General features: G+C 40.8%; 2 protein-coding genes across 4 annotated transcripts in view; one reads left to right on the forward strand and one right to left on the reverse strand.

Annotated features, from left to right (window-relative positions):
- The first annotated feature begins 9,174 nt into the window (after positions 1-9,174).
- On the forward strand, positions 9,175-58,130 carry LOC131693011 (uncharacterized). 3 transcript variants are annotated; one of them, XM_058980454.1, is made up of 7 exons: positions 9,175-9,408; positions 26,405-26,640; positions 26,701-28,751; positions 28,830-29,621; positions 37,918-44,573; positions 44,639-44,815; positions 56,652-58,130. In XM_058980454.1, exons 3-6 carry the CDS (start codon positions 26,758-26,760, stop codon positions 44,641-44,643), a joined length of 9,447 nt encoding a protein of 3,148 aa, XP_058836437.1. In that variant the 5' UTR covers positions 9,175-9,408; positions 26,405-26,640; positions 26,701-26,757; the 3' UTR covers positions 44,644-44,815; positions 56,652-58,130. The 3 variants fall into 3 exon arrangements, with proteins under 3 accessions (XP_058836437.1, XP_058836439.1, XP_058836438.1); XM_058980456.1 differs by lacking the exon at positions 9,175-9,408 and adding an exon at positions 9,799-9,823; XM_058980455.1 differs by lacking the exon at positions 9,175-9,408 and adding an exon at positions 22,605-22,728.
- A 3,860-nt stretch (positions 58,131-61,990) lies between these two features.
- LOC131693750 (uncharacterized) overlaps positions 61,991-64,545 on the reverse strand; it is a 4,145-nt gene continuing 1,590 nt past the window's right edge. The window contains exon 2 of the mRNA XM_058981869.1: positions 61,991-64,518. Coding sequence (XP_058837852.1) covers positions 61,991-64,518 — 2,528 coding nt within the window. The remainder of the gene's footprint in view (positions 64,519-64,545) is intronic.

The following is a 64,545-nucleotide window of genomic DNA, read 5'->3' on the forward strand; positions in this document are numbered from 1 at the left end:
GTTTTGACTGTTAGGGATTATAATCTTCCTCAATTACGCTGGATGTCGGATGAAAATTTAAACTGTTTGCTGCCGTTGAATGCTTCGTCGGAACAGGAAATATCTCCGGTCGAGTCTGTTTTAGTCAACGGAGTGTTTTAAATTAATGATAAAGTGAACGTGAATGGAAGACTGCCCGACTTAGCGTTCATTAGCGAGAATAGTTGCGTGGAATTGTTGGAACCACCGTTACCACTGCTTAAAATCGACCAACACCACCGACCTTTTGTATTATTGTTTGAGACGAACGATGTGAAGCAAAATGCACCTGATTTTGTATACCCGTCTGGTTTTGATTTTACCCGTTGTGATTTCGATCTGCTTAGGGCCCTATTCTCACAGTCACGTCACTTGGTGACTAGAAGGGAATTTTCTTCTAGTCACTAAGTGACGTGACTGTGAGAATAGGCCCCTTAATAGATTGTTCGCTGACATTCGATGAGAAGAGATTTTGGTCGGGTGCAGTGTTAGCTAGGGGCAGATCACTTGCGAAATTAAATGCGTTTATTTCCATCAAAATAGAAATTCATAATGTATTTTGCGTTGCGTGCAATGTTTTTGCGTTGCCTGCAATGTGGTTTGCGTTGCGTGTAAGACGTCAAAACCCTACAGAAAAACTCTAGCCCTACATTTAACAAAACGTCGAACAAAGGGGATCAGCGTAGGACGTTTGTTAAACAAACTTTTCTGCGAGGGAGTGCAAAGCTGATGCAAAAATGGAAATTAAATGCATTTTTTCTAATTTGATGCAAATTTGTTATACATTCTTCGAGTGATCTGCCCCTAGAGTGTTAATGAGGCTGTGTCATGTTTATAAGAAAAAATAGAAACTATACTTCGTCACAATGTACCTGTGAAGCGACCCCGTCGTGCTCACGGTAGCAGGCAACCTTGGTGGAATATCGAGTTACAGCATCTGCGGAACCGCCCTCGAAAAGCTAGAAAAAGATTTTTTCGCTGGAGAGATGATAGACATAAAACTGAGTTACATGCTATTGAAAGCGAATATAACTCGATGCTTGCGCATTGTTTTCGTTGCTATATTCGTCGCACGGGGGAAAACCTTAAGCAGGATCCTAATTCGTTCTGGTTGTTTGTGAAAAATCGCAAGCAGTCGCACGGAATCCCCCAACGTGTCAATTACAAGGAAATTCTCATCCTTCCTTCAAAGTGTGCAAAGTAATAACCGACCACCTTTTTCTGAAGCGTATTTGAATAGCCTGCCGATGTTTGATTTGAACATGTCGCTCTTCAATTTTTCGGTACACGATGTGGAGCTGAAACTATGGTCAGTAGATGGTACCAAAGGAGCTGGTCCGGATTATTTGCCGCTTATTGTCTTTAAAAAGTGTACTGAAGCGCTTGCTGTTCCTGCGAGTATTATTTTCAACAGGTCATTGTTCGAAGGAATTTTCCCGAGTGTCTGGAAGACAGCAGCTATTAGACCGATCCACAAGGCAGGTAGCGTGAATAATGTTGAGAATTATCGTGCCATCTCAATTTTGAGTTGCTTACCGAAAGTTTTTGAAAGTCTCGTTCACGATTTGCTGTACCCGAAGGTGCACCATATCATTTCCGAGTGGCAGCATGGATTTGTGAAAAAACGTTCGACAAGTACAAATCTTATGGCATACGTTTCGTCACTAAATAGCGCGCTTGGTGAACGTCTGCAAATTGATGCCGTTTATGTGGATTTTGCTAAAGCGTTCGATAGAGTGCCTCATTTGCTAATGGTGGCCAAACTCGAACAAATGGGACTTCCTGAATGGCGACACGGTGGATATTGTCGTACCTCACCGAACGCTGTGCGTACGTTCGCATCGATGTAATGAGATCATTTCAGTTTGTGATCGAGTTGGGTGTTCCCCCAGGGAAGTCATCTAGGCCCGCTACTGTTTATATTATTCGTAAACGATTTATGCTCCATTATACAGTCCCCTAAGTACATGTTCGCGGATGATCTGAAATTCTTTCGTGTAATTTCTTCGGCAGTCGATCTAGGCATTCTTCTCGATAGCAAATTAAGTTTCGTGCAGCACATTGCAATGTCTGCAGCCAAAGCTTATGCCGTATTGGGGTTCATCAAAAGAAACACGCAACAATTCAACGATGTATACTGCCTAAAATCGCTCTTCTGCGCACTTGTACGTAACATTCTCGAGTACGGTGTACTTGTGTGGGCACCCTATCATGTTGTACAAATAAACCGCGTCGAACGAATTCAGCGTCACTTTGTTCGTTACGCTCTGCGGATACTACCTTGGACTGATCCTATTCGTCTACCGCCCTATGAACATCGATGCAATCTACTACGTTTGCCGACTCTTGCTAGTCGGAGGATAATGCTGCAACGGCTCTTCGTGTTTGATCTTCTGGGAAACAATATAGATAGCGCGGAGTTGCTGAGCCAGCTCCGATTCAACGTACCGACCACCAGACGAACTGATTTCTTTCGGTTACCGACGTATCGTACTCTATTTTCTCAAAACAATCCGTTCAATGTATGTTGTCGTAATTTTAATGATGTAGCTGACAAATATTATTTTAACATTACTAAGATTACCTTTAAACATAGAATTAATATTAATTAAGAAACTGTCTGTACGAGTAACTCGAAGACCAGTATTAATAAATAAAAAAGCGGTCCAGTTAAAACGTGTCAAACCAGCTAATCACGACTGTAATTCAAAAATTCAATAACGCTAAATTCCCAAAAAACTCAAGAATTTAAAAACTCAAACATACTAACTACTAAGCTAACTACAAATATTCAAAAACATGAAAAAAATTAAAAAAAATCTAGAATTCAAAAACTCAAAATATCAAAAATTCAGGAAAGAAGAAGAATTCAGCAGTTAAATTAAAGATTTAAAAATTCAAATACTCAACAAACCTGAAATCATAGATTCAAAAATTTATAAATTCAAAAGCTCTAAAAATTGAAAAACATCAAGAACTAAAAAAATTATAAATCGAAAATATCAAAAATTCAGGAATTCGAAAATTCAATGATTCAAAAATTCAAATATTCGAACATTTAACAATCTGTTCAGTTTACCTCCCCTAAGCCGGGATGCTTCGGGTGGCCGGTCTACAGGCCGAAACTCATGAACGCAACCAACGAAACATGCTCCAAGCAGTATTGCAAAAAGGCCGAACACTTGAAATATGGAAAGATAAGCCTTCGTTTGATTTCAGAAATAAAATTACGTTTCTTTATACATTTACACATCTTCATTCAACCAATCAGGTATCACAGCATAAGTAAATTATCCGATGTCAGTGCGATCTGACAAACATCCTTACCATTGCAAACAGCAACCAATTTAAATGTCAGCTTTGGCCGGAATAATGCTTTTCGCAATACCTGTCTGTATTCTGCGAGACGGATAACCAGAAGCAGATTGAATCCAACAAAATGAATTGTGTGACTACCTGATTTTTTTCTTAACACGTGGTAAAGAAAAATAGTTTAGAGAATGAGGATAACCAAGTCTATTTCTTCATTGAGACTTCGATTGAATCGCATCATGTAAACCCGAACAGAAAGTAATATCTAAATTGATCGTAGAAACGTTGAATTTACAACAGTTTTATTTGTTAACAACAACTTTTCTTGTAACATCAATGTACTTATTGTTGAAAAAGAATATTTCGCAGTGATATACGTACGAAATATTCTTTGTATATAAACAATTTGCCATTCACGGGACGGCAGTTGACAGTAAGAACTGTCATACGGAACGTGCTATAAAAAGCTCTGAGATGTCATCTGACAGAACGTCATGTGACAAAAGCTTCAAGTGGGTAACTTGAGCTTTTGCATATGGACGCCGCGCATGGATGTGTTGTTTACTATAGGCAGAGGGTATGACAGGGTATGGCAGTCAATAAGGGACTGTGATAAACAGTGCATGAAATATCAATCGATATCGAACTATGTTAGCATTATATAACTTGACGAACAAGAATCAAATAAAGTTATCTCAAACCTACCTACAGAAATACTTCGTGTTTTCTTACGGTATTATCAACACTTATGATGCAGTCCTTCATGCCTCCAAAATCTACAACGGAAAAACAACGGTAAATCGATGTTTTTGATTTCAGAATGTATGGGAAAAGATCAGTTTTTTTATTGTTACATCCCTCAACAACCCCCTTTTTCAATGTAAAAATCAGCTTTACAATGAAATTGGATGTAGAAACAACAAATGTGATGATATTTCCATTGTAAATTTTCCAGAATAAAATTGTTTTTTCGTCGTAATGTAACAATAAAAAATGTTGTAATACTGTGGTGCATTTCTATTCGAGAATGTACCGGCTAAGAATAGGTTTGTTCCAGTACACACTTTGTAATCTTTTTTACTCCGATTTGCTTTCAGAAGAAGATAAAAGAGAGAAAGAGATTAAAGGAACGGCGTTCTCCATGTTTGTTCCGGAGCATTTCCAGTTTCTCCTGGTACTGAAACAAACCTAATATAATTCAATAATATTTGCTGGTATTTCAAGTAATGATCACATTGTTATCAGTAGCACTTGTGTCAGCAACATTCAACGAAAATAAATAATTTCTTAATTATTCTTCGAAGTGTTATGTCTGTTTGTCTGTGCTACTACTACTACTCACGTATGATGGGCCAATCCTTCTGTTTGCCTGACTTGCCTAGCCTTTCCGTACCATCTAAGCCAACCCATTGAGACCTTTCGGTCCACGGTAATATTTCCACCTCCTTGGCGAATACCGACACCGTGGCTCTTCGAAGGAAAACTTCAACGGCGACCAACCTTTGCTTGGCGGTCGATCCGGTGGTGCGACTGACACTGTGTTGTTTCTCAGCCATTCCATGATGGCTTCCACTCCAGCTGGAGAACCTCCCTTCGTCACTGTCTCCGTTCTGTTTAGCAGACAAAACCGTTGCCTCGTAGTGTGCACTGCGTGTATCAGAAGAAAATCACTCCTTCGCAGTTTCCGATTAGTCTGGCAACTAAAAAAACCCTGACAAAACAACAGTTTCAGCTCTCACGGGAATACATGTAATCGTGTGCTTTTACTCACTTGCTACTGGAAGGTTTTTTGCCGCGAACTTCCGACTTCGGAGAGCTTTAAGAATTCGTCCTACCGGCCACGTCCTTCACCTGGACGATCCTAGTTTTGTTGTTCCGTTCAAATGGAGATTTCTTCTTAGCAATTAGCTCTTAGCACGGATAGCGCGAATCAATCTGTTTATAACGGTGCAAACTGAGATTGCATATCATTGTTGGGCGCATTTGTTAATAGTTATAAATATCTTGTGCAGTAGCCTCAATTCTTCCGAAACTTGTACTGTCTTACGAGATTGAACCCGAACTTGACCTGATGTCCTGCTTGTCGTGCGTTTCTCACGGGAATGTTTGAAGACTTCTGTGACCAGAATATTACCAAAGAGGAGACTTCTGAAATCCATGTTGAAGAACATTTGCAGTTCGAATTCGTTGAATTCGACGAGCTATATGTTGACAAATCTGAGCAGCACACCACTAAACAATGATAATAGGAGTGTGCTTTCTGAATTCCTAGAATCGCCCAAAACACTCACACGAACAGAAAAATTGCTATTCAAGCGACGTTGTCCTGCTGTTTTAACATTGCGCCGAAGACTTGAATACCACAAGGCGAAATCTGAAGAAAACGTTCTCTCAGTTCACAATCCTGCAGCTGCCAAGGATTCTATGAAGCATACATTCATTTAAATTACTTATTTTGTTTAGTTGAAGCCGAAGAGAAAATATAATACAGCTATCAAACGAAGTCTACTAGTTAACAACACCAGCAATGTAGCAAGTTAAAACCGCATATAAAATCTTTTCGTTTTTTGCTAGCTTGCAATTCCGCGAATCGTAAAATTTACCACATTAAAAACAGTATGAAAGGTAACTTTCGTGAATTTAAACTTATTTCTCCTGGGAATTGAGGAACATTGAATTGTTTTCTCTAATCAATGGGTTTTGATCCCCTTCAAAAAAATTTAAACTTAATGCTACGTGGCACAACTTCTGACCCTATCCTCCCTTATTCACAAATTTGGTGTAGACTTTTGTACGGCCTATGTACGTACATTGCTAGCTGGTGGAAAATAATAAACAAAGACGGCAAAAGCAAATGGGATTGTTTTCAATCAGGAGTCCCGAATAGAAATGTACAGTAACAAAACCATGACTTTCACGGTGACAGTACAGTAATTTAACAATAATTTACAGTAAGTTTTAGTGTTATGCTACAATACAAAAACAATGAACTTTAACGTTTTTACAGTAAATTTCAATGTAAAATAGACTTTTACAGTGAAAAAGGGGGGTGGTTATGTATCTTAACATTAAAAAAATCAACTTTTCTTCATACATTTTTTTCTCGAAAACAGTAAAATTTAATGTGAATGCACTGTATCAGTTTTTTGTTGAACAGTGAAATTTATTGGTACATGAAATTTTATTGTAAATCTACTGTGAGAACTTGGCATCGAACAATGTTGAAACAGTACTAACTATAATATTGATTGTTTTATGATTGTTTGTAGGGTACATGTTATTGTAAAATTCTATCCGGGGTGTTCGTGAGACCGGGCGACAAGAACTCAATACCCTCCAAAATGCTACGTCATTTATGCATGACCCCAAATGCAAATGCGAGTTATTACCGGGCGAAAACAGAAGTTTTTAACTGCATTTAGAACATTTTCAATAGGTGTGCTAGATTTGTTTTACTTGCGTAGTTGCGATGCCTCCTGACAATTAGATTCAAAATGCAGACATATTCCCGCTAATTGATTATATAAAACGTCATGCTAATGATAACCTTGTACCAAATACAAATATGTATTGTATTTGCTTGTACATTATGCCAAAACATTTTTTTCATTTCAGTGGAGCGGTGAGCAGAAAGGCCATCCTTCGATGTAAAAGTTTCTATCAGTTGGCATAAACAATTCTAACAAAATCAGCCATAATATAAATATTCAAGAAAAGCTTCCAATTTTCAAGATAAATTCCGCGGCGAAAACGATAAGTGCGCTTCGCGATTTTACCGCTTAGAAGGGGCCCGTACTCACTATGGAGAATTAGAAAGGTGGCCATATTTTGAACAATAATTATAAATCTAGAGAAAATTTTCAATAGGACGTAAGTAACATTACGACGTCATTACAACACTTTGCGCTAATTTTCCAGTACATATCGAACCGGCGGTTTTTACTAGAATATTATGCAAAGAGTAGAGTAGTAAATGTTGAAATGGCCGAGTAATGAACAGAAAAGAAAGACCCCAAAGAGAATCTCTCATTGTTACTTACGTCCTATTGAAAAAATTTTCTCTAGAAATTATGTCAATATTCTGGTTCCAGTTGAAAATCGAAATATTGAACTTGCGCCTTTTCCCTATTTTCAGAGTGGGAAAGTAATGCGCATCTTGTGTACATGTTAGAGAATCAACTTGCGCATCATCTACACTAAAGACGGTGAATCCCTCTAAATAAAGACTCGACATGTCAATCGTTTGTTTACCATTTATCTGTCAGTGTCATTCCAATCGAGGGCTTTTGACAGGTCTCGTGGTCGATTGGAATGACACTTTCTGATAAATAATAAGAATAAGATAAAAATGGCGAGTCTTTATCCAGAGGGATTCAGCGTCTTTAACGAGTTCACTATTTCGATTTTCAACTGCAACCAGAATATTAGGTTTTAGTGGGCCGGCCACCATCGTTCTTTTCACCACGTGCTTACAAGACTTGTTTCGATAACCAATTGAAAAAGAACTTGGTTTTATTGATGTTATATTTTGCGAGCCCAGTTGGCAAGATTATTTCAGCAAACTCCCCTATCTATGAGTTACATAATTTACATGCGGATGGTCTCATAACGCTATGATCACTCATATTATATTGTACGTTTAATTGGAAACGAGCCATTCAATCATTTTGAGGCGAGGAATTGAATTGGCGCATTTGATAATAAATGCTGCCAAGAGTAGTGGTAACTTGAGATTTTAAACTTGATTTTCTCGAAATGTCATTTTTCCCAAAAATGGTTTTCCGTGATCACGAAATCGGCACAATCCAACTTAAAGATGCACCAATTGCATAAATTAGGAGGTTTACCCCAATTTAGCTTCTTAAGCGATAGCCACAAAAGATTCGGTTCACTTTTATGCTCATCAGTAAAAAACAGAACGTCTGTACCAACGGGACATCAATCCTGACCGGTCGTTCGAACATACACGTAAGTTGCGTTTTTTTATTTTTTAATTTAGTGCCTACCTAGCGGTCCAGTCGGCTGTTAGAAGAATCCGAAACACAAAACATCAGACTTATCAATAAAATCATGATAAGTCTAACCGAACAAACAAGATCGAAGAAATAAAAAAAATAGTATTAACCAAAGGAGAGAACAACTCAAATTTAGTTGAAATCAAACAAAGATTCTGTTGGTTTGTAATAAAGGGATCAGTTCGCTCTAACAAATTTTCATTTGTTTCAACAGTGTTTCTAATTGGGGAAGTATTTGTTAAAATAAACCAAATACATGTATTCGAGAAACGCCCATATCAGTTTGAAACAGCCATTCGTCAAGTTTGAAATTCAACTAAACGTTTTGTTGTTTCAAAAAGGCTTGATTCTTCTACGTGATGGAAAAGGACTGCACGGACAATAAAATAATTTTAATAAATTGGCGTATGCTGAAAAACGTCGAAAAATATGTATTTCCCATGTTTAATGCTTGCTAATTATTTACTTTAACTTAATTTGTCAAAAAAAACTGACTGAAAACTGTGCGTCTAAAGTTTCAGGTTTTCGTATGTTTTATTTACAATAAGGTTTTTCCACAAAATTGCACCATATTTTATTAAAGTGTCATTCATCCCATAAGAAATACATTGCGACGAATCGTGCTCCGAATAGCGCTACGAATCTTGCTGTGACGAAAAATAATCGTTGCGTCTCTTTTGGAAAGGCACGGACAATATATCGATGTAAAACCATCTGACACCGCTAGACCCCTTGGTTGAAAAATTTTACCGCTCGTTGCTCGCTTGAAAACAAATTCGCCACCGGACGTGACGAAAACGAAACGACGAACGACGGAGAAGGCAGCAGCGAAAAAAGAGTAGTCGACGACTGCGACGAAAAAGAGGAAAAGTAAATGCAGCAGCCTCGAAGAAGCTCATCGGGAAAAACTCTAAACCATTTCGAACCGTTTTCGGGACGTTTTGAGCGTGAAATATGTGCGTTTAATGGACAAAAGTGTTTGTATGCTGATTATCTGTGCACAGAGATTGAAAATAGCTCGGGAAAGCCTCTAGAAATAGCGTTCCGGGCAAAGTAGGAAAACGTAAGTAGAATCTGTTTTTTTTTCCTTTTGCAAAATCGATTCTTCGGTGAAAAGAGGACTTGAGTAGCCGTTCATTTTCACCCGAAAGGCTATGGCTACTAGTTTTCAGCTATTAGTGGCATTTATTGGTACGTTTTAGTAGTCCGTTGCTTCTAGTAGCTTTTAACTAAGATTTTGGGTGTACTTCGCCGCGATATTGTATGCCCGTGTTGGTGATGTGAAAAAGCCATTCGTATTTTTTTTCTCCATTCCTGGTCGAGTGTTTGTGTTGTTTCATGGAGTAACATGGAGAAGTGAAAAGGTAGCGATGAAGGAAAATTATTTTTTTGCCAGTACTCAATATTGGCAAAATGTGTTAATTTTGTGATTTTTCATTTGGATTTCAGTAGATATAGTGTGGGAAAAGCCGAAAAAGGTATGTCCAGCTCGATAGAATGCAAAATGGAACGGGTTTGTCTAGTCTTACAACGGCGAAAAGAAAAAAAAGAAGAAGGAAGTCGAAGTTTTGTGCTGGGTGTGGAAGAGAAGAGGCGAAAGTGAGAGAGCGAGGAAAAATGTCGAAGGAAGATTGTGTCATGAAAACGATGGAATTTTTCATCTCACTGACGCTCGTCCCGGATAGGAATCGGAAATTTTATAATACCGAGTAGGCTTACGTGCGATGTTGTTCATGTTCATCCAAGCATGTGTAAAGCGATGTCAACTTTGACTATTTTATTACGCAACAAAAACAAGAATCTCACGAAGCGGATTGTGAAAATTATCAGACTTCACGTAGGTTTTGCTGCGTTCTCTGTTATTCTGGGTCCGTGATTAATGCTATTTTAATTTACCCTGTCTCGTAGTGCCCGTGAAATAGTCGCATCCATTTCAGTCGAAAAGAAACATCTAGATCCGGGATACAACATCCAATAAAGTTTGACAGATCAACCGTTCGAGTTCGTATGTATTTTTCATAGAATACTGCGACGGCGGACATTTTCTTTTGCCATTAATCAATCGTGCTGGCAGAGTTGAAAAAATCCGCGACTCTAATTGCCGTTATCGGATTCTTGTTTCTGCGGACTTCTCTTTCTGTCTCACTGGCTGTAGCTGTACTCCATCTCGTCCTCACTTCGCGATTCGTGGTTACAGTAATGTGTGTGCGTGTGGACTTTCAGTTAACGCAAGCACCAAGAAGAAAACCCGCGAGTAAATCGCGACGAAACGTACACAACCGCAACGCGGACGGTTACCAAGATGGTAGCCTGCATTGGTAACGATAGAATATGAAAATTGAATCTCATTTGAGGTTAGATAGTTGAATTTGAATGACTCAACCAACTGAGTTACATACCTTGTTGGAAATGTTTGATGGTTGTTTATTGAATTTTATGAAAAATACCTTTTCTGTATGATCTTGGTTACGATGGCACATCACTAACACGTCGATGGAGTTAAATAAAAACAGGCTATAAATCGCGAGCTGGTGTGTGTTATTTTTGTATTGAAACACTGAATTGAATTCATTTTTATCTTGTTACATTTTTTTGCTGCTCGTCGCGGTGGTAAAAATAACGCAACGCCATCGTCCGATTCGTGCGAGATCGTAGTCATTTAGTTTGGTATCGTCGATTTAAATGCTAGTTCAGGGTGAATTCTGAACATTTGCCTCAGGAAGTCATGCAAATGCAAAAGCGAATCGCAAATTCTTTCGGTATTTTTCCTAGTTTCTTTGTACTATGCTGACCTACAGCTTTAGTCAAGACTAGTGCAAATATCGAAAGTGAAAATAAACGGCAAAATTTGTTGTTTATAAAAGATCTACTTACATGCTGAAATTTTCAAGTAATTTCTGCTTACACCAAATGGATGCAGCTCACGTACAAAAAATATGCAGCTTTTTCTTGCATTTTACTGTTTGAATATAGTATTGTTGGTTGTATTGCAATTATTCTGCACAAATATAATATTTACAAATCACAGTTGGCTTGCGTGCAAGGTTGGAGGTCAAAATGTACTAGGACAATTACGACCCGTTATTACCAATTCTTAATTAACTTCATTATTCGAGCTTATTAATTAACTTCATTGTTTGAGCTTTATTTTCGATGTAAAATTGTGTGCTGAATCCGCAAATGAAGTCGAAAAAAAGTATAGTGGAGCATCTTTCGATTTTTAGTAAAAAACGAATTTTATCTTTAAAATGAAAAGTTTGTTTAGTAAAATTCAAATATGTTTGGTTATAGCGCATTTATATGAAATATTGTCATGCTAGATTAAAGATAAGTTAATGTACTCTCGGTTGTAAGAACATTTTGTATTATTGCGATTAATGGGTCTTGCGTTATTTACGAGTATGTTGAACTTTTCTTATTTTTTTTAACTTAAAGAAAAAATAGGATTTGGGAAAATAAAATCCGGCTAACAACCAATTAAAATAATTATTAGATTAAATTGGACGAAAATTGTGAATGTCATTCAATGTTGTGTACACTGGGAATTTTATAGCTTCTCTGCGTCAAATTATTAAACCGTCCGAATCCCATGTTTTTTCAAGGGTTTGTTTAATAAAATATTAGGCATTCTCTGCTATAACTCTGTTAAACAAATAAAATGGCGAATTTGATCTGGGGTAATATCTAACCTCGTTTATCCAAATGATTCAAGACTTCTGGTATCAATATTTTCAGGTTCAGTCTAGTCTAGTGATCTTACGATTCAACATTCGTTGTAAACTGAACCCTCCCAAAAATCTTAAAATTCCTATCATGAAAGTCTACCTGCTAAACTAAGGGTTGCACAAAAGAAGTTAGAAAAGTATAGACTTAGCACTTTGAACTTCATATCCTTCAAAGTTGGAGTTCACCTAAAGTATCGTGATACAGCTCTAACGCTGATATTTGAAGGAAAGCCGTACCTAGAACAATTTGTGTCCGCCGAGTAATTTCCGCCCGTCTTCAGAAGAATCGCTAATGCAATCCGGCCCATTAACGACCCTGCTGAGAACTCCGCAATGATTGGCGATGTCACTATACCAAATTGCACCTCCACTATACTGCCGCTATACGCATAAATCTCCCATGTGCTATGGGATTCCCTATACACTTGGGACAATTATGCGTAGAGCGGCAGTATAAACGGGTGTCGATGCTGAGCGTGTACTTAGACGCAACACAGTTTGTACTATGGAAGCCCTCTATTACCCTGCCACAGTCGAACACTTCTCGCCAGCATTCAGAAGTCGTCCCGGTTCTGTGTGTGTGTGGGATGGAAAGGGTCTACGAGTCAGCCACCAATAATGTAACCATTTCTCTCGTAGACGACGATCGTCGTATTCCTGGGCGTGACAGTCCTTTCGATATTGTTCATGGGATTGACAAAAGAACTTTTCAACGCACTCAAAATGTCACTATGGCTTTGCTCTGTGCTGAACTTGATCAACGTGGCGACATGTCCTGGCATTCCTCATGATTTTTCGCGCTCGGGATTTTTGTAGCGGCCCCATTTTTCGTCGTCGGTTACAATGCGATGCAGAAATCCTTTCCGATTTTGTCTTTGAAGCAGTTTTTCACAAGCAAAAACGTCGTTTGGTATCTCGGTTTCAAATCGTACGGAACTCAATTTTCTTGTTTCTGAATCATTCCCATGGCCTTAAGATGTTTTGATATACAGTTAAGGACCGTTTTTTGTCACACCTTGGTGAGTTTCAGGCTGATAAAACGTGTACATTGACAAAAACGGGTACATTGACAAAATATGCTCAAGAAAGTATTTACTCGAAATCATCTTGGTTCGTCTGCTAGAACCTATCAAACTACTATCTATCAATTTTTATATGAGGCCGACAGATCGGGTCAAAAAGCTGATAAAATCAGATCTTCACTGTAGCTTGCTGAGTCACTCCCAGTGATTTAGCTAGCTCTTCTTGCGTTTGGCATGAATCTTCTTCGAGTAGTGATTCAAAGCTATCTTTTAATATTTTTTCTTTTCCACCGCCATTCTTGACGTTGAAATCTCCTTTTCTGAAACGTTGAAACCATTCACGAAGGTTTTTTTTTACTCGAAGCAGCCTCACTGTGAGTATTTAAGAGCATTCGATGAGCCTCAGCTGCGGTTTTATTGAAATTGAAGCAGAAAATGAAAACATCTCGCTAATGGCGAGAATTTGGCTCGAAAACAGACATAATTTTGGTCTACGTATTTTGCTCAGCACCCATCGCTGTAGTCACATAGCGGAAACTTCGCTGAAACCGCAACGCCCTCAACAGTCATAAGACATCAAGTGGTGGAGTGCTTATCGCCGTTCGCAATGGTTAAAAAGTCCGAGTGACTGACGATGATTCGGTGGACGAGCTCCAAGTAATTGTGGCTATTAGTGAAACTTGTCGATCGCAATCGGTTACTGTCGTGTCGTGTATTTTCCACCTGATAGAATCCGTGATTCCATCCTGATAGATGTGCATATTTCTTTCATTTCTTTCATCTGGATCGCCACTCTGACTGATGATATTGTTATACTGGGCGACATCAACTTACCTGGCTTGACGTGACTGCGAAAATTAAGTATCAAATTCACGGTCCGCGCGCGATCATCTAAGAACACACGCGAATATGCGAATGGAAACACGGTTATAAAACCGAATTTATACATGCGAAGTCACATGCACGCTAGCACACGCGACATACAAACGCCCACGCGATCGAACACGTTAACGGACAAACGCTCGAGCCCCTCGTGATGATGCACGCGATCGTGACGTCCCTATGTTTGCACATGTCTGTACCGTACAACAAATATCATTTAGAATCACGACCCGCTGCAATTGATCTCGTCTGCAATTGTAGCTAGTGATTCTGACGGGTAGCTCTTCCGACACCCTAGCTCTACAGACCCAGTAGAACAACTCTCGAAAAAACATTCACACACTCTTACGCAATTAGTGAGCATCCACGCCAACTCAGACAAGTATGCACCCCTGGACTCGAACGCTAAAACTTACACATTCTACGCACAAACCACCACAGTAGGACTCACAATTAGACATATACATACAAAATCACACGTAATTACAGGTATTCGTCTGGCAACCGGGTGAACTGCATCTTAAACGCAGAACTTATCATTTCAATGATGGCCTTGGATCTGCGTTGCCTGTGTTCAAGGCACCATAGCTTCGTCCGTCAGGTCAAGGATGTATGAAACCCGCTACCCACCATCCTCGGCCCTAGCTGCCCATAAAGGGATAAAAAACGTAAAGAACTGCTCATGTCTTTAAGAAGGCGTCAGTCCTTGTTTTTCTGACAAATATATGTATATTATTATCAGAAACGTAAGGGTTGGTGATCCACTCATTTGCCCGGTTTATCCAAACTTAGGGGTTGACTCCTTTCAAACATGAGCAGTTCTTGGAATCTACATGCCAAATATGTTCGCAAGCAAACTGTTGATCTGCTCGTTTGCCTGGTTTGCATAAACATAAGAGTTGATTCTTCTTTCAAACATGAATCGTTCTTTGAATCTATATACCAAATAGCCCTTGACATCTACACATAACCTAGACCAAGGAAAAGGGACCTGCCGGCGGAAGTGGCGGTCACTCTCAAGCAAACCTGTGATCCACTCAATTACTTGGATTACTCAAACGGGCTATCAACTAGTTGAAGTCCGACGAAGCGGAGCGAAGTCGGACAACACCAGATGTAAAGCGATGTGGCGTAGCCTAATAACAGAATTCAAAGTTTCTTTCCAGTTATGCCAAGCGACAATTATGCTAAAAACCATTATGATAGCATGTCACCTGTTGTCATTTCAAATGAACATTATGCCAAATGAACTTATGCCAAACGACGTGCTCCCATTCTGATTTACTTAATCGACCGTCATGTGCCAAAACATACACTTTGTACCAATCAACCGTTCTTAGACGATTAAAAAATGCCAAAAGAGCCGCATTTTTATCAAAAAAATAATACGCATCGCAAAACCACTACTTTCAACTCAACCACGAATACAAACAACAAAGCAGACGCGCCTGTTTAAGACACCAGTGAAACGTCGAGCGTCAAGTGAAATCTAAGCCAAAATCGTTCTGGAAGTATGTGCAAGAGCAGCGAAAAGAATCTGGTTTACCATCTCGTATGCCATTCAATGGAGTTTTAGGCACCGCGACGGTGAAGAAATTTGCCAAATTTCTCTGACAAATTTTCAAATGTTTTTTTTTACAATGCCTTACACTACAAGACGTCGCTGCTGGTGCCAATCTCACTTTTTTCTTGTTTATTTGACACGGCTCATTGCGTCAGCATAACTGGGTCGTAAGTCTTTTAAGATTTTTACAACATGTAAAAAAAATTGTTCACTGGCGTCTTGTTGACGTAGCTTACTACTGCATGTTGAGATCCTCTTCCTTGGTGGTGAAAAATGAGGTGCGTTGTCTTCCGCACCTTGTGGGTCATTCGGTCCGTCTTCTCTCGCGTTTTCATTTCGCGTGGTATTGGTTGTTGGTTTGGAGACCTTTGGTGTAATCGTTGTTACTTCGATGTTGGTAATGGCAGTTGATTTAGTGGTACTGGGTCCGATCGTTGTTAAGCTGGTGTTTGTTACTGCCCGGTCCGCAGTCGTTGGTTTACCAACCGGTTGTCGTTTAGCATACGACGACTACCGGTTTTGGCCGTAGCAGGTGGAATTCACTTAGCAGCCTCTGCGCAAGCTTTCCGTGGTGTAACGGCTGATCGCAATATTCGAACGTAAGAATCTGCCCTGGATATGTGACTAGCGTTCGTTGAGAATGTGCAATACCTTGAGGGCATCTGCCTGAGATGGTCAAGTAGGAGGGAATTGGTTTTGTCGGCCGCATTCTCATTACACGAACGCCGTTGCGAAGTCCCGGGAAGACATTTCTCCAAGTATCTTCCTTAACACTGTCCATCTCTCCGTATTTTGTCATGAGTTGTTCGATAGCGGCGGAACTAGTACGTGGTGCCAGGTCATGTAGCTTTATTTCAATACTGTGATCAATATACGTCGGGATGCTTTTAAAAATACCATTACATTCGAAGACGTGTTTCAAGTTGTTCTGTGAAGCGAATGACTGCTTGACTAATGTTTTTGAACGTAATCAGTACCCCATGACGTAAATGATGGAATTGCACATTATTAACTTCTGCTATGTTGAGCTTCATGTTGCTTCATTTCACGAATCGATTGTCTTACCGGACATTTCGGGAAGTCGACAGCAATACAGTTTATCCTGTTACGGGGTATACTCTTGCTTTGCATTGCCACTCATTGTTTGTTCACGTTTCACACATTAGGTAGAAGGAATCAATTTTTGCTTTTGCAAATAGACAAAGTGGCGGCGTCCGAGTAAATTTCATAACTTGGTCTGCTATATCAGCGGAGCGATTTATAGCTTCTGAACAGAGCAAGATGAGAAACCGGACTGAACCAATCTCATTTCTTCTAGGACCGAATTTGCGTCGATAATGTTGCCATTCTTGCAATAAATTCCAAGTTCAAAGCATCTACTTCCTCGGGCCCAGATTGGGTTTCTTTGAGTTTTGTCTAAAAGAGCTTCAGCGGGCTTCTTGAACCACTTCGGTGAGTCTTCTTCACTATTTTTATATTCCCTTTCTGCTGGAGTACCGAAACAAGACTATTCGAGCTTAGACCCTGCAAACGCTACATTGCAGAAGCCCAACACGGTTTTTTAGCTAAACGATCTACAACGACCAATTTGGTCTCGTTCACAAGGTATGTACTCGATGGATTCCCAATCGATGCTAATTTACATCGATCTATTTGCGGCTTTCGACAAAATCAATCATGATTTCGTAATAGCGAAGCAGGACAATCTCGGCATTTATGAACAACTGCGCTGGTTTCATTCCTACCTCGATGGAAGGCCCCAAATCAGCATTAAGGACTATTTATCTGCACCATTCCTTGGTACATCCGGCATCCCGCAAGGAAACCATTTCGACTCAGTAATATTCCTCCTCTACTTTAATGACAATGATGATCATACAAAGTTACAGGGACTTTTTCCCGCCGCTGAGATGAAATTTTTTCGCAAATACGAGATACAACGGTTGCCAAATTTTTCAAGAGTGAACTGGACAGCTTTAGTACGTAGTGTTATCGTTCTCCGTATGTTATATAAACATAATGGTTTTAATCCTGAGTAAATACGCAAATGCGTCACGTTCGCGCGGAAACGCCATCTGATACAGTTTAACTACCATTCCTTCGAATCGAGCATTCCAAGACACTCCCGCCAAGGATCTCGGTGTCATCGTGGATTCGGGACGAACGTTTACTTTAAACCACATACTTCGTACATCGTGAATGAGGTAACTGGGGTTAATCTTCTGAATAGCGAAAAACTTTAGGAACGTGTACTGTCTAAAAAGGTTTTATAGTGCGCTGGTTAGATCAACACTGGAATATTAAACTAATAATTCAATTTTTTTGGTCTTTTGGCTTAAGTGCCAATACTTTATTTAGGAGTGGTGGTATCCAACGGGGAAATACGATCGGAAATGGTGAGTGAAGCTAAGCAATCATGTGAAAAAAAATTCCCCACCCAGAGGCGAGACTCGAACTCGCAACTTTTGAGACTCCGGCCCAATGCACTAACCCTTATGCTATCCCTGGGTATCTAGCGGGGAAATTAAATAGATCAAATGTGTTGGGGTGATCAGCTGCCGTTGTGTGTGATTCCTCGCTTTGCAGGCAGGGTACGATCACCATCGCCAGTGGGATAATCATATGTTCTTCATACTATGTTGCGGTTCGGCTTCGCCTCATCAGAAACCGACACTAACGTATTGTCGGAATAGATTAGCGCCGGCTTGACGCAAATCCCTTAAAACTAAAACACACTATGTGTTTCAATCAAACGGCTGATCAAACGTGATGTCCCGTTAGAGCAGAAGTTCTGTTTATGCCGATGAGACACAAGTGAAGCCGAAACTTGTCTTGGCTTAGCAGGCCTATGCGAAAGCACTATGTTATATTTCACCCTAAGGAGGAAAATTTGGTAAAAACCAAAATTTCTCACTAGGGTGAAAATTTGTTGGTATAAACCAGTCTTTGTACAGGAGGGCTTCACTTGTGTCTCATCGGCATAAACAGAACTTCTGCTCTAACGGGACATCACGTTTGATCAGTCGTTTGATTGAAACACATAGTGTGTTTTAGTTTTAAGGGATTTGCGTCAAGCCGGCGCTAATCTATTCCGACAATACGTTAGTGTCGGTTTCTGATGAGGCGAAGCCGAAACGCAACATAGTATGAAATAAGGATTTGTGCCCTCCTGTACAAAGACTGGTTTATACCAACAAATTTTCACCCTAGTGAGAAATTTTGGTTTTTACCAAATTTTCCTCCTTAGGGTGAAATATAGCATAGTGCATATGTTCTTTCTGGGATGTCACCATACCCAGGGATAGCATAAGGGTTAGTGCATTGGGCCGGAGTCTCAAAGGTTGCGAGTTCGAGTCTCGCCTCTGGGTGGGGAATTTTTTCACATGATTGCTTAGCTTCATTCACCATTTCCGATCGTTTTTCCCCGTTGGATACCACCACACAGTGGGACGAGCCCGGACTTAAGTCCATATATGAAGGTTATGCGATATTCTCAGTAGTATTTTTCTCGTATCAACTGAGCCATTAGAGACATTTTCGCGAGATTTTAGGTGATTTGAATGCAAAATGAATTTTTGACAGCTTTTTGAAGGGCATAACTCAAGTGTTTTTTGCATTATTTGACCATAGGAACTACATACGGTTATTCTCGTTTTTCAAAGAAACGGTTGATTTTATGAATTGCGTTACTTCACCAAAATAATCCGTGTGATAAAATTACATCGTAAAATCGCCAAAAATAAGTCACTAGTTGGTTTAGTCAGTGTTTAGATAACTGTTTGTCATGAATTTTTATTGAATTCGAACTTCTAAAGCGATAACAACAACGACGCCCGTGAATGCCCGCGATCACACTATGCTCATTCGAAAGCTTTTCATTTTCTCTTTAAAATGAGCCTATGCTAGTTTTGCGAAAACTTGCGATAAGCAGTCAAAATTTGAAAAAACTGTGAATGGAGACGCATGGTTATTACTGATATTTAATTTGAATATTCACTTTATGACTAGAATAATGACACTAATTTATGCACAGCAATAATAGCATTTAGAGCATGATCTACAAGGGTTTTACTAGTGATCAAGAGTAAGGAGCCGAATGGGAAGTATGGTTTTTAAGTGGTAAAGGAATTAAGAATGTTTAAAATTCAGTCAATATTTTCAACCATCTGAAATGTGTCATAAAATGTTTCATGAACTATGTTTGCTAACTTACGCAATAACTGTCAAATTGAGTGAACACAGTTGAGTTCTAGTCATTTGATAAGACTTTTTTTTCGAGTTTGCATAGCGCTGATATAGCTTAAAGGTATGCGATATTACCCTAATAAAATAAGACCATTTTTAAATGAACCATTAACGCGAAAAAAGGATTTTGGATTTATTTTAATTTAAGGTATGAAATAAGCAATATAAGCAACTTAAAACACACCTGCGAAAACAAAATCGTTAACCATCTTGTTGATTAGTGAATGTAATCAATATTCCACTAAGACGCTCAAAATGTTTGTTGTGAAAATGAAAAAAATGGAGTTTTCATACCAAGTAACCCACTAATGAATTAAACGTTCCAAAATTAATCGATCACATCTTATTTCATCCTTAAAAATAATATAGTCATTTCTAAAGCCACATAATGAGAATCAATTCGTTTCAATACGGAAAATAAATTCCAAAATTACAATTGAAAGAAATCTTTATAAAAGACAAAATATTTACTTTTAAGCCACTCTAATAAATATTTATTTATTTATTGTCGTCAAACAAGAGTAGACCGTTTTGTTACAACGATAAAATATAGTATACACTTAAAACATAAAATACTAATAACTAAACTAAACACTATCTGGTTTACATAGCACTACTTTAGGATGTTCTTTATAAGCGAATAGAATTGAAATATTTTTTTAATTTGCTTTTTGTCATTGTTAAGTCAATAGCTTCGCAGTGCTTGTTGTAAGTTGCCATCATCTGATTTAATGGTCCAAACTTGGCATAATTTGTACGATAATTGTTTGTTATAAATGTATTTCGGATTCGTAACTGCCGGGAAGGCATATAAAAATTAAGTTTAGATAGAAGTTCGACTGAATCAATACGACACGAAATGATATCGTTTAGAAATGAAACCATTGCATATTCTCGGCGCTCTTTTAGTGTTTGGATGTTAATGAGCATACAGCGAGCTTTATAAGATGGGAGAGGAAATCGTGTCCAACCTATTTTGCGAAGTGCAAACAATAAAAATTGCCTTTGTACTGATTCTATTCTTTCTTCATGTGTGATTGAGAAAGGTGACCAAACTATGCTACAATATTCCAGTATTGACCTTACATACGAGATGTATAATGTTTTAATTGTATATGGATCATTAAAATTGTAACTAAAACGCTTTATAAATCCAAGCATGTTATTTGCTCTATTGATGATTGTGTTGTAATGGTCAATGAATGTAAAGTTAATTTCTATTTTCTATAACCAACATAAGAATTCAGCGTACAAAAATGTCTTTAAAAATTTTTTTAACCTTCACAGCAAAATAATTATTTTTGAGCCACCCTAATGTATAATAATTTTTTTTGCAGATATTAATATCAAAAACGGTTTAGCACACGAAAATTAATATACACAAATTTTAAGAACGATTTAGAAAAAAAAAAAATTTTTGAGACACCCTAATGAATAGTAAATGTTTATTTTTGAAATGTTTTAATATCGAAAACGAATTCAACGTACCAAAATTACATAAAGACGTCCTATATGAACCGATACGGAAAAGTTTGGACTTTAGTCCACCTTTTGTTCTAAGTCGTGCCACTGTGCACCAGTCCTAAATAAGGTATTGGCACTTAAGCCAAAAGACCCAAAAAATTGAATTATTAGTTTAATTCGAACGGGCGGGTTCGCTCCCGTCATACCTCTGTTCACTGGGCAAGGGACCAGAAATCGACAATCTTCATTAGCTCTGTCACCCACCGAAGTACGATGGGTAATGAACTAAAAATTAGACATCAGACGATTATAAAAACCCGGGCCTTGGTATCTAGCGGGGAAATTAAATAGATCAAATGTGTTGGGGTGATCAGCTGCCGTTGTGTGTGATTCCTCGCTTTGCAGGCAGGGTTCGAACACCGTCGCCAGTGGGATAATCATATGTTCTTTCTGGGATGTCATCATACCCAGGGATAGCATAAGGGTTAGTGCATTGGGCCGGAGTCTCAAAGGTTGCGAGTTCGTGTCTCGCCTTTGGGTGGGGATTTTTTTTTCACATGATTGCTTAGCTTCACTCACCATTTCCGATCGTTTTTCCCCGTTGGACTGCAATATTGTTTTGTTGTTTGGTATCTGTACTACCAGAATGGAGTTGACAGGATCGAGACTGTCTAATGCCGATTCATACAATTTGCTGTTGGACTACCCCCATGGCGAAAAAGATTTCAACTGGTGAGTTAACAAAATCGTTGTCGGTTACTACAGCTCGATACTCCAGGCTTCCAGAGGGACTGCCCTCGAACCCTGTTCGCCTCGAACTTACTGTCTGACAGGGTGACTTACTCTACAATCCTCGGATGCTTGGATCTTCCAGACCACAATCGCGCTTTGTCTAATAACTCCACTGCGACTAGCGTTCAGGAGTCCCAACTCAGGCCGTTAGAGCACTGTTATCGGATTTCAGAGTATTTTTAACAGGGTGGCGACGGTATTTTAGTTCTTCTTGACGAGGGATTCGATAAAAACTAAAATATTGACCATTCCTAAATGTAACTGGTTTAACCAATCACCATTGGGGCCAAGGGGTATGATGGTGTAGATACAACAAATAATCAAATTATTTAGCTAGTGGCGATATCACAATAATAATATTTTCTTTTCGCTTCAGATAGTACGACACAATAAAATAAGAATAGAGTATGAATACTTTCCGGAAATTCCTTTGTTGATCACAAAGCAGCACCGAGCGTAATGCTACGAGATATATTTCAAACGGTTGGAAATATAATGCTTAAAGGCACGGAAAGCAAATGTTTGGATGTAATAACTATGATAACTGGAATTTAAAATGGTGCTCGCTGACGATCTGATTCCACGAGGCGTTCTACCGACGTTATCCAAGCGCTGGAAGAGGTGAGCTCCAGCAAGTTGGATCTACCGAAAGGAAGGTACCGATACAGATCGTGAGTTTTATAAGATCTGTAAGTAACATTAATACATATATTAAATGTATAATTCAAGATAGTTCAGTGGATGGTGCTGGGCCTATGGCCTTCGACTGGCATAATCAATTTTTATTGTTTTCATGGACTGTTCGGTAGGTGTATGCTTTACCACGGTCGTACGAGGTAGATAGGTTTCTAGTGGAAGAGTTTACTCCAACTAATTTGTCATTCATCCCTAATTTACATTTCATTGTTAGGAAGAACAATCATTGAACTACGTTTGAAGAATACCACAAGACTATATGGAATGACAACCATCTAGCAGAAGGTTCTACCAAATAATGATGTTTGCACTGATAGTTGATCAGAATGAATACGATTTTTAAAATGGAAAAGTTAAAGTAACCTGGGTTTAAGCAACATTCCTTGTCCATCGAATGTGCTGCTAGTTGATAAAAACCGAGACATTACTGTATCACCCAAGCGAAAAAGGGATGGACACAGCAAAGAAAACAAAAGTAGTCTAATCAACTTTAGGCTTGAATCGAAAATAGAATCGGTCAAAGTTCATATCGAATTTGTGTTAAGCGCAATTGTTATGTCTTCGGCATGCTATTGAATTGCGGTGATTTGTTCATCCACCATCGAATTTTCTTGCCAATACTAAACTAATCGATCTCACTATGTTTACTAGACTGCCGATTTCTTTTCCTTCAAGTGCGACTGTGTGCGTTAACTCGAATTCGATTTGCGAACGAACGAACGACATACATCAGGTATCCATCTACACCGCACCTCCTTCTTCCACCCACTCACCTCACAACACTATACTCTTGCTAGCGATGAGGTGTTGAGTGCGTTTGATGTTGTGTGCTCTATAGTAGGCCAGGTTTGGTCGCGTCCGAGCGAAGGGGAATATGTAGTATGCCGTGGCGAATGTTTTAACTTCAGTCAGTACACATGTGTAGCAGCAAAGGGGCCGTTCATAAACCACGTAGACTCATAGGGGGGACGGGGGGGGTCTGGCAAAAGTCTACGTTTGTCTACGAGGGGGGAGGGGGGTCTTTTAAAAAGTCTACGTAGACTTTTATTTTTTGTTATTCTCGTATTACTAATTATAAATGAGATTTAAAGAGAGTTGTATTCAATGTATCGGTCTATTCAGTTAGGATTAAGTGGATTATTTTTTTATTTATTGATATCGGTGGTTAAAGCAGTAATGTAATTAAAATTCTACAACAAAGAGTTTACTCGAGTTAATCAGTTTCTCTTGCAATCATTTACACTGATTTCAAAATAATTAAACACCCGTTACATTTTACGTCTTGACCCTACGCAACTCCGTGCAGACCGGCTCTACTATATTTATCTTCGAAAATATGCGGAGTTAAACTTTGATACTTTACGATAATATTCTCAGGTGATATGGCCATTTATTACATAAGAAATATAAATATATTTTTGGGAAGATTTAAATAGCTTCGTTCCCTTAATCACATAAGGCAATTTATATTGTCTTATTATCTTAGAAATATTGAAATTTGTTCACGAAAATTAAAATTTGTGTGCATGTTTAGTTTATTATTTTAGTCTAGATGATAGTACACACCTACAGTATTATTTTGTAATTGTTTCTCATAATTTAACAATTTTGAATGCACTAATAAGGCTCAAGAAGTGTTTATCAATTTTGCATTGTTGGTGTAGGTAGCACTTCGGTCAAAATTTGAACTAGTTATAGCAATATATCTTTTTACATATACTTGAGTTACTAATCTTGAAAAGAAGTATTCCGCTACACAAACGTTGGAAAGCACCTTGAATTGGGTATTAATTGATTTGATCAATCATAGACAAAAACCAATGTAAAAACCTTTCTTTAATATTTTAAAAGCTTGAAATAAATTTGAACACTAATTTTTAATCGAACATTATAATGTGCTTCTTGCTAATTTCACATTTCCCGCGAATAAAAAAAATAAAAGTCTACGTAGACTTTTGGCGTGGGGGGGGGGGGGGGGTTGCTAAAAGTCTACTAAGGTCTACTAGGGGGGAGGGAGGGGTTAAAAATTCTCAAATTTCGGTCTACGTGGTTTATGAACGGTCCCAAAGAGGTTGTTCGAATTCTGCCCTTGCTCTAATACTACACTCCCATAGTACGTGCCATGGCACACGATGGTCCCTCACTAGTACTACTACGATGGGGGAGCCGCCGCCAGTGCGCCAGCTATAGCGGGACTGGTTTCGGAACAGCGAACCGAGTAGTGAGCTTCTATCGAGAGGAAATGAAATAATTTTTAAGGAAGGATAGAATGCGCATGTTTATTTTTTTCTTCTCTTGTTTACTCGCCTGCTTTGTGATATTTTTTTTCTGTTCGACACATACAATACACTCGAGAGCGCGCGCTCTGCCTACTGACTGGAAGAGGTGTGAGTTTGGAAAAAATGGAATTTTTGTCTGGGTAGCTTGCTCTGTTGAACATTGTATTTTATCAGCTTATTTTTTTCAAATACATATTAGAGTAATCATCATGCAAATGTTAACAGTGAATAAATATGAATAGTATTTTAAAACTAAATCTTTTATTGTTGTTAAAATAATTTAACTTTTCGAATTTAATATTCCCAATAAACGATTAATGGATTAGAAGTAGTCTCATATCAGAACTGGTACGAGCTACCAGGAGAGGGTTGTTGCATCATGAGCGTCCGTCGACGGCCTTCAACTTTCATATTATCTGTTAGTTGGATATGCAAGCCATTTCTATCCAACGGTGTACGTGTCAGATTGAACTTTGCTTCGTTCCATCAAACACAAAGGCAGTTTTTTGTCGTTTCGCCATTCGTGTATGCGTACACATCTCGCATATTTTGCATGCTACTGATGTTATTGTTCTTATTCAACGATTCTGCTACGTATGTTTTTTGATTATGACTTCCAAAAAGAAACAGAATTCGCGATATTATGCAGTTCCGCGCTGTTTTTCTGCTACCACTACTTGGCCTGAAATAATAAAATATCGTGTAAACGTTTGCTTCGCTTCATTTTTTAGTTGCCCAACGAACCACATCATACGCACACATACGCTGTTTCCACGTATGGAGTTCTTCCACTGGTTTGGAGAGAATCTGCTAAATCTTGCCAGGCGAAGAGTTTCAAAGAGAGCAAAATTGTTTATGCTTCTGAGATGAAGTTGGAAGTGAAAGATCACTGTGCTAACTACATTGGAAGACAACAACAACAACAACAGCAACGATAATAACAAAGAAACATCTTCGTGACTTTGGTAGGGGCGAAAATGATCGAAACGAGCAAGACAAAAAAGGCCAGAGTCGCTGCAGTTAGGTATAATGTAAACTCCCTTTCCGCCGCCATCGTCATTTTTCTTGCGCGATGGCCAAAACGAAAACTGAACGGCATTCGCATTTACTTGCCTGTTTGTAATATGAAACGATTGAGCAATGAAGTATACTTCTGTCTGCCTAGTGAAACACAGATACATGCAGATGTGCCTTCTTATATTTTGGAAAGTACCTACGCGAAACAGACTCGAGCTTACAAAATCGAAAAGCGGACATTTTATGCATTTTTTCTCCTCACTCTGTTACATTCTCTTACTGAATAATCCTTTACATTGGTCCCCCGTCAAGGTCACAGTACTGTTTCGGTCGCAAAACACATTAATTGAAACTATATTTATTCTACTTACAGAATCTCAGGAACTCCTGATATGAACCACTTTGTCATGGCCGTTATGTCAGTACCAGTTTGGAACACTAGAGGCCAACCAACAATTCAAAGCATAGGTGATCCTCCCTCGACAAGCACAACAGAGCGTAATCCAGTAGCAGCGACAGACGCAGATAAGTTAGTAATAACCTTTCCGCCTGGCCGTATCGCCGCCATATAGATTCGTGAGCAGAGACAAGCAGGCGCTTAGGAGAAAGGTATCCTCGACACTGTATGTCAATTTGACGAACATATTGTGATACCGATTTCCGTTACAGGTGTTATCTCGTTTTATTTGAAGAACTATTTGATGTGACTCGTATATTATATTGAAGATGTCGACGACATCGTCTGTTAATTCGTCTACGGCATCCAGCAATTCCGGTAATGTTCTCTCGTCCGCCTCGTCGAATATTGTTATATTGGAAAATCAAGTGTTGGACAGTAACGATGTGGTGGCCGCAGCAGGCCTTCAGCAGCTGTCCAATGCGGGCAACCTGAAGCTGTCCAGAGATTGCGCGGCGGTGCAGTATTCGAATTTAATCAATAGCTACACAGCGAGTAGCATTAATAATAGCAACAGTGGTAGTGGTAGTAATAGTGGATCAACTATAGTGGGGAACAATAGCTCCCAGATGAGTACAGTGAATATTATTCCCGGGGACGCCAGCCAAACCAGCTCTCGAGTGCAAGTACTCAGCAATGTGCAGCTGGTGTCGAAGGGCGGCTCCCAACCGTCTACATTCAGCTATGTAGACGCCAGTGGTAAGAACTTTAACGTTCTTACGTCCAGTGGCAAACTCGGCAGCAACAAGCTGATCAGTGTACCGATAACAAAGGTAAAAACTTTTAATCATCTTGCACCGCAGCAGCAACAACAACAGCAGAATCAAACCGTTTCATCTCCTGTTCAAAACCAGCCGCAGAAAGTGACTGTCCCGCGCAGCATACAATTGGTAACAAGATTACCAAACTCTACCATTTCCGTTAGCAATGGGCGTGTTTCACAAATTGCGCCCACACTATCGTCCTCCCCGCAGCAACAATTCACAATTCAACAGTACCCCGACTCAAGTGTTAACTATCCGACCAGCACGATAGCAAATACCAGTACCAATACTGGAAGTAAAACTGTATCCGCCAAAGGCAAAACCTCCGCGTCGGTGAAAATGATGCAGAACTCTCAAATCGGACAGATCGGAACAAAAACCACGATCGGTAAAAGTATGAGTGTTAGCCTGAAAAGTGTACGAACTAACTCCAAAGCAGCCATGTCGGGCGTCAACTCACAGTACTATGTGAAAAGTTCTACCAACGGTACGATGCAGCAACTAGGAACAACCACGTCAATATACACGACATCCCCTGCGCAGGCAGTCTATCATAACCCAACTCCCCACCCACATCCTCAGCCAGTGATGAACCCGTTCGGAACAACGCCTAACGCGTCCGGTAAGGGCAGGAGTGTGTACAAAACATCGAAGAATCAACTTATCCAACTTCAACACCAACAACAACAGCAACCGCATCAATCTCCCCAACGGTCAGTGACACCGTCGCCTAGTCCGGTCAGTGCGATACTCCAAAACGCTTCGTACGGCGGATCAAGTGCAACGATCGTTCAAAGTAACAATCGATATCAACAGAACTATCACACAGCCCCACCCACACAGTCAAGTATAACCACAAGCAACTATAAACCGTTGAATCATCTCTACACAGGCGTTCCTACGAGTACGGTATACGATTCGTCAAACAGTTCAACCTCCAGCGTGGACCATTCTGTTCCATCTGTGACAGTCACTGGTTACAGCTCTAGTACAGGCAAGGGCAAAAAGTATACAGCAATCGTAAACAACGACGTTGCTGTTTCACCAGTTAAAGTGAGGGGTGTCGGTCGAGGTCGCAATAACAGTCTTTCCGCCAGCTATCAACAGCAAGATAACACCACTACTTATCAAAGGTATTCGGCATCACCGTCAAGAACACCGCAGCAGCAGTTCCACCCACCCCCACTGACCAGTACCGTTTACCAGTCACAATCTGCTACTAGTGCACGGGATGATCAACAACTATTCATAAACGGTCAGCAAATGAGAGATGAAACATCGGCCCGTATTTTGCAGAGTTTATCTAGTAAAACTTCCGACAGCGGAAAGTACATCTATGGCAAACAACAGCAAACGTTCAGCTTCTATGGTTCGGACAGTGTACCCCAAACTCCCAGTAATTTTACAAACGCGGTCAGCGCAAATCCATCCGCGACCGTCGTGTACGACCCCAGTGATTCTCGGTTTTACGAGGACAAACCCGATGGCAGACGAACAAGGTAAGCTAGATAGTAAGCCCTAAAATTTCTAAGTTCATTGTTTTAAACCGAGCAATTTCCATTACTCTCTCCTCTCAGCACATCGGAAATCATTACCTACGCAGACAACATCCCGCTTCGCGAGGGTTATCCCCCATCCTACAGCTACAACCATCGAGAGGATGACGACCAGATCGGTGTGGAAGTGCGACCCGCTCCTGTGGATACCTCTAATGGGCGGTATCACATTCTGCAAGCGATCCTTCAAGATCACACCTACTTTGCCGCCCTTCCGGAACTTAAACTACCGGAACCTCCACCGCCAACGCAGGAATCGTCTTCGTTGCCGCCATCCCAGCAAAACCAACCGCCGCAATCGATAGCGAGTAACGTTCACCTGTCTCAAAAATCGCTCAAAGTGCAATCCAGTTTACCATCGTCTAGTTGTGGTGGTGGTTCTATTGCTTCTGCTGCTGCTGTGATGACACATTCTCCGTCGGCAGTAGTAGCACCGGGAAGTGTTGCTGTCCCTACTGCGTCTGTGCCGGCTCCACTCACTCAGATGAGCTTGAGCACCCTGGCAGCCATAACGGCACCAAGCAGCAGTAGCAGCGGTAGTATCTCGGTTAATCCGTTTACCGGTGGCAGCACCTTGGACTACTATCAGAGGCAATCGGTGGCAGCCGTTGCAGCATCGGCGGCGTCTGCGCAGGATGACGATGCCAACTCGGTGATTAGCACCGGATCTCGTAATCTCAACAGCATGGACATCGATTTGGGCGAGGAAACGGAAACGGCTCCGGAGGGCGAAGGCGAGGACGATTCAGTCACGCGATGTATCTGTGATTTGACGCATGACGATGGGTATATGATATGCTGTGATAAGTGCTCGTGAGTATATTTTTTTCTCATTTAATTGTGGGCAAATCGGTACAAACGGATTTCTAGTTGTTGGTTGATTTTTTTGGTTATAGGTGCGAAATTTTTGGTGAAAATCGCTGTATACAAAGATTGTGTACTTCCCTTGAAAAGAATTATTTCCAGATACATTATTTGCTGGAATGGATTGAATGTTCTCTAGAAAAGCAATTCCCAGAAGGCTGCAAATCTTCAAACATTATCCTGTAGCAATAACACCATCCGCATACAATCTTATCAAAACGCGAATAAGAATATGGAACTTTCATCAAATTCGAGCAATTTAAATATTTGATCCGAGCTGTATAAAATTGTATCACTGTGTGATCTTGTCGATGAGCAGCATGGTCCTCCCTAAGCTTTCGATGTATAAGCTGATTTTCTTCCTATTGGTATTTCATTTGACAGTTTACACAGACTTGTCACCTTTGATACCACCTACCAATGGTTCGCAATCGAAAAAAAGCTGGCTCCAATTGTCACTCACATGATGCAATATCAGCGTTAGGATCGGTATCGATATTTCCTACCCGAAGGAAAGCACGCGAACGAAGTGAAGGTATTTCTAAGAATCCTAATTACAGCAACTGATTAATAACACTCAGCGCTGCTCAATCCCTCTAAATGTTATAGATATGGTCAAAAACTTGAAGGAGCTTTCAGGGTTTATTTTTTCGCGTTTTCCAAATATTTTACCAAAATTTTGTTGTGCCAGTTACATAAGCTGGCGAATCTAAATAACTTGCATTTTTATCGAAGTTATTGTTGCACCTCTGCGAACAGCATTGTTCCATAGAGTGCTAAACCGCGCTGGTTCGCTATGTTGTTCGTGATGGACCGTGTAGATTGACAATTTGGAGGACAGCACTTTCGCTCATCAGTAACGGATAAAGGTTCAGTAAATGCTGAAACGAACCTTCGAAAAAGAGCACCACCTAACATTAAAAATGCTGTATGATGAAAGTACTGATGTATTTCAATTCTTATGCAGTGACCAATCGTCTAATCCAGAGCGATTAAACGGTGAGTTTAGGATATAAAGCGCATGTACCAAAGCATTTTCTTCCAGTAACCGGACCTTCGGCATCTCCGCGGACATTTCCACAGCAAAATGTTGCACGCTGTTCAGTTCTCATTATAGATATTTTACTTTAACTGTTTTTTGGTGGGATCAGAATACCAACAAATGGAGTCGTAGTGCTTAAGACCGTGTTTTTTCTGAATCTCGTAAATATGTCAATGTAATGTATTATTCACTTCGTTCAATTTATTTCAAATATTCAAACGTTCTATGTGTATACATCATAACTAAAATGTGCTATGAAAATATAATTGTCACGAATATTCTGAGATATATGAATTCGTTTATAATTTCGTACCGTACCCTATCGATTGTCGCCACGGAATTGACACCGTTTGAACTGCCTCACTCTCTTACATGTACTTTGTCTCGTCGCAGTTTATAGTTAGTTTGATTCTTGCCGCCTCCTCCTTTTAAAAAGCGCAGATGCCTTTCCTACTGGTGTCGATGTTGTCCGGGAGCATGTGAAATTTTGTAATAATGGTTCCGTTCCTTTTTACATCGGATCATTGAATCGCACTTTCGAGCACTGTTGATCAATAGGCTATAGTCGGATGTTTGAGTGCCTATTTAACACTTGATTTTTACCCATTCAGTATCTTACGAATCAGCATAATCGTTATGTGTCTACCAAAAACACCTTTAACCCTTTATAAGGCCCAGAGTTTGAGGCTATTAATGAATATTATATTAATAGAAACACGGTTTCTTCACTTAGTTTAGAACATATTTCCATGTATTTCGTAATAAAAACTGTTTTGAAAATATACTAGCTACCGCCCGTTAGGAAACATCAGTCTTCGTATTGTTTGATGTATTTCCAACAAGATTGGTCATATATACAGACAAATCGAACTGTATCAGAAATTCAGAAAGAAATTATGGCGGGTTACTGGTTTTTAACTTATTAACAGTAAATAACCCATATATTCTAAGGATAAGTTGAAATAGCAGACCACATATCACAGACGTTCATTTATTCATTTTATTTTTTTCTTTGCAATTTTTACCACTCTTAAACCAAATTGTCGGATTAAAAATAGTTGGTTTTACATATTTTCATCATCAACTTATAGGGTCTAGAGTATTTTTTTTCAAAATCGAGCTAATTTTATTGTACAAAAGGAAATTGTCGTATTTTTTCAAAAAACTTCACCAATCTGACACTTTTCACTGTATCGCAACAAAAAGTAATGAGTTGCCAGACTCCTAACAAAATTTCATAAGATTGGATCACTTCTCACTTCATATTCTGCGTTATGAACGAAACGAAAAGGTGGCAATGTAGTTGCTACATCTTTATAAAGGGTTAACAGGTCGACAGCGTACCCCGGGCACAAGCAAATTTAAAAGCTCGTAACTACAGCAACTTTTAAACGAGTTGGAAACTGATGATTTGGATTCAGGAAGACCGTACAAATGAATCGAATAAACCCATGTCGTACCCGGGAATCAGGGTTGTCCCAATACTGAAATAAGTTTTATTTGCAAAACTGCAGTGGCACCAGTGGGAAAGTTTCGTAAATTATAGTATCATCCATTTTACTACTTGAAAATACTTGGTAATGTTTTAAGATGTCACTAAGTATCAAATTATAACTTTGAAAAGTACATTTCACCGATCGAGGACTGAAAAGATTCATCAGGGGTTCTATTCTCACAGTTACGTCACCTAGTAACTAGAAGCATTTATTTTCTAGTCACTAAGTGACGTGACTGTGAAAATGGGGTCTTATTTTTTTTTGGAAAATTATGTGCAAGCATTATCTACAGTTCGTTCCGTTTCACTGAATCGTACACCGCCTTGAAATCCACAAACAAGTGGCGAGTCTGCAAGTTGTATCGGGAAGTTTATTCAGAATTTTTGCATTGACCGACGTGCGCAGCCTGTTCAGCAGAACCCGAGAGGGAATTTTATAGGCTTCACCGAATATCGTTGTGCTTCGAACTTTCGAGACTGTGGCCCTTATTCAAGATATATCATGTCCATCAACCATCCATTGTTTCTTCCAACCAGATCTACCTGATCACGCTCGGGATTACTTCGAATAGCCGATCACTTTCGACTGTTAAAAGTAGGTCGGGGTGCTATCCTTCCCAACGACCTTACCGTTGCTTAGCTCTCAACTAGTCTTTCGCATTTCGTCTAGCGTGAGTGGACAGCTTGTCCATCATCCGTAATCCTCATTCTCAAAGTGCTTCTTCCACCTAGCACCATCTTCTGTACGATCTGTTAATAGATTCCTGTCCCGGTCGATAATCAGGATCGGGGTGCGTCTTCTCGTGTTATTGCTTTTTTTCGTTATTTCCACATTTCCTATGTCGATAAAGTTCTTTTTCGGCTATCCTCAGCTCACCATATCGCTCCCTGTTGGCCGTATATCCGCTGCAAGCATCCGGCTTCTGGCTTGGTTGTTCTCGTCCGTCGTTCTTTGGCATGCAGCTTCAAATCAACCGTTCCGCTGGTTTCCATGTGTGCTCAACGCTTCTGTGGATGTTGTGTTGACCGCCTAATAGACCTGCTGCGTAGAGGTCACCTCTTGACAGTTGATCATCGATTTATCGAGTTTTCGGGCATATTCCACGACAACATCAGAGCTAAGGCTCCCTCGCCTAGGTTGAGGGGTTTGACGGTATTGCAAACATGATCAAGCATATTGCGTGCATCAGTGGTAATGAACCTCTGAATTTTTTTTTAAGATTCTTGTTGCATCACGCCTCGATAGTGGCACATCGAGCAGACCGAGACGGCTTATGGGTCTTTTTTATGTTCTGTGTTCTTTCATATTCTGCGCCAGCCCTAACTAATGCTCATCTGTTAGCCTGTGCGCGCTGGCGTGGTCGATCGGTGCATTACCGTGGATTGCTTTTTTCTGTGGACTGTGTTTGCAAACATTGTTCAACAACTTAATAGCAGTGCTTGTTGACACGGTTCTCAATGAGGGTCATTATGTGTTGATTTATCGGGCGGCTTCGTCATTGTGCAGAGTCTAATTAACCGTTGTGTGTCCGACGCGGTACCCGGGTACCTTTTTAAGTTTCAATTAATTAAATTTCTATGTTTTATCCATAGCTGGAAATTGAAATTTTGTGACATCTTAGAACTTTACTAAGTCAAGCTTTTGGGTTAATAATATTGTTGATATAGTATGGGTGGGAGTGAGGAGGGGCTCCTGAATTTTTTTACTACGTAACAGGCCGACGTGGGTACCCGGGTACCCACAAAACTAAAATGCCCATAACTAAGGTAATATCCAACCGATTTCGATATTTTTGGCCGTTTTCGATTCAGGAACTCATCCACTTTTGGGCTTGGTAAAAATGAATTGGGTTACTTCATTCGATTCCCGGGAATCCGGGTTTCCGGAAGCAGGTTCCAGTGCTGGGGTACTATTTGCGAACTTCAATGGAATATTAGCAATATGGGTATCAAAATTCTTGGAATTGCATCAGTAGGCTTATCTCGTGGTTTTGGAACCATTTGGTGATTTGACCCCGGAACGGACATTCCGGAGCAGGTTCCCGTGGGGCCGTGAGTGGCCATTCCATTCCAATTCCATTTTTCAAATTGCCATAGCTTCCCGTAACAATAAAAAACAGACTTCCGAGACAATTTGAAGAGTTTTGATACTCGTATTGCTAGGACATTATTAAAATTTACAAAACATATCCTAGTACCGGAACATTACTTCGGAAAATCCGGATTACCAAAAACCAGATCCATTATTTCGGTTCTATTATACAGAATCAAAAAGTAGACGAGTTCCTGAATCCAAAACATCTAAGTGTCCAAATCGGTTAAAGGAAGCCATAGTTATGAGCATTTCAATTTGTAGGTACCCTCGTTGGCCTGTTAAAGGTGTTTTTTTGTTGGACACATAACTGTTAATAGAGGTGGACGGGTGGAAGCCTATTAGTTGTTGTGTTGTGATAATTGTAGTTTTTAGTACTAGTGTGCAACTGTTATGTGGTAGTCGTATGTCTTCTGTGTATGTGTCTGTCTGAGTATTTGTGGCACCTGAGCCCGGGAATAGTTGCAGCAATGGCGTATATGATAGAATAGGGGGTAATCCTTCCTAGGATTCGTCGGTCAATTTTCCGGTGTTCACTTCGTGCATTCGATTCGATTCATTCGGGAAGATAAGACTGGATGAAATAATGTATGATTTTTTTACCGAAGCACGTGAATCATGCATTCCCGATCAGCATAGCATAAATTTTTTTTAACAGAATGTAATTGTCGTTAATTCGTTGTATCGATTTTGTTGATTATTTTCGGCAAATTTAAGACTAAGAGAAACAAATTTGGACATGATGAAGAGTCCTTTGCCTTCTGCTAAGTAGGAGTTGGGCGTTGCACCCAAGACTACCGTATGGTAGTCCTAGTTTTTCCGTTCTAAGTTTATAACTGATTCGCTCTAGAATACCTATCCGTCTTTCAATTTCATTGCTTTCGTTTCTCTTTGTCTTAAATTTACCGAAAATAGCCAACAAAATCGATACAGTAGAACCTTACGGCAATTAAAAAAGTAACAATTGTCGTTAATGGTAAATAAGTGTCATTTACTGGCATTTAGATTAGTTCAAGTGGTTTGATTGCATGTTTTCTGTTACATCATTAGTCTGTTTTTGTTATACTTCTAGCGGTAGTCTACACCCTCGGTCCTAACAGCTTAGACTCATGCCTTCAGTAGGTCAATTAGAAAGTAGCGCTCATATTCACTAGACAGCACGTTCCATGGCGACATGACCGGGAACTCTTGTGATATGGGGACTGACTCTCTTGTGGAATTTCTACCGTGCACTAAAATTTAAACATCAGATTCACGGTACGCGCGCGATCATTCAGGAATACATTAGAATATGCCACATGATTATAAAATCGAAGTATACACGCTAGCGCAAACGACAAACACGTTAACTTACAAACGCTCGAGCCCTTCGCGATCATACTACTACGTAATTAGTGAACACCCACGCCAACCAAGACAGAAATGCACTACTAGACTCGAACGCTAAAATTCACACCTTCCATGCACACACCACCACAGGAACCACAATTAGACTCATAATACAAAGTCACACGCAACAATTACAGATATTCGGCTGACAACTGCGGGAAGTGAATCTCAAACGCAGACCTTATCATTTCAATGATGGCCTTGGATCTGCGATGCCCGTGTTCAAGGCACCATAGCTTCGTCCGTCAGGTCAAGGATGTATGAAACCCGCTTGCCACCACCCACAGCCCTAGCTGCCCAAAAAGGGGTAAAAAAACTAATATGTAGTCACATTATCTTTTTTACTGTTTAACGACATTCAATTAGCTAGAGATCAGGGAAAGTTATGAAAAATTTCGAACTATAGTACTCAAGTGAGACCAAGGATGTGAAATATACAGATCAGAAAACTAAAAGTGGTATGGTCATTGAAAACCGACTTAAATCTTGCGGTCTGCGGACAAATTTTTTGTCTTCTGCTGGTAAGAGTCGAGCTTTACAACGTTAAGCGAGTTACAACGAATCGCTCAATTCTATCAACGGCAAACACAGATTCATCCCTTTGCATCAACTGCGCCCAAGCAAGTGCGTCAACTGCAACGGCTGCTTTGCAACTAGGGACTTGTGTCTTTGAGAAGGAGATAAAAACTTACAACATTATACCCTTCCCGATAGTAACATCCTCCTGCCAAGCGTTTAAACGCAATTCCAGACGATCACGACCGCGCAATAGCCTTGCTCAGGCGAAATAATATCCAACAATGAACGAGGAAGTTAGGGACTTATGGCTGCGCTCCAAATCACTGTTTCTCCTGATCCACAACACAAGCCAACAGCATACAAAACCCTCGGGAACAGACGCAACAATGATCCAAAAAGTACCAGGAACATAACCAGCGCGCCAAATCCAGAAGCCCTCTATTAAAACCAGACAACCACAAGGAACTCGGAGCGGCATAGGAAAAAAGGACCTACACCCCAACACTCACCGAAGATGCGTACCATTAAATTAAAAGGCACTTTACCAAAACCCAGAAATCGATATCTCTGACTAAAACATCTAAACACAATCCAACAACAACACAAAAAACACCCACATCAACAAACAAGCCTATTCACACTGACCCCGTCCGGGAAATTTCCGGCCCCCACCGATGTCCCTCCGGCGGTTGTTGGTGTGGGACCATCGGAACCTCCCCAGCAAAGAGAGATTTGAAGTCTTTTTCTAACGACCCTGCCACTTATAGTTTTCCAATCCGTATATTTCACATCCTTGCTCTCGCTTGAGTAACTTTTCCTACATAGTTTTATATTTAATTAGATACACTAATTATAAATCACGGTTTAGTGGACAACGAGGGACTTGATGAAATAAGATTTCACTCGTTGAAGTCGTAACTAGGAATGTTCTATTCTCTCGAATGTGCGTTACGCAACGTTATACTTAGTAATCTCTAAATTGAATGTCGTTAAAAAGTAAGAAAAATAATAACTGTCAATGACCATGCCAAATGACCTTTATCTAATTAAGTGTTTTCTGAATATAAGTAGAGGTTAGGTTCAAAATTATGCCAAATGACCTTGCTTCTCGTGAAGTTTGGAATTGTGGTTGTTCCCTTGAAGATAAGAATATTATGACAAGATCATTTTCAGTGTGATCATTTCCTAAAAATATGCCAAATGACCGTTACCGTGGAGACAAAAATAATCATGCCAAATGACCTTTTGAGTGATAAATTCTTAAAATTATTACCATTATGCCCAATAACTGGTATGCTAATTGGCCTTATGCCATATGACTTTATGCTAAATGACCCAGACCCAACTGCACTGGATTTCCGTGAGTTATTGAAAGGTATTATACATTTCTCCTGGCACTCTTTGAGTTCATCATTCTGTCGGTGGTTAAAATTTTTGTTTCGAATCCGCAGCTGTGAATTCCTTGCTAGATCATAAGTTTCCGGATGATTTTTTTGTCGAAAGCAAAGTTTAATTTGCTAGGGGTATCGCCTCTGCTGTAAACAGATAAAAATTATGTGAAAACCTGCCTGAAATCCATTTTGACGTGGGTTTCGGTTTCCATGACTGACACAGTTCTCCAGTACCGGATGCCCCTTAACCTTTCCCAGTATTGATAAGACATTTTAAACTATAACTCAAATTTACATCCCTTTTTTCATCGCTACAGCGCCTGGCAACATGTTGACTGTATGGGCATTGATCGACTAAACATCCCGGACGAGTACAACTGTGAAATGTGCCAGCCCAGGCCCGTGGACAAAAACCGTGCTCGTTTGCTGCAACTGGAGAAACGCAAGGAACAGTCGCTGTTCCTTGCCAATAATAATCTCCAACTGCCACTAGCCGATTCCTCCGTAAGTAGTTCCAACCTGGTCAATGCATCCGTCGGAGTTGTGTCCAGTTCCGGTGGAAAAGGTGCCAACCAGTACACAACCGGAAAGGCTGTAGCCGGATCGAAAAAGAATAAATCCGGTAGCAGTGCAAAGAAGAAGGCAACTGACGGTTCGATGACTAAGAAAAGTAGCAAGAAATCCGGTGAAAGTGCATTGAATCGTGTCAACGGAAAGCGAAAAGAACTTAAAAAGCCATCGAAAAAGAAAGTCAAATCAAACGAACCAAACGCAGAGAAAATGACCAACATGATCCGAACCTGGATCGACAACTATGAGCGTGCCATTACAAACCACTACTCGCCGGAATTGCGTGCACGGCTGCAAGCTTTCGGTAAGATGCAAACACAGAATCCTCTGCTGAATACGGATCGTTTGATCCAGGCCAACACGGTGATAAACTTGCAGCAAAAATGCACAACTGTTCCGCATGCTGGGGGAAAAATTCTCATCAGCACCGGAGACATTGAGCCAAAGGCGCCGATCATTGAAATACGTGGAAAGTACATGCTTTCTTCTCAGCATAAACCACTGCAGTCGCTATTTAACATGGCCGCAAATGGAAAGTTGGCTAATAACAAGAATGCTGGTCCTTTCTTGTTCCTGTACCAGTTAACAACCGGTGGAATGGAGTTGTGCGTTGATACGCGGACTTACGGCAACGACGCCAGATTCATCCGAAGGTCTTGTCGACCAAATGCGGAGATATTGCACAATGTTGAAAAAGGTGTTGTGCACTTGTACATTGTTTCGACGACGAACATCAAAGCGAACACTGAGATCACGATCAAGCATGATGACCAGTTAATTCAGAGGGTAGGTGGAATCGTCATCTTGACACATACTACAGTTACGAATTTGTGCGCATGCGGTTTGATCAAAGAATGTCAGTATTCTGCACAGTTGAGTGAAGGGTTGTTCCCAGTAACGGCAGCTGCTGGCACTGTTTGTCCCCTTCCAAACAATAGTGGAATGCTTCAGGGTGGACCAGGAGCGGTTAGCTCTACCGGACCGAGCAAACCGGTAAAGAACAAGAAAAATAATGGTGCTTTAGGCGATGGTGACAAGAAACCAGCGAAGAAACGTAACAGTAGATCTACAAGTTCAAATGCTGAAGCTCGGCTGAGATCAGTTTCTTCGAGTGGTGATAGTGCGAATGAAATGATGCTTTATGCTCAGCATCATCAGCAGCAGCAACCTCCTCAGTCACCATTGTCGCAGCCACCGGTAATGGGGCAACAACCACCTCTGTCACCATTACAACAATCTCAGTTCCCTCAAATGCCGCCGCATCTAATATCTCAGCAGACTGCGTTGCATTTTATTCACCAACAGCAGCAGCAACAGCAGCAGCAGCAGATGCAGCAACAACATCAAATGCAACAACATCAGCAACTACAACAACAACACAAACAACCGCAGCCATTGTCACTGGGTAATCCTTCGATGGTGCAGTCGCAACCGGTTTACATGTATAGTCCTTCTCCTACGCACCAGCCGACAAGTATGATGATTTCTCAGCAAAACAATTACCCAGTGCACCCGCAAACTCCACCTCCAATGAGTCCTGTGATGGGAATGACCAACCGGCCAGGGTACTATACGGAAATCAAATCTCCACTCAAATCACCCCCTCTAAATTTGAGTGGCCCACCGCCGTTGGTAATCCCTACGATGCCTTCACCGAGTAAAACAATGATTCACGTTCCTCAAGAACATCAAAATTCACCAGTTGCCCCGAGCAACCCCCTTGTGCAGCATTCACCATTGTCAGAGGAGCAACCGCGAATGGAGGTGATCCAGCATCAGCAGCACTACCATCAACAGCAAATCATGGAAGATATCTTAAAGATCAAAATAAAATCACCAACTGTTAGTCCGGTCAAGCAAGAACTGGCCAAATCACCAGCACCAGTCTGCATGCTATCTCCACCTCCACCTCCGCCAGTTCCGATCGTCCAGCGATTGCTTAGCGCGGAAACGCTAAAAAGTGAACTGTTTCACTCACACTACCAGCAACACCAACCACAAGACATGCATGCACCTCCACTGGCAGCTATGCGTGAATCGGCAGTATCATCACCGCAACCACAGTCACCGGTGAAAGTTGAGTTCACTCCTCCTAAGCTGGAAATCAAACAGGAACCACTTTTGCTATCTCCGCAACGTTCTGTTGCACCAGTCATTCCACCAGTCGAATGTGTTAAGGTCAAAGAAGAGGAAGAAGTAAAAATAGAATCAGTCGTGGAAACTTCTCAAATAGTGCCGAAAGATGAACCTAGCGAATTGCTATCGCCAAAGAGGGAACCTTCTCCGGCACCCAGTGATATGGATGATAGCAAAGAAGAGATTGTTCCACTGGTAGCCGTAAGTAATACAAGTTTATCGGGTAGCGCAACAAATTCCCCTGTTAAGTCCCAATCGACGACTACCGCAACGACGCCTGTTGCGTCCGAACCGGTGGAAAAGAACAGTAGTAATAGTACCAATAGCTCCCCGAATTCCTCCTCGCATACCCAGACAAACAGTGGCAGTAAGAAGAAGAGCTGTAGTTTCCCGAAAGACAACGAAACAGTAAAAGAGGAAAAGAAACCCTCGAGGAAGCTTACTCGCGAAGAGCGTAAGATGGAAGCAATTGTGAAGGCGTTTGAAAAGATGGAGCAATCGCAGCAACGAAAGCAGGAACTGAAAGAGCAGCGCAAAGAGGGTAAGCGTAGAAGTGTATCTTCTTCTACCCCGGACGAAGGCGGTGGAGTACCAGCGGTTGTCGGGACCGGTTCAGCTAAAAAGCAATCACCGATCAGTTCGCAAAAGCGTAAGAAAAAGAAAAGTAAATCGTTGAGTCAACACTTTGGGTCCCCCAATCAGAGTCGCAAGAAAAAAGTGTCCAAATCGACGAAATCTTCAACGAAGAAGGGTCTTCACGCGAGAACGAAAACCTCAGAACAGAGCAATAAGCGATCGCACGACAGCGAAACCGTTGAGTTACAGCAAACTCCATCGCTTTCAACGGAACAATCAGAACCGATGTCTTTTTTTGGTGATGATGTGAAGCCGATTCCTGCTGATGATCCTACCGGCACTACTGCTTTGACGAACAACAACAACAACGAAGAAAGTGAATTGCCACTAAGCCAATCGGGTATAGCTGATTTGCCACCCCTCAGTTCTGCCTGTATGTTGATTGAAGCCGCTGTAGGTCCGTTGGAGCAGGCCTCCAGTACGACTCCGACGGAGCAAGACTTCAAGTTTCCCCAGAAGGCGAAAACTAAGAAAAGTATGAGTCGAGAATGGTTGAGCGGTCAGACAAGTGGAGATTTACCGTTGATGCCGAATCGAAGGATCACACCGGATCATGATTCGGGTTACCTAAGCGAGGAAAAATCACTCGATTATCGACGGGTGATGGTGGACGAAGGAATTGCTACCCCACTTGGTGTGGATGTTGGAGAACCGAGCATCTGCGTTGTGGCGAAAAAGGTGGAGGAATTTATCGCTCAAAATTCGCCACAATCTGACGACATCAGTGGGCACAAGTGGGAAGACAAAGCAACTGTCAGCAGCTCAAACTGTCAAACACCGACCGGTGGAGGAAATGTTTCGGAAAGTGCCTCCGTTAAAAAGCGTTGGTTACGGCAAGCAATATCGGAAGAAACGGATGAGCTGATGCATGCCTCGAACTCATCGCCTCCCCCAAACGGATTTACGACACCACTGAAGAAACGACGTGTCATTCGACAATCGGATGATGAACCACAATCGCAGATACAAACGCAACCTCCCCAATCGTTTCAATCCGCCCAGAAGATTGACTTTGCCGGTCAAGCTCAACAACATCAACAACAACAACAATCTCAGTCAGCGGCGAACAGTCCGAAGCAAACCTATCATGAAACTAGTTTGTACTGGTCCAACTCTGGTCCGCCTCCCCTGGCGTATTCAACGCGTTCTCATATGATTATCGACGAAAAACAAGCCATGGATCTGTCTAGAACTGCTCCGGTACGAGTATCGCACCAAGCCAGGATTCAACCGTATAAAAATTTTCCCATCGCGCAAGCTCTAACACCATTGCACTTTACCGATCCGGATCCACTTCCGGTACCAGCGATCACAACAATTTCGCATCCGGTCATAGCCCCTTCGCCTATACTAGTACAAACTCAAAATCACCAGTTGATCCCTCAAGACTCGTTTGAAATTCGGCCGTTGAATCATAGCTATGAGCCATTGCCAGTACCGGCACCATCGGCTGTAGCGGCAATAGTACCTGCTTCTCTCATTCCGCCAGAATTGCGGCCTACCCTAGCACCGGTGACGCAACAGCACGCTCGACTAGATATGAGCTACTCGGGCTCCTACCATCAGACGCTCACCCCGGATGTGTCTTCGTCGAGTACGCCGATAAGAAGTATTACCCGCAGCAAGGGTAGCCAAAAGTACATCGGAAGTCCGGCTAAATTCCAGCCATCGTCACCTGCAGACTCACAAAGCAGTTGCTCGGTGGCAGAGACACCGGAGAAGAGTTCGTTCGTTAGTACCGAAAGTGGTTGCAATTCCGACATCGACGAAGAACAATCTCCGCCGAAATTGACTGCCGATCAGCAGGTTCCAATGCTTTATACGGAACAGATACCGGTCGAGGTTGCGCAGGAAGCTAGTTCAAATTTAGTGGACAAGGAAGAAACTGTTAGCTATTCGAATGAATTGCTAGCAGTTGCTGATGCGGTACAGAATGAAGTTCCTGTTGAATTGGAAGTAGGGGGAGAGTGTGCCATTGTGCAGGAGGAGGTAGTTGAAAAAGAACCAACGACGTTTGTGGTTCAGGAAGAGCAAGTGGTAATGAGTGAAGTGGTAGTTGAGCAAGAGATGGAACCAATGGACACTAGTGGGGATACAGTTACAAATGACGAAAGCGATCTATTTGAATCGCAAGGAGATGAATCGATAGAGGAACATCAGAACAGGCCACCTTCACCAGCACCCGTGGAAGTATCATCGCTCTCGTTACAGACCAAAACGGTTGAAGCAAGTGCGCTGAACGGCAATGAAAATCTTCGACCTGTAGCCGGACTGGGGAAAAATAGGGACGAAAATGAACTGGAAGATTTGCAGAAAGTGATCGCTTCGTTCCACTCGGAGAATATAATGAATTTAATTTCCAGAAACAAAAAGACCAAAAGCTTTAGTCGAGAAGACATTGGCGAGGGTAAACCACGTTTGAAAAGGCAATTGAGAAGTAAACATTCATTCGCTGATTCTCCTCTGGCATCGCCGCCTCCATCAACGTTTGTGGAATTCGAGCAAGTAGAGACACCGGATGAAGGAACAATGGTTGAAGAGGAAGCGCTCGCAGTAAGTCTAGATTCATCAAATATCCCAGTAACCGTACATACGACGGAAGAAGAACCGGTCTCTGCAATACCTACCCTGGTTAGATCATACTCTCATTCATCGTGGCTTTCAGCAACAGGATCTTTTAGGGAATCAACGACAGAGGAGAGAAGTTTTTCTACCCTTCGATCGGATATTCCACCGATCAGCTATAATCCACCGAGCACTTACCAGTCGACCGCTGCTCGAAACCTCCTCTCATCACTTTCGGTCGGCTCTGAACCACTATCCACGCTAGGAAGCTATCGTTCCAGCAGTTCGTCCTTCCTTGACTACCCAAAATCGTCCATCACGACGGGATCTTCCGGCGTAGGAAGCAGCATCTATCAGTATCGACCTTCCACTGAAATCAGTACTCTGCTAGAGAAGGGTTTCTCCAGTTCCCGTCCGACAAGTTTCTCCTCACTGTCTGGATCAATACTCGGACTTGAGCGCAGTAATAGTACACCAAGTAGTACCGTCCTATCATCGTCGACCCTAGGCACGAGTACTGCGAAAGTAACCGATAACCTATCCACCCTCGGTGGGTCCAACAATACAAGTTACCCGAAAATTTTCACCAAAACCGCTAGCTCCGATCCGCGACTAAACCCGGCATTGACGGTACCGGAACCACCTGCTCCGATCACCCCCAAGCGGAAGCTATCGATTAACGAGTATCGCCAACGGAAGATGCAAACCTGCACAGCGACGACTACGACAACGATGGCTTCTTCTTCCTCGGATGGTATTCCAGCGATTGCAACCTCAACGTCGTCTGCTTCGTCGAGTGGAAGTAACAGTCGCGACGGTTGCACGGGAAGTAATCTGATCAGTAGCAGCGTGGAAAGCAGCGACGTTAGCAGTTCGATTTGTAAAGAATTAAACCTTGAACTTGAACTGGAGTTGAGTAAATCCGAAGAGGAGGAGGAGGAGGAGGAGGAAGAGGATAGTATTCGCGGGAAAAGCGGGAATAGTTCACCTAATAACGAATCATTGACGACCTCCATTTCGCTTACTGTGTCCGGTTCTGGGGAACCAAGTTCAACAGGAGATGCGGGTGAGTTAAATATTGCCACAAAAATGACCGATTCCTACTAATGACTATTGTTTTCCTGTTTTCAGTGTAAGCCCCACGTTCGCTAGATCGCTCTTTGAGTGAAGAGGCGGAAACAAGAATCTGGACACTATTTGCCGGATGACCAAACTGTGCCTAACTGACAATGATCGAAAGATGCGAGTTCACTAACCATGAACTAGCCAGTTCGCACAGTTGACTGCAGTCAGCGACAAATGCTGGAGGTAAGAGATTTGATTGTATAACATTCCCCCGAAAACCATTCCCCAGAAGAAAAAATGTCGAAGCTTTTTCCCCAGAAACACATATTCCAGAAAGTACTAATTTCCAGAAAACTGATTCCCAGAAAGTACCAAAGCCCAGAAAACTTTCACCCACAAAAAACCAGAACACAGAAAACTGTTCCGCAGAAAGTATCAAAACCCAGAAAATTATTTTGCCGAAGAATTTTGTTCTTGTTGTCTCAATAAACAATTCATTACATTTAGATCATGTGTACTTAAATACTTGTTATAAGTTCGCTATTCACAGTATTTTTTAATATTTACGCATTGTGCTTAAATTTAAACGCATTCAAAAAGATGGAAAGATCTACAGGTGATGATTATATGTTAAATGAAAGCTTTCAATTCCTATTTGGTAGAAAAAATATTATAATTGGATTTGAACCAATTTTTGCATTTAAAACCGCTTGCTCCGCATGTAGCAATATTGGCGCAATTGCTAATTTCGGCTGCTATAGATGCCATTGATTACTTTTGGAGCATCCAACTCTAGGTACATATACCGCAGTATAGCTGTAAAGGAGCTCAAAAATCAAGGAAAACTCACTATTTCAGTTGTTCTTTGTAGCAAATTTCTATGATAAAACTTGTGTTGCCTTGCGAGTTTAGTGCGAGCTAGAAAGCAAAAAAAAATTAACGGCGGAAATATTCTAAAACTCTATAATGCATTTGAGTTTCATAGACATGTAATCCTCGTACGCATTGCGTGTTATTGACGGTTGATGATTGAGCACAAAGCTTTGGCTGCCTAGAGCTAAAAACTAAATTTTTTCGATTTCTTGGTACAATGGCAAGCGACGTAGGATTTTGCGAAATGTCGCACTTGTTAATGAAAAAGCGCTATAAAATTCATTAAAATCGACGCAAATTAAAAAAAAACTATGCCAAGAAAATCTAAAATCCTACGTACGTCGCTGCAGATAGGAATTCTGAATACACTGTGCAAATTTCAAAACGATCCAAATGTAACGCCATAATAACTCGATACTTTCAACAACAGAGTACTTAGCATAGATCATTAACAACGTTTTCTAACTTAATAATACTTCATTGATTGCATAGTTTCAATGTATTAAAAACTGTTGCATACGGCCAGTTTTTGGAAGAAATGTAACATTTTTTTTTTTGGAATAAACTGTTAGGGAGTGAATAGATTTTAATTATGTTTTTTATTACAAAGATACATGTTTTGGCTTTCGAATTTCACTTTTGAAGACGAAAAAAAGCGCGTTTTCCCGAAAGTAGTGTTTTTAGCTGTCGAGTCTCATAGAGCTATTGGTCCGATTTCAATATTTTTTCATTGTTCATCATACCGCTATGCTGGGCCGAGCACGATTTGCAAAATTTTATTCCCATTCAGTAGATCTTTCGCAAATTATTCCCAAAAAACACCTCAATTTTAGGCCTCGAGAGTAGAGGACCCCCCTGAAATTTCGATGGTGCAAGATGCAACAAACATCGAAGGATGTTATAAAAAATAATATTTAATTTAAGTTTAATATGATAGTTCGACTATGTTTTTCCTATTTTATCCAACTTTTTTTCACAGCTATTCCATAGTGTGCTGGAAAGAATGAATCAACACCAATGTTTGAGAAAACCGGTCAGACGAGTAGATAACAAGTTTCATTCCGAGGGCTATTTGGCATACATATTCAAAGAGCTGCTCATGTTTAAAAGAAGGAGTCAATTCCTATGTTCGAATAAACCGGGCATACGGGTTGATGACAGGTCATTGATTGATCTGCTACATAAATTGCCATCCATCATCGAATGTTCTGCGTTTTCTTTTCATTTGGTTTCAACTATAAAGCTCTGCATATTTAAAAGCGCTTTTTGACCGTGGAAGTGATTCTAGAGGTCGGTAACAGAAGCTTTTGACAACAATCCGTTCACAAAGTTGCAATCCTGTGCATAACTTTTTGACAAAGTTGGTGTTTACTCCAGTTGACACGCGATAGAAAAAGAACCAAATTAGTTCTGACCAGAAGTAATGAAATCACGACAGAGTCGGGTACGAGGATTGCACGGGAATTGGAAATAGCAAAATACCACCATCTGTGCAGTACTGAAACATTTCAAGGAACGTCTGTTTCCCGAAAGGTGTAATCAAGGCGTCGAACGTTGTTGTGTTCAACAAACTATGTATTGCACAGTTCGAAATATGGGCATTCGGAAAAGTTTCAGAATCGGATCGCAAAGCAAAGCAGCACGTTAAAAATGGGGGTTGGAAAGCTGTATGTTCAGGTGCTGACCAAATCAAACGGATCCATCCTTTTGGACGATGAAACGTGTATCTAATTGGATTTCTAATAGAAACAGAAGTTTTATATTGTCAGGGTTCGCTGAGATGTCCCCAAGTTTGTTTTTGCGGATAATGTTGCCGGTAAATTGTTGATCTGGCAGGGAATCTGCAACTGTAGCTAAAAGACTTCGATTTTCATGGCAACCAACCAGAAAATGAAGGCTAGATTCTTAGAAATGTTGCATTTTCAAATGCATGTATTTGCTTAACCATTCTTTCAGTCGAATAATTTTCTTAGGATGAAGCAAAGGTAATAATTTATTTCGCAAAAACATCTGAAACAAAACCCCTTGTCGTTATTTCGAACAAATTCACGTACTTTTCTATTGCTGTCGGTCTTCATTCGGCGCTCATCTTCTGCAGTCACGGCGCGGATTCCACCAATTCTTCATTCGACTAATGTCACTGAAGATTGCGCTTTATTATCGTCCAATACTTCTCTTTTGGATAGAGCTGCGGACAATTTGGTGCATTGTGCTCTTTTGGGGTGAACTGAACTCCATTGTTGTATCGTTGTAGCACATCCTTGCTGTTATGGCAGCTGGGTAAGTTTGTCCAAACATAATGATCACGAAAACGCTGGTTTTCTTGCCACAGGAACAGGTCCCTTGCCAAATCATATTTTTTTCCTGATCCAATCGGTGAATTTTTTTTTGGAATTGGTTATCGCATAGGATCAATCAAAACACATCCATCGAGTTTCATCAGCACCTGATCGAGCCGGCTGGATTCAGGCCACTGTTTTATGCTCGAGACATTGGATGGGTTACTTAATTACTATACGGTTCCATTCCGAGACTTGGTATTCACTATACTATGCACATACTATAAAAAAATCGCAAAATTTTATCAAGATCGGAGCACAATAGCTTGGGTTACAACCTCTAAACTACTCATAGGTGGAAGTTGGTTAACCCTCCGGAAGTCGCGTAAAAAGCCCACTGATCGAGCAGCCGCTGATGCGCTAAGACGATTTCGCTAGAATTTCAAAGCAGCGTGTACTCAGTGCACTAGCGCGACTTCCGAAAGGTTAATGTTGACTATGTGTTTGAAGTGTACGGATTCCTGCGCAATCAATCAAAACAGCTGCAGTCAACTGAGTTTACAAGAACCATGCATTTATTAAAAAGAATACTATAATTACTAGTAACTTTTAGGGACTCTGATCCAAGTTTTTTCATATTCTTTGGTCGTGTCTAAGATAAGTCGTCCTTTCAATATATCGGCCCCTTTTAAAAATTCGGGAAAAAAAATCGAAGGAACAGTTTTTGAACGTTAGTAACTTTCATTGTACTGAACGGAATCACATTAATTTGCACCAATCACTTGGGAAAATAGTCACCAATATTGTATTAATTTTCGAAGTATGTATGACTTCTATGGGTAGCGCAAAAAAAATCCGAAAGAGACGCGAAAAAACCGATATTTGTTAGTTCTGGCGGAGCCCACTCGAAACATTGGATTAATTAATTGAAAATCTGCCACACATGTGTCTCGGTCACACAATAAGCGCTCGATGTACCACGATCTCATTTGCACAAACACATTTTATGTGAATGTAATTCAAGCGTGTATATTGCAAAATGTGACAAATTCCCAGTAATAAATCCCTACCGAGACCTAATCGAAAATTGGGAAGTTATATAGGTCTCATGCATGTATATTTGTGCTAAGTGCTTCATTCATCGTCCGCTAGTCGAATGAGAAGCATGTCAGATGGTGCGATATGAAGAAGGTAACCAGAATTTTCGTCGCCCATATATTGCTGTGCATATTATCTTTGTTAATCAGCCTTATTTTGGATTACGGCGAATCGTTTTTTTCGAACGAATGTGGTTTGCATTCTCAATAACGACATATCGAAATCAAACGGGTGTCAGATTCTATCCAAATTACACGTTTTAACAATTATGACATTGCGTCGAAAATATTTTGCGTTGCAATATTTCAAAATAACTCTCAAAGCTAGGAATATTTTTAGGTACCAAGCCACGATATGTTTTGCCTAGTACTAAAAGACGGTGGACAATACATGAGAAGTTTCCTATAATTTTCAAATAAAAACCATTGCAAGTTTTAACCCTTAAATGCGCAATGTTGTTTTAAAACAACATTACGAAAACCATCTCAGAATTATCAGAAGAACGCATTAAAGCTGTGTGACAATTTTCAGAAAATTTGAAAAAAATTGGTTTGCGCCTTTAAGGGTTAAAAGATTTATAGAAATTGGAATGTATTTGTTTTGAGAACCGCGTCAAATCTTGCGTAGATTTGGCGCGTTTTTATTTTGTCGTCTTCCGTATCAACCCTGTGATCGGTTTTTGAAAAAAATGTTCAAAAGGAAATTTATAAATGGTCAAAATCGATTTGAAACTACCGGAGTTATAGCAATATGAAGAAAAACGGGAATTCTGACGCTTTTTAACCGTTATGTGTCCAACAAAAAAAAACACCTTTAACAGGCCAACGAGTGTACCTGGGTACCCACAAATTGAAATGCCCATGACTATGGTTTCCTTTAACCGATATGGACACTTTTAGATATGTTGGATTCAAGAACTTGTCCACTTTTTGATTCTGTAAAATGGAACCAGATGAATGGATCTGGTTCTTGGTAATCCGGATTTTCCGGAGTAATGTTCCAGTACTAGGGTATGGCAGTACTAGGGTACCCAATGGTAGTTTGAAAAATGGAATTGGAATGGAATGCCCATTCAAGGCCCCACGGAAACCTGCTCCGGAATGTCCGTTCCGTGGTCAAATTACCAAATGGTTCTAAAACCACGATATATAGCCTATTGATGCAATTCCAAGAATTTTGATACCCATATTGCTAGTATTCGGTTGAAATTCACAAATAGAGTCCCAGCACTGGAACATGCTTCCAGAACTCCGGATTCCCGGGAACCTAATGATGTAACCTGATTCATTTCAACCAAGTTTAAAAGTGGATGAGTTCCCAAATCCAAAACACCAAGAAGTATCAAAATCGGTTTGGAAATTATCTTAGTTATTGGCATTTCAGTTTTGCGGGTACCCGGGTACCCACGTCGGCTTTTACGTAGTAAAAAAAATCAGGAGCCCCTTCTCACTCCGCCCCTTACTATATCAACAATATTATAAACCCAAAAGCTTAACTTAGTGAAGTTTCAGGATGTCACAAAGTTTCAATTTCCAGCTATGGATAAAATATGCGAATTACATTAGTTGAAACCTAAAATCGAGAATCAGTAGCGTCTGGCTCAAATGGCACGTTCTCCATGTTGATCGGAGATTTGTGCCGTGCCAAGAATCATCTTTTCACCATTTTCCTGATGGGAAGGATTGGGGAAGTGGTAAGGTTAGGGGTAAGGAAAACAACGACACGGAACAATTAAAACAGCATTCTGCACCCCCGGAGTGATGCTGAACGATCTGCAGGTGCTACAACAGCAGGAATAAAACTTCCAACCCCCGGAGGGATTTAGAACCTCTACTCAAACAGTGAGCGGATATATCAACACCCCCGAGGGGATATTGAGATAACAGAACGACAACACCCCCGAAGAGATATTGTCATTCAAATACGGCTAAAAAAACTAGCTTATTACCACCCTGGGTTAGGAACAAAAGCATATCCTTAAATTTCAGCTCTCTGTACACAGGTTCATCTATGTATGGAGAACCAAAAATCCGGATGCGCAATTGCATATCAAATGATATGATGATCCGTAATCGGATTCACAAAGATCACATGAATAATACTCAGCGCGCTGAATAGTAGCCATGTGAGAATTGAGTTTGCAATGTCCAGTCAGGGCCCTGACCAGAATACTGCAGTTGTGCTTGGAAAAATGCAACAAATTTCTTGACATTTTCGGACTCACATCCGGCGGAAAAGCCTTTGTTTGAACGCAAGTTTGCAAGCTACGCCAATGGTTGGCATGTTCGAATGCAGCCCAAGAGCGAATCTTGTGCTTTATCCAACTTATTGACAGTGGTAGAACTGGTTCTGGACCAACGAAATCAGTCGCAGTGCCAGCTCTAGCCAATTCGTCCGCCCATTCATTTCCAGTAATACCGGAATGACCGGGTACCCATAGAAGGTAGATAGCATTTGAAATGCTAAGTTCTTCGATTTGAGTTCGACATGCGATTACTAATTTCGATCTCGAATCTGCCGAACTAAGTGCTTTCAGGGCAGCCTGACTGTCAGAGCAAAAATAGATTCTTTTACCGCAAATTCCCTGTTGAAGTGCGGATTGTACGCCACACAGAATCGCAAAGATTTCTGCTTGGAATACGGTACAGTATCTACCAAGCGAATGGGACTGGTTTAATCTCATCTCATGACAATAAACACCAGCACCGGCTCGGCCCTCCAGCAAAGAACCGTCCGTATAACAAACTACGTATTCTTCAAGTTGTCACTCCATCCAGCCAGACAGCCATTCCTCACGAAGAGGAATTCTCACATTGAAAGTTTTAGAAGGAAAACTACATGGGAGCAAGTTTATATTCATCCCAAGTAACCATTTGGGGCCACAGTCTTGTGTGGCTAGTTACACGATCTATTGGGTTACTGTTCCAGAGCCCAGTAACCTTAAGACGGTATGCACAAGAAAGTGCTTCTTGTTTCAGAAACACATGTAGTGGTTTTATGTTCAAGAGTGCCTCGAGAGCAGCAGTAGGTGTTGTCGAGAACGCACCAGTCATCGCCATCAAGACCATCCTCTGAAGATGGTTTAACTTTGATTGGATTGTCATGACTTCTCCCTTCTGCCACCAAACAAGGCACCCGTATGCCAGTATTGGTCTAACAATTGTTGTGTAGATCCACTGAATGTACTTGGGTTTGAGTCCCCAAGATTTGCCGAAAGCCCGTCTACATTGGCCAAAGGCCATGCAAGCTTTCTTGATCCTGAAATCGATGTGAGCTGTCCAATTAAGTTTTGAGTCGAGAATTACCCCACGTACTTAACTTGGTCTTCGACAATAATTTCAGAGTCAAAAAACTGCAATGGACGAGCTCCGGTTGTAATCCTTCGTTGTGTGAATAGCACCATTGAGGTTTTATTTGGATTAACTGATAGTCCAACATGAAGACACCACCGCTCAACAACACATAAGGCTTGTTGCATCAAATCAAAAAATGTGTTAATGTAAATACCGGTGATCATTATATGATAATCATCGGCGAAACCATACGTCGGAAACCCAAGCTCATTTAGTTTTCTCAACAAGCTATCGGCGACAAGGTTCCATAGAAGTGGTGACAGCACACCACCTTGAGGACATCCGCAGACACTCAGTTTCCTCGTCTCTACTTGTCTTAACGATGAGCACAGATGTCGGTTGCTAAGCATTGCGTGTATCCAGTTCGTGATATATGAAGGTACTCCATGATCTCGTGCTGCTTCCAAAATGGATTCGAAAGACACGTTGTCAAAAGCACCTTCAATATCGAGAAAAACTCCTAAACTTGATTGCTTTTGCGAAAAAGCTTTTTCAATGTTGTAGACAACATTGTGTAACAGGGTGGTAGTAGACTTCCCCCGCTGATATGCATGTTGCATTGCATGTAGCGGGTGCTCGCCCAAGCAACCATCCCGAATGTAGTGGTCGATTAAACGTTCCACTGATTTCAGAAGGAAGGAGGTCAGACTGATCGGTCTAAAGCTCTTTGCCTCCTCATAAGTGACGCGGTCACCTTTGGGAATGAATTTGACAGTTATTTCCCGCCACGCTAATGGAATGTATCCTGTTGCAAGACTGCAAGTAAGAACCTTTTTCAAAATATGCTTGAAGTGTTCATATCCTTTTTGTAGTAGAGCTGGAATAATTCCGTCCTTTCCCGGAGACTTATACGGAGCATAACTTTCAATCGCCCATTTGATCGATTCGGTTGTCACAATTCTACGAGCAAATGCCCAAGAATCAGAACTGCCTGAAAAGAACTCAGAGGCAGTCGTCAGCGATGGCTCCGTACAACCTGGAAAGTGTGTGTGTCAAAAAGACAGTTGAGTACTACATCTTCGTCAGACGAGTATTCACCATTAGCATTTCTAATGGAACTGACATGAAAGTCTTTCGATTTCGAAAGACTTCGACCCGTCCCTGCGTCTGCGATTCCAAGCTCTCCTACATAACTATTTTGAGTCGAACAAGTTCGGTATTCCATCAAGGTGTTCCTCTAGAAGCACGCATAACTCGAAGCGGACAAGCCTCTTGGTATGCTGCTACTATGAGTGAGCTTGCTTTATCCACGACCTCATCCAAATCACTTGGAGATTCAATCGTCGGAAGATACCCATGAAACCTCGTCGCCAAGCCCTCTTCGTAGAGGTCCCAGTTCGTAGATTTGGGATTACGATAGGTGACGATATCTAGCGAGACGTTTAAATGATCAAAGACGATGTGCTTATTATCAGATAACGACGGTTCGAGCTCGTTTGGCACGAGCCAGTTTGTCAACTCATGCGTAATACTGTCAGAGCAGAGAGTTACATCTAACACCTCTTCTCTGCCAGCTCGTGCAAAAGTTGGGCGGTTTCCTGCATTGAGGTGAAGCGATGCCAAAATCACAACAAAGGTTCGGTTATGCTCGGATATGTTCGGGTTACGTTTAGCATCTGTGTGTGACTAGAACGTCCTATACCGTATCCTACAAGCGTATCGTTCAGCAATCAGCTGACTGATTTTTGTACCACGTGTTTGATTTGTTTGGGAAAATAAAAAAGTACAAATTTTCCAAACGAATAAAAATTCCGTGAAGAAAATCTTTTCATCTACATGTGCTAACATGCTTACATACAGTGATACAATTTCTAAGCAATCTGAGAGAAGACATTTAAGTTACAAACGATTTTGTCTTGCGCGCCAATGCAATGTTTTTATTTTGACGATGAAATAAAAAGAAGAAGCAGAAACGACGGCAGCCATTTTAGCTGCCACCTTGTGACTCTGTTGAGCATGTCCTTAAGAATGTGCAGATTTGTACTACTTAAGTATTCCATCAATTCGGTGCCTCTCAAATTGATATTAGAGCTGCCCCAAATTATGTGGTGGGAATTTGCATCACTGCCGATTATGAGACGAAAACCCATTTCTGCCACAGTATGATACAACCCTTTTGAAATCATCAGAAGGTGATGGTTCATTATGCGGCATATATACCGAACAATAGACGTATTTCTTGTTTATGTTGTCAATAGTCATATTTACCATGACAGTACAAATATCACGAGTTGTGAGGTCCGATATAAGACAAGCGTCAATTGCAATATTCGCAAGTATACATGCACGAGGCATTTCACGTGGATTTGTCATGCCATTTTTGTTGCAAGCTACGAAGACGGGGTTAAGTAGCTTTCCAACATAGAAGTTTCCTTTATGGAAATACGGTTCTTGAACCAAAGCTATGGAAGCTTTCCCTTCCTGCAGAAGGCGAGATAGATTCATAGTTGCTGTACGTTTATGCTGAAGATTAATTTGTGCTACTCTAACCATATTCCATTACAGCACTACACATTTCATCATCAGCACTTGTTGTACAGCAACTAGAAGATACCAAACACGTTGGCTTATAATCGCATATAGCGAACCCCGAAATGGGTATTAGGGATATGAACACCATTTGAATCCCACGATTTGCAAAGAAACGAACGTCCACTGTGTCAGAGATTCGCATAACACAGCAAGGGTAAGACCCACGACACTCCGTGCGCGACTGGCATATTTTAGTCCTGCCAGTCATTCAGTCCTCGGCACGGAGTAACACCTTGACTTGAGGACTCCTGTTTTCAGTCGCCTCCTACGACATGGGAACAGGAACCCAGTGGATCAATTCTTGGTTGACATACTTCAACCCGCCGGATGCCAACGGAATACTAGCAAAAAGGTACCCGAGTACCGCGTCGGACACATAACGGCTAAAGACTTGTTCTATACAAAATGAAATATTACATAGTTAAATAGTCAAAACACGAATGTTTTTAAACAGGTTACTTTACGAATAATTTTAGAAAAAAACTATCCAATTTAATTATAAATTTAATAAAAATTAGACATATTAGAGCGATTTTAGCTCTGGGGTACGAATGTACCCCATAAAACCGTTTACGTAGAGAAAAAGTCGCTAGGGCCTAAGTATCGGTTTTAAAGTACCTACCTGTAGAAATTTATATTCCATTATAGAAAGTTGAACCGATATTTTCCGATAAATTCCTGTTGATTTGGTTTATTACTAATTATCATGAAAAATAAATCGCAAAAAGATTTTAGATGTGAAACACGTATTGTTGAATGCTCTCTCATAAATGTTTGTTTAAAAAATTAAATAATTCAGGCAGTTTGCGAATCTGAAGAGACGGAATTTTATGCAAAATACAATATTTGAGTACCAGAAAATACGACGAATTCTAGCGATTCAGAGGTGCTAACATTTGGTACGGGTATATGTGTCATCCATTCGTATCACGAAGTATAATTCACTACTACAAAAAAGACTGCGTTTTGTGTATAGACGCAAACAGTGTCATGAAATGGTTGGGTTGTTTTGTTCAAAACCCGATAATTTGTAATTTGAAAAACCCGAACCCGACCCAAGCCCGAAAGTTCAAAACGACCCGAACCTGAGAATTTCAAATTTGAAAACCCGAACCCGAGAAGCTTAAGTTTACAGAACCCGAACCCGACCCGAAATCCACCGGGCTCGGCTCGGGTCCGGGTTTCGGGTCCAAAAACCCGAACCCGACGATCTCTAAACTTGTGAATGCATTCAAAGAGGCAGGACATGCAGGAGAGACAAAAAATTAACAGAAGTTCTAATTGCCGACCAGGGAGATGGTACAACATTAAATGATACCATTTTATCAATAGCGCATATATTACAAAACCAAACCTGAATATTAATACTAATAAATAAGTCATCTTCAGTTAAAATACCTCAATTTCTGGGAAATGGTTTTTTTTTCTGGGGTTTGAACTTCTGGGTATTTGTTCACTCTGGGTAACGGTTTTCTGGGCAAAAATACTTTCTGGGAAAAGGTTTTCTGGTAATTGGTACTTTCGACGGAATGGTATTCTGGAGAATGGTTCTTTCTGGGGAAAAAATTTCGGTGTTTTAGTTTCTGGGGAATGGTTTTCGGAGGAAAGTCAGTCGTACAACCAAGATATTTTAATGGGGGAGCACGTCGTTTGGCATAAGTTCATTTGGCATAAGTTCATTTGGCATAAGTTCATTTGGCGTAATGTTCATTTGGCATAACAGCAGGTGACACATGCTTTCATTTGGCATAATGATCATTTGGCATAGGTTCATTAGGCGTCAACATTAAATATAACAGATTTCAATGTATATTTCAAATTATGCCAAATGAACATTATGCCAAATGAACTTATGCCAAACGAACTTATGCCAAACGACGTGCTCCCTTTAATGGTTTGATAGACCTGCAGCAAACACATAAAATCTTGTTGTTTCCGTTGCAGCACCTCGACCGGAGATGGTTACGCACGTGTGGTGTGGTATACGTGATGAAAAACTAAAAAGAAAATTAACCGTCCCGCGAAACCAATTGATGCCGAACCGGAGGGACTGATTGTAACCCGAAAACAAAAAACTTCGAATTGTGACAACTCTCAAATGTAAATACAATAGTCAACAACCTAACAAAACCAAGGCAAGCAATCAAAATCTGGACGACGCTGGTAGTCGCAATCGGATTATGTTAAAAAGCAACGGAAGCAAGCGAATGTGTTATGATTGTGATGGTCGAACGGAGCAGCTGGATGGAAACCTACTTCCTGTAGAAGCAGGCAGGGCCAGACGTAACAGAAGCGGTAGTAAATGCAGGTGTAATTTTTTCTTTGTATATCAAGTGTAGAATTAAAAACCGATAACACAAACCCATGTTAAGCGCAACCTTACCATTTTGTAAATAGTTTCTTCAAGATAGTACCGTATAAATGAATAAACACCGTCATCCTTTCCATTACTCCATAACTAAACCTGTGAATTTAGCTATTCTGTAAATACAATATAACTCTTCAAAAGCGTAGACAATGCTGCTGTACAGATTTTAAGATTGAGACGTCAATGAATGTTATGTTTTCCCAGCCCGTTCTCCGATGTGAACAATATTGTTTGCACATAATATGTAGTAGTTACAACTTATAGTTTATTGAGTAGAAAATATAAAAGCATTTTTTCGTCTGTTCCTAACACACAGAAATTGCAGGTTGTTTTCACTTGTAACGACCACCACACTAAGTGATGTAAACAAACAATTTATCGAATGCTCCAAACACCCTTACTTTGTCCTATTCCCACTTCCCCTATATTGTAAATAGTTCGAGCAAAAACAAAAAAATCTGAATCGTGAAGACTGATAACGAAAGTTGTGAAGCTGTGTATTTTGTACATGATAGAGTAGAAGTCCAAAGAGAGAGCGAGAAAGAAAGAGGATAGTATGCTCTAACAGCAAATGACTGCAGTGTAAAAATACTGAAACAAAATTTATTTCCAGTCCTTGTTTAAAAGAAACAACTTTCCTTTTCCCTGTTCCTTCATGCTCAGCCCCGGTGCCCCCCAACCAGTGACGAGACATATGGAAATGTGTGCTAAAATCGCAAACATTCTCTCAAAACCCACCCGTTTGTGAAAAACAAATTTTAATCATTCGAATTCATTTGTAAATAGGTGTACAGGTCTCAGTCTACCGGCAGTGGAGGAGGTAGCAGTTGCACAACGCCACTAAACCTACTTATGTAAAGTATAAAAGCTCTACTTTGTAAATAAGGCGATACTATATTATAACAACAAATCAAACAACAACAAGAAACATGGTGTAAAATAGTACAAATAGATTATATAAATGAGGAGAAATTTAAGAACCTTTAGCGTAAGGATTATTAGTACACTAATCCGAATCAAACACTAGAACTACTACAAGTGAAATGTAATAAAAACACTACATAAACATCGGAAATAGCTTCTACTTGTAAATCGCTAAACTCCAGAGATCATGGCTAATAATTAGCATAGAAAAGATAACTTTTAAAACCGAACTAGTAGATAATTTAAACAGAAAGCTGCGCTCCCGGTGAAAGAACATCATAGATGCGCTTTTGCTGCTCTCTATAAGCAGGGGAGCACTTTGGCAAACAGGGACAGGACACATCTCGTAGGAAAGTGGAACCCAAGCTACGCTAAGGCTAAATTATAGAACTCTGCCGATAGGCAGACAAGTAAATTATTGAAACTAAAAGTAAAGCAAAAAAAACGAAAGGTATGGTTAAGGCGCTACTTTTAGATCCTAACATAAGCGTACTCACCACCACCAGTCAATCTCCATCTGGAAAATAAATTCTGCTATGCTTTTTAACAACCGCAAAACCTGCTTGCAAACAAACAGAAAACCGAGTCGCAATGTTTCTTATTTCGCGCTTACTTTGATTGATCATCTCGCGCTAGAGCCTACTTTTTAGCTGTACATTTTTTTTGACACCTAGAAATCTTGATGCAGTGCGTTACAGAGATCTACCAACGTTGTATATAAAGTAAATGATAGCTTACTCCACCCCTTTAGCATGTAAGTAAAAGTCCAGTAGAAGGCGAGCCTGCAATTATAATAAGGCAACACAACACACACACAGATGAAAAAACCATAGAGTATATTATGTTTAAATGTTCTTTTTTGTATATTTATAACATTTTTTAAATAAAGCGGTATAAGATTATTGAAAAAAAAAACAAGAAAATTCAGAAAAAGAGAAACAACACTTGTAATATACAAAATGAAAATCGATCAAGATTAAAATAAATGAAAATTTGAAAAATATGTTTGATTTGGGTTGTTTTGACTGTTGTCGATGACAAGTATATCAGAGAATAGCGGAAGGACTTCATGGCGAGTCGAATCTACTTGAAAATGTTGGAGTACATGCAAGCTGGTTCTCAACCGAAATTTTATGATCGAGCGTTCCAAATAATAAATCCCAGCAGAGGCCGACGAGATCCGACATTTTGAAGCCACCATATTGAAATTTCGGAAAATTTTTTCGGAAATCATTTTCTAATTATCGATAAATAATGAATAAAAGATCAAAAGCAGTAGTTCGTATGTCTTCGTTTCTCATTCTCAAATGTTGCTTGATTTCGCGCCGAATCCAGGAGAAGGTCTCCTTAACAAGGTTTATACAGATTTTCTACAGGCCAAAGTTCGCTTCCAAATTCAGTTTGTGGGGGAGCAAGGTATACTCAGGCCACTGGAACGTCGAGCAACACACAGTCTAAGGCTAGTTCACCACAGCCTGGACATCGCTTTTCCACGGAGGTTGTGAGCGAATAAACACAAAATCTGTGGTTTAAATACCTCAACTCATAAGTTAGTATACTCTAAAGAATAGCCAACTCCAAGAGCTGCAATTTTGACAAACGGAGCAATGAAGTTCTCTCCAATTACATGGCTTATTCAACGAGACGTCATTGCAACAACAGTGGAGGCACCGACGGCTAGTGGAAAGCAGAAGATTGTGATCGCATCTGCCTACTTCCCTAGCGATGCGGATACAGCGGGGGTTATTCCGAACAGTCACTTTAGGTGAGGTGACACTTTTTCTCACTCGCGCGATCACCGAAGTCACCTAAGGTGAGACGAGTCACTCACGTGACTCTCTGTGACGCTATTCTGGTGTGTCACCGCATTCTGTTAGTCGTTCCAGGTGACAGCAAAGAAAAAAATGAGATGGCGACGGTGAAAAAAATATTAAATCGAATCGTTCTCCGTTTATATTATGATTGTCTGGTATTCGTCGTATTTGTTGCTTTTTCAAGCAATTGCATAACATATTACAACTATTTGTAGTAGTTTTGTTAATTTAAAAAAAACTAATACGGAAACGCTCACTAATAAGCTTGAATTTGTAAAAAGCACTGGTAGGATTATCAAAAGACGGAATGAATTGTTAAAAAGTATAAAGTTAAATAAGCTTATTGTGTATTAAGACGGTTTGATTTTTCAAACGAATGCGGTTCGATCGAATCCGACTCGTGTAGTTATATTGAGAATGCAAATCACTTCGTTCGAAAAGTGATCCGTCGTAATGCAGAATAAGCTTAATAATAATGTTATGACTAATTAATCCTACCATGAAGTTTTTTTTTCGGATGCCAGGTTTCGTAGTTACTGTTTCATTGGACACAGAAATTCGAAAACAGATTTTTCTGCGTTCTTACGTATATATAAATCTTATTTCATTCGCAGTTCCATGTACACTAGGTTGATATGTAATAGCTACACATTAAAAAGTATCATTCAACACCTAATCAGTACTTTTTTGCTTTGATGTTACTAATGTGGTCGTTAGCCTGACATCCCCGATGATTTCTTCGACGATAGTTTGATCTCATCCAGCCCAAATTCTATTTGGTAGAGTGATTGAATACGGGGTACCATTGAATGGGTGCACGCGCTAATAAACATCGTATGATTTAAGAACTTAACGACCTGTTCAGGGTGTACGGTTTCGGAATGGAATTCGTTGAATGGACTGTAAATTGATCGGAAAAAAGAAACGTGTTTATTTTCTGTTTGATATTGCGTGTTAATTTCGCGACGAACGGCGTACGAATCCCTTTTTGTTACAGGGTTGCCAAATGATATAGAAATACATATGTTATCAATAACATACAAAATAGGGTAATAATAGGAATTTGAAATAACCGTTGCATCCGAACATCCTCCCCCGCGTTGCAGTTGCGGAGGAACTCAAGCATCCAGAGGCAGAACTGCTAACTTCGCCGTGGTTCGACTGAAAACACCGCTGTTGGTCTTTACCATCACCGCCCTTATTATCCCATCAGAACCTGGATGGACATTAACCACCCTGCCTAAACGCCATTGTTGGGGTGGCATATTCTCCTCCTTCAAAACGACGAGATCTCCGATTCTTACTTCGGTGTATTTGCGATTGTGCTTCGGTCTGCGTTGTAGCTCCTGAAGATAGTCTCGTGACCACCTCTTCCAAAATTCGCTTCGCATCTTCTGAATGATTTGATATCTGGACAGTGTACTTAGCTTGACGTCGTCTGATTCAGGCTCACATATGGCAATTAGCTCTCGGCCTATGAGAATATGCCCAGGTGTTATCGCCTTCAGGTCATTAGGGTCAGCTGATTGAGGAACAAGCGGTCTCGAATTGAGGATGGCTTCAATCTGGGCAACCAAGGTGTTCCACTCATCGTAGGTAAACCTTCCATCGCCGACAACTCGTTTTATGTGACGCTTGGTTGATTTGATACCAGCTTCCCAAACGCCACCGAACTCGGGTGACCGCGCCGGAATAAAGTGCCATTTTATTTCTTGAGGTAGACAGTAATCACTGAGCGCCTGCTTCATATCCCGTTGATTGAACAAGACGTATAGTTCATGCAGTGCCGAGTTCGCCCCGATGAAGTTTGTGGCGTTATCGGAGTGTATTTGGGTAGGGACTCCACGTCTGGCCACGAAACGCTTCAGCACGTTGATGAAAGCTTGAGTTGATAGGTCCACTGCCAACTCGATATGGACCGCCTTTGTAACCATGCAAATAAACAATGCAATATAAGTTTTCAGATACACCGGTTTCCGTGGGTTGCCTGTTTTGACGTGAAAAGGCCCACCGTAGTCGACACCAACTCTTGAGAAAACGTCTGATTGTGTGACACGAAACTTTGGTAAGTCTCCCATGTAACGCTTGATTTCCCGGGGATTTGTTTTGAAGTAGCGAATGCACCTTTTGAGATGCTTCTGGATCACATTCTGTCCATCAACGATCCAAAATCGCTGTCAAAGCGCAGATAGCAAACCACTGGGTCCAATGTGCAGGTACGTTTCATGGAAATCGTTAATGATGATCTTTGTCACATGATGCTTCGGTGGAAGTATAATCGGATGACGCTGTCCAAAGGTTAGATTCGCGTGCTTGATTCTGCCGCCTACACGTAATATTCCGGATTCGTATATGGGATTCAGCGAGCGCAAATCTCCCACATATTTGTGGTTCATATTCTGCGTAGTGTTGTACCTCTGTATCTGCTTGATATCATCAGCGTAATATTGTCGCTGCACCAGGCTGACGATCATGTCAAGACTTACTTGATATTCTTCAACCGTAGGAAATACTTCATTGTCATTCGCTGTTCGTATCCCCTTCGTTTTTCTAATGAATCGTGCTACGTATGCCATCACTCTCCTCAGTTTACGAAATGAACTGTACCTTTCCAGAACCGGAAAGTCAATCGATTGACAACTGACTGGAAGCGCAATTGTTTTAACATCTGGTATCAAGATTTCTTCAGTAAACACAAACTCTTTGTAGGTAGCGGTACGCGAAAATGATGGACCATGCCACCAGACATCATTGTGCATTAGTTCTCCCGGTAGGACACCTCTCGACACCATATCCGCAGGATTCAAAGCTGACAGTGTATACTTGAATTCATAACCCTTTGTAGATCGTTGTATTTCAGCTACACGGTTGGCAACAAAAGTATTGAGTTCGTGTGGTGATTTTTTTAGCCAACAAAGGACGATTTGGGAATCCGTCCACAGAACGATGTTGTTGAAATCCAGTTTAAGTGCCGTTGTGACTACCTTCACTAAACGAGACATCAGCAGGAATGCGCATAACTCCAAGCGGGGAACCGTCTGATTAGGAGCTACCTTAGATTTGCTCGTCAGTAAATGCACTTCTGCGTTGCCGTTTGAACAAATTGAACGTATATACACACACGTACCGTAGGCTGCCAAGGACGCATCGGAGTAAGCGTGAAGTTCGATAGCGATTCTGTTGTCCGTCAGCACGTAACGATTGATAGTCATTCCAGCAGTTGCAATAAGACTCGCGATGAAATTAACCCAATTGTTTCGTTGTTCTATTGGTACTTCTTCATCCCAGTCGATTTTTAATTTCCACAGTTCACGCATGAGAAGTTTGGAGACTAACGTGGCCGGTGCAAGCAGCCCGAGAGGATCATAAATTTTTGACATCTCTGACAGAATATGTCGCTTTGTTATCGCAGTTTGCGCTTGAATCGGGTTTATCCTGAAAGCTAATTCGTCCGACGACGGATTCCAAAGCAGCCCTAGTGTTTTGATAACGTCATTTGCTCCACTTATTTCCAAAGTTGATTGCTTCTCTCGTAGCTCGTCGGGAATTGATTCCAAAAACTCAGCTGAATTAGAGCACCACTTGTGTAACTGGAACCCGCCGCTGTCTAATAGCTGTGTCAATTGCTTAGCAGCAGTTTGAATTTCGTTCACTGAATCGCCTCCGGACAAAACATCATCCACGTAAAAATCTTTGACCACAATCGCAGCAGCCAGTGGAAATTTAGATCCCTCGTCAGTAGCTAATTGATTCAGAGTGCGTGTGGCTGCAAACGGTGCTGACGCTGTACCATATGTCACAGTTGTCAGATCATATGTTTGAAGTGAATCCGTAGGATGCTTTCGCCAAATGATCCTCTGGAATTTCTTGTCGTCGTCATGAATCCTGATTTGGCGATACATTTTGGATATGTCGCTTGAGAAGACGTATCGGTGGATTCGGAACCGCATCACGATGTTCAGCAACGAATCTTGCACAGCCGGTCCGATCATAAGCAGATCGTTTAGCGACACGCCAGAAGACGATTTCGCCGATGCGTCGAAAACCGTTCGTAGTTTGGTAGAAGAAGAAGTAGGTTTCAGAATGGCGTGGTGAGGTAAATAGAAGTTTGGGCTGCTACTCACCTCTGACTCAGGCGTTTCCTTACAGTGGTTGAGCCGTATGTATTCCTCCATAAAGAAATCATATTGTTCTTTCAGCTCCGAATTGGTTGCCAGGCGTCTTTCAAGGTGTCCAAACCTTTGGAGCGCCTGCTGGCGTGAGTCGCCAAGCTTGTTAGTGGTGTTACGGAAGAGTAATCTGACCACATATCGGCCGGAGATGTCCCGGGTCGTTGTTAGTTGGTAATGTTGTTCACATAACTCCTCTTCACTCGACAGCTTCGTTGATAGTGGAACTTCTTCCAATTCCCAGAAACGTTGGATTAACTGTTCGAGTTGATGATCAGGATCGGAAAGCGCTGTGTGGCAGCCTTTGTATTGACGGTATGGTGAACGTCCGGTAACAGCACCCGAAACTACCCATCCAAGTGTCGTCTCTTGAAGGACCGGTAATTTATCGCCGAGCTGTATTTGCCCAGTCCTCAGTATGTGGAAAAACAGTTGTGCATCAATTAGGAGATCGATGCGCTGGGGCTTGTAAAAGTTTGGATCTGCTAACAAAACTCCATCCGGAATAATCCAGTCGGATACGTTGAGCTTGCTTGCTGGAAGAATGTTAGCAATCCGAGGAA

This window comes from Topomyia yanbarensis, chromosome 3 (assembly GCF_030247195.1).
Source record: "Topomyia yanbarensis strain Yona2022 chromosome 3, ASM3024719v1, whole genome shotgun sequence".
Taxonomy (NCBI): Eukaryota; Metazoa; Arthropoda; class Insecta; order Diptera; family Culicidae; genus Topomyia; species Topomyia yanbarensis.

Excerpts from the sequence above, each read along its gene's own strand:
- LOC131693011 (XM_058980454.1), top strand. The coding sequence starts at position 26,758 with ATGTCGACGACATCGTCTGTTAATTCGTCTACGGCATCCAGCAATTCC. Across the intron at positions 28,752-28,829 it reads CCCGATGGCAGACGAACAAG|CACATCGGAAATCATTACCT; the intron begins GTAAGCTAGATA and ends CTCTCCTCTCAG. Across the intron at positions 29,622-37,917 it reads ATATGCTGTGATAAGTGCTC|CGCCTGGCAACATGTTGACT; the intron begins GTGAGTATATTT and ends TCATCGCTACAG.